This window comes from Sorghum bicolor, chromosome 7, assembly GCF_000003195.3.
Source record: "Sorghum bicolor cultivar BTx623 chromosome 7, Sorghum_bicolor_NCBIv3, whole genome shotgun sequence".
Taxonomy (NCBI): Eukaryota; Viridiplantae; Streptophyta; class Magnoliopsida; order Poales; family Poaceae; genus Sorghum; species Sorghum bicolor.
Genome location: NC_012876.2, coordinates 17,726,711 through 17,798,799, shown reverse-complemented (window position 1 = coordinate 17,798,799; position 72,089 = coordinate 17,726,711). Strand labels below are relative to the sequence as shown.

At 43.1% G+C, this 72,089-nt stretch overlaps 1 protein-coding gene across 1 annotated transcript; it reads right to left on the bottom strand.

Annotated features, from left to right (window-relative positions):
* On the bottom strand, positions 34,681-38,921 carry LOC8073286. Its single transcript, XM_002444096.2, has 4 exons — positions 37,740-38,921; positions 36,253-37,662; positions 35,922-36,036; positions 34,681-35,238 (listed from the first exon to the last, which is right to left on the bottom strand). The coding sequence occupies exons 1-4, from the start codon at positions 38,481-38,483 to the stop codon at positions 35,021-35,023; spliced, it is 2,487 nt and encodes an 828-aa protein (XP_002444141.1). The 5' UTR covers positions 38,484-38,921; the 3' UTR covers positions 34,681-35,020.

Sequence of the window (72,089 nt, the reverse complement as noted above, 5' to 3'; positions counted from 1 at the left end):
GCCCGTGCCCACCCCGCCAGCACCTGAAAAAATTTAGCATTTTAGATGGAACTAAACACAACTATAAAATAAATTGACATTTTGTATTTCATTATTCCAAAGTAATTGATATTTTGTATTTTGTATTTAATAGGGAACTAAACATATCCTTATTATTAGAGAAGAAATGAAAATGTTGATGATTCTCCATATCCAAATTTTCGTACTACTTGGTTCAGACTTACAGAATGCCGTGAGATCTCTCCAGCACATTTTTTTTTACATAATAAAGACCAAACACATAACGTGTTTAGTTTAGTAGACAACACTACTACTACAGAATGAGGCATTGGTCGATGCCTAAAATCTCCAAAAACCTCGGCTTTTTTGCGGCTCGGGGCTAAAGGCCCCTTTAGCACCGGTTCGGAACAAGGACCAGTGCTAAAGGGTCCTGCCCAACGGCTACTAACAGGTGTTGTCCGGGCAGGGACCCTTTAGCACTGGTTCGTGTTACCAACCGGTGCTAAAGGGGCCTTTATATCACCGGCCAGTGCCATGGGCCGAGGCAAACCCTTTAGCACTGGTTGGTAACACGAACCGGTGCTAAAGGGTGACCCTTTAGCACCGGTTTGTGCTCTGAACCGGTGCTAAAGGTCCGGTTTATAGGCCGGCTACCTCCTCCCCTCTGCCCATTCGAAACCGAGAGCACCATGGTCGTTCTTAGAGCTTCTATTTTGTTGTTCTTGCTTGTTCTTCCTTTGTTCCTCATCTCTGACGCCCATCGTTGATCTTCTTTGACTCCGTCATCGTCTCTTCGTGCTTAGAGGTGACTAACTTCATCTTTTTTTGTCTTTTTCATGTTGTTTTTGGCTTGTGATTTTCCCATTATTTTTAGCTCAAATCCACTTTGTTATTTTGAATCATTCACTTGAATTAGTATCTATGTATATATATCATATTTCATGGTTGACCTAGTATTAATGTAGTTTGCAAGAATGAATTATAGTATCTGTTGACACTTGCTAACACCACTTGAATACTAGGTTGTCATCCCTAGCATGACACTAGAGTGTACTATGGTATTTATACGCACATAGATAAATCCACAAGCGCACGGATACCGTTGTAGCCTTTTACCCAGTTAAAGGTTTTATCGTATCCACAGGGAAACGGGAGAACTGAACTATGCTCTAACTTAACCAAGATAAATAGATAGGTGTAAATAGGAAAGATGGTAGAATTGAATAAGAACAATATTAAAGGTAAGATAACAGTGGGTGATAATATGGGAATAGAGAGTAGAGCAATCTAATATATGGGCGATGGTAGCAGAATAGAGAGGATAACTATGGTTTCTCTACTTCAAAGGGGTATGTCTATGTATGGGACGAACCACGTGATAAGAGTACACCACAAAGGATGCTTATCCATAGGCCGATAAACCCTACCCGTCCTGCTAACGAGAGGTGGACTACAGAGAACCAACGTAACTGTCACCTACGCGGCCTACCACACGGTCTAGCTAGACAGGGGATATCCACAAGTAATCTAGGTCTAAGCACCACGCTTACACCTATACTACAACTCTAACCTATAGGGTCCTATAGATTAGAAGTACTTAAAAGAGTTGTGAACCAGAACATACATGATTAGTAATTGCATAATGAATTAGAAGTAGATTACCAGAGTCATCTCATGAGCAAACTTGATTAGAGCTTGATCATGGCGAAGTACAACCGGAGGAAGAACCGACAGGCCGGCCTCTCCTCTAATCCTCCTTCGCTCTCCATCTCGCTACTATCTAGATCTACTCTAGTTTAGAGAAGAGAGGAGAGCTCTCATCTCTAAACCCTAGCTTTTGCTCTGTCTATGAATAATAAATAATGATCAAGGGGTGCCTCCTCCAGGGGCCAGGGGGTCTGGTTATATAGTCCCCTCAAGTGAACCTGGGCCGTCGGATCAAACCGACATTGATTGAACGGTTATTCTTGATCCTTTAGGTTGGTGGAGCGTAATCCCCGAAGAGAGTCCTGATTGGACTCTGTAGCTGGGCGGGCGCCCAAGGGGGGTGGGCGGGCGCCCTGCCCCCGAGCCCGCTCGGCCTCCCGTTTGTTCCCGTGGCTTCTGGAGTCTTCTAGATGATAGAAAATTGCACGGCACGTTAATATCTCTATGTAAACCCGACGTGTGGGCCTTCTCTCCATATTTCCTGATAACCCCCTACAGAAATAGACAAACACCAAAACTCGTGGAATTCTGTCAGATAAAACCCTAAGTTTAGATGTTGGTTGTATTTGGATCATTTTCTTTGTTTATTTACTGATTATATTTTGTACTTAAGGACCGTCAACAACTCCCCCAAGCTTACCTCTTGCTCGTCTCTGAGCAAGGATGGACTCAAGAGTTTCTACAGTGGTTTTATGCCTTAAAGGTACACATGCGTTTAAACAAGATCTCATCTCTAGGTTAGGGTAAATTGTTAAGATTTAAAACTTACTCATATTAGCTTTCACGATGGGGCTTGCAACCGTCACTTGTGTCTTGAGCAGTTAAAAGATAGAACAGTCAAGTCAAGCACCATGTCTCTTGTTCTTTGATCAACTATAGCTCTGGAGTTTTTGCAGATTTTCAAATAAAACTCAGAGATTCCTTGTATGACTCTCTCTAGTCTCTCTTTTGTGGTATTTCTAGATCCTTACCAAGGCAGTGATAATATACGCCTTCTCTCAAAGTATGTAGTATTTGTGGTATGAGGCATAGTGATATTGCCTTCTCTCTCACCCTACTCTAATAAGGTTTGATATCTGGAGCTCATAGGTGGGAGACAACTAATACATACTTACAAGACATTTATTGCATAGTCAAACCATGGATCCAGAGAAACAAGTCAATAAGTCAAACCAAGATGTGCATCTGTGGTGGATGAATAGTGTATGGTGATGATGGTGAAAATAATGGTGAAAGTCTAATTCTACTTTTGCTCTTTTGAGGGGATACATACCTTTCTTGCACTTTGAAGGTTTTTGAGAGGAATGAGATGCTCTATATTTTCTTTTTCTTTTCTCTCAGGTGGGTATCTTGTACCCCTAATTCTACTATCGGACACTTGTCCATTTTTACCTCTCGTCTCACTTTTTCTTTTTTCTTTCGAGGTTCCGAGCACTTGCCCCTTTTTATTTCCTCGTATTTTTCTTCTTTTTTTCAGAGCACTCACCCTCCTGGAATAATGTAGCAAGTGGTAGTAACCAAAATAGCTCGAGCATTTATTTCACAGAGAAAAACAGGAATGGGATAATATTTTTGGCTATTCTCTCCCGGATAGGAGTAGAATAATTTTGGGTGCATCTGGAGATGGAAATGAGTGGATGTATGTGGATGCATACTTCTAGAGTAGAAGCAGCATGTATGAGTGGACGTGCAAGTGAATCTTGATTATAACCGCATGACAAGCTCCTAAGGGTCTACATAGCTTGACCACACTCAATGCTCATAAGCAGTAAAAAGTAAATGTATGGTTCATAGTCTCATAAGCATGTATATGTGGCTGTGGTAGGATTTTAAACTCTCATCATACAGGAACTCATCATGCAACATTTTAAAGATTTTCAAAGATAAAATTCTCCAGAATTCTAGCATCTCTAGGAACAGATAAATAGCAACTCAACCTTCCCATATCATATCTGTTAACGACTTAGACTTTAGATCAAGTACTCTTCCCACAAGTTCAGGTTTAGAGCAAATCTTAATTCATAACAGTCATGCCTAAACTTGAGAGAGATTTCAATTTTGAGAACTAGTCATGGCAGAGCAACTATTCATCATTTCCATGTGAGAGCTTATCATGAGGGTTCATAGCAAACTTTATTTATTTATTTATTTAGCAAACTAAGCATAGATATATATATAAGCACAAATTCTTTATTTGGGTTTTTATGATTATGCATCTTTTTATTATTTGAGTAAAGTATAAACGCGAGTAGAAACACTTAGCTGGATAAATGGGGGTGCTCTCCCCCAAGCTGGATTTTGACGTAATTTCTTCTAATGTAGCTAGCAGGTGGTGGAGGTGTAATGTCGGCAGCACCCTGACAACGATTAGGATGTCCTCCGTTTGCTAGTCTTCTTTGATCCTTGAATTCTGTGGAGCTCAAACAGACAACAAAGCTTTGTGGAACTGGTTAAGTGTTAGCATAAAATCTCTTAACCTTTGTCATGTTGAGCTTCCTCTAATAAATATTACTCTCTTTGGTAGGATCATAAATTTATTTTTATACTTTCATTTCTATAGGACAGGAATATATTTATTTTTACGCCACCACAGTGAATGTACTTATAGGTTTTATGCCACGAGCATACTCATATGGGGCTTACTAACATTTTTATTTTATTTTCAAGATAGCATGATTAACTAATAATCTATTTAAGGAAAGTAAATAATTAATGGGAAAAGGGAATGCAGAAAGGATAAATATGGATAACTACCGATTTTACCTTTCGGCGAGGATTCAATGTTTTAAGTCTTCTGAACAAGACTTCTCACCGTGTTCATTCTTCAGGTGTGTCATTTGATTCAGGTGTGGACCTTGACGTCTGCACCTCTTAATACGGTGTCACCCATGTTCTTCGTTTGCCCAGTAGTTCGAAGTGCGGTGTTGGCAGTATCTTGCTCAGTGTGTTTGTGCTCGTAGTGTACCTGTTCATAGAGACAAGGCAGAGATCAAGTGCATGGGCCCTGTTGGTGGAAAACACCAACAGAACCAAAAGTGTATTTGTTCTTCTCTAACCTTAAGCATGGTGAGCAAGACAAAGTTGATGAATGATAAGTTCATGAGTGTAGCATTTAAAACATTTGCCAGATCAGATCGCTCAACCTAATGGAAAGATAATCTATCTATATATATGCCTTTTTCTTTATATCTTCCCAAAGATTAAATGTGCAACATTTTAGCTCATATGGTTAGGAGTGTGGGATCATGGAGGTAGTACTAGGAACAAAGATTAAAGGACTAAACATGCTGAATCAGTTGGGTTGGTTAATTTGGAGTTATAAATCATACATGTTTGTCTCTTTATTTATGTAAACGCCAGAACCAAGGAGAAGCTTATAAAAGTGATAGTCAGATATCTTAAGATGTTACCTTACTTGAAGAGTGATGGTATAGTATCACCTTGTGGAAGCTTTTCTTTCGTAGTGGTTGTGTATCTTGTTTATGTACTTTGTCTCCTTCCATGGATCATCTCTGTATGGTGAATGAGCTATGTCCTTCTTGTGCAAATTGTTAAACTTCATGTGTTACTCTCTTCATCTCTGATGTGAGTTTATCTCAGGACTTCCCAGGTTGATAGTGAAAGTTTTCCTATAGGGGTTAGTCCGACAAAATATACCAATATCTACTCAAGCAGTTTTTAGTTCAGTAACCAAACTAGACTCCATGTCTAATCAGATTAAGGAAGGCTATTTAACCTAAGCACCATGCTCAATTTAAATGCCAATGGAAGTATGTCGAGTACTTCCAAACCAACACTTGCTAGAAAATAGACAAAGGTAGCATGACAGCATTTATAGAGATCTACTCAAGTGGAGATAGAGTAGTGTGATTAGTATTTAACAAATTGAGCATGTCTCAAAGGTAGGGACAACCAACATAGCAACATGGCAAAGGATGTTTTTATGTAAGGTACTCCCCCAAGCTTGAATTTTGCAAAATTCAAGTTTGGATGAATTTAATTCAATGTTGTATGATGATCGGTTGGACATACCTTGTGCTTGTCATTCATCCGATCTTCTTGCTCCAATCCTGGAAAGGTTAGTGACAAGAATACCCGAAGGAATATTTTTATAATTATCCTTATATGCTAAATACACAAGGTAATGTTGTAAATAATTAAAAGCTCATGTTACGATCTGATCAGTGCTTATTTTAGGACACTAAGCTTGTCCCTGGGAAACCATCAATTTATGTCGGCGAAGTGGTTTCCCTTCCAACGCTGACCTATATCAAGATCAACTCAACGAGATCCGCAATATTTATTATAGACATATGCATCGACAACCGCCCTTTTAAAGTTTTTATAAATAGAAAGGAAGAGGGGGTTGGAGATCTCAAATGTGGTGATGTTGGAGAGACCAATAGATTGGGAAGATGTTGCATATGAGCATAGAGTAAACAAAGTGGCTATGAAATAAATTCCATACTCATTAATGTTATCTTCGTCTCCAATCTGAATGTTTGGAGTTTCTCTTGAATTGGTCTCACCTGTGTCCTCTTCTGTAGTTGGATAAATCTCATCTTCAAAAGGAGTCAAGAACTCACCATTTGAAATTGAGCCAAAGTCAGAATCCATTAAGTCTTCTTCCTTATCCATCCATTCTACACATTCTAGCCATTTAGAACTTGTGATCAGGAAAGGGGAGGTGTTAGAATTTCCTATATGGCTTAGCTCTCCTTCTATGACATTACTTGACACGTCATCCTCATGGTCTTTATGACTCCTATGGTTTGATCATTTTGATGGATTGCTAGGATCATCATGAGACTTAAAAGGAGAGGGATAAGAGGGGTCTCTAAGGTCAAGGATGGATTTAGAATTTGTGAACATGGAAGGGGAGCAGATAGGATTTTCTATATGGTTTAGCTCTCCTTCACTTGATATGTCATCCTCAACTTCTTCATAACAGAAACCAGGACATTCTCTAAGAGAACCATTATTGCAAGGATTTGAATTATCCCTGCTTGAAGGTCTCTTATGGAACCAGAAGTCTAAACCATCAGTATCTGAAAGATTTAAGGTCAGAATTCCTTCCTCCCTTAGAGAATTTTGGGGTATTGATGGTTTAGGATCGATAGCTAAAGTTTGGGATTGAAGTGGTTGTGATCTGGCTATCGAAACTTCTTCTTCTTGTCTAGGAACTGGTTCTTTCTCTTTCTCAGGGATATAAAAGCTAGGAGACTTTCCGCTCATTAAATCAATCAAATTCCAAGCTTCACTAGCGGATAGGTGGTGGAAAGATCCTCCAGAGGCCGCATGAAGGGTTCGCTTATTTTCCCTACTAAGGCCCTCAAAAAAGTGAATTAGAAGAACTTCTTCTGGAATAGAAAGCTTTGGGCCAGTGAGAGTAAGGTTAATGAAGCGGTCCTATGATTTGCCAAGAGATTCTTCTTCTAGTTGTCTAAAAGAAAGAATCTTACGCCGAGGTTCCGCCACTTTGGAGATTAGAAAATATTTAGAAAGAAAACTATTATATAACTCCTTCCAATCTCCATGAACACTCCCTACTTTGAGTTTGTACCAATGTCTAGCTTTTCCCGTTAAAGAGAACGGAAAGAGCTTCCATTTAAGGGTCTCATCGGACATGCCTTCTATGCGAAGGAGGTCACAGACTCGATAAAACTCTCTTAGGTGAGTGTATGGGTTTTCCTAACCTTCTCCTGAGAAAGGTTGTTTTTGAACAAATTCTATGTATTCGGGGTCTATCTCAAAACTAGATGCTATGATAGGCTTTGAAGATTTTGGTGGTTCGAGATGTGTGCCCACAGGTCTATGAAATTCATAGATAGACATGTTTGAATTCATAATAGACCAGAGATCAAGGATTAGATAAGAAGAAAGAATAGCAGAGATAAGGCAAAAGATAAAAGGAAAAAAATATATATATTTTATTTTTTTAGAAAATGATTAAGCTAGTTCGTAGTCAACTCAGCAACCGTTTCCCCGGCAACGGCGCCAAAAATGCTTGTTGACACTTGCTAACACCACTTGAATACTAGGTTGTCATCCCTAGCATGGCACTAGAGTGTACTATGGTATTTATACGCACACAGATAAATCCGCAAGCGCATGCATACCGTTGTAGCCTTTTACCCAGTTAAAGGTTTTATTGTATCCACAGGGAAACGGGAGAACTGATCTATGCTCTAACTTAACCAAGATAAATAGATAGGTGTAAATAGGAAAGATGGTAGAATTGAATAAGAACAATATTAAAGGTAAGATAACAGTGGGTGATAATATGGGAATAGAGAGTAGAGCAATCTAATATATGGGCGATGGTAGTAGAATAGAGAGGATAACTATGGTTTCTCTTCTTCAAAGGGGTATGTCTATGTCTAGGACGAACCACGTGATAAGAGTACACCACAAAGGATGCTTATACATAGGCCAATAAACCCTACCCGTCCTGCTAACGAGAGGTGGACTACAGAGAACCAATGTAACTGTCACCTACGCGGCCTACCACACGATCCAGCTAGACAGGGGATATCCACAAGTAATCTAGGTCTAAGCACCACACCTACACCTATACTACAACTCTAACCTATAGGGCCCTATGGATTAGAAGTACTCAAAAGAGTTGTGAACCAGAACATACATGATTAGTAATTGCATAATGAATTAGAAGTAGATTACCAAAGTCATCCCATGAGCAAACTTGATTAGAGCTTGATCATGGCGAAGTACAACCGGAGTAAGAACCGACAGGCCGGCCTCTCCTCTAATCCTCCTTCGCTCTCCATCTCGCTACTATCTAGATCTACTCTAGTTTAGAGAAGAGAGGAGAGCTCTCATCTCTAAACCCTAGCTTTTGCTCTATCTATGAATAATGAATAATGATCAAGGGGTGCCTCCTCCAGGGGCCAGGGGGTCTGGTTATACAGTCCCCTCAAGTGAACCTGGGCCGTCGGATCAAACCGACATTGATTGAATGGTTATTCTTGATCCTTTAGGTCGGTGGAGCGTAATCCCCGAAGAGATTCCTGATTGGACTTGTAGCTGGGCGGGCGCCCAAGGGGGGTGGGCGGGCGCCCTGCCCCCGAGCCCGCTCGGCCTCCCGTTCGTTCCCGTGGCTTCTGTAGTCTTCTAGATGATAGAAAATTGTGCGACATGTTAATATCTCTCTGTAAACCCGACGTGTGGGCCTTCTCTCCATATTTCCTGATAACCCCCTGCAGAAGTAGACAAACACCAAAACTCGTGGATTTCTGTCAGATAAAACCCTAAGTTTAGATGTTGGTTGTATTTGGATCCTTTTCTTTGTTTATTTGCTGATTATATTTGGTACTTAAGGACTGTCAATAGTATCTTTTTATGATCTTAGAAAGTAGGATAGTTCAAATTAATTGGTTTATTAATATCACTTGATAAGTTTTTATTACTACATAATGTCCATTGTATAATTTAGAAGATTTGTTGAAGTAACTAGACAAATAAAGGATATTATTAGGTTCTTCTTTTATCATACATGTTTACTAGTAAATGTGGAATTTATAATTGTTTAAAAATTGAGTATGGATAGTAGATGGCAACCGTGACCGGGTCTTCAGTCTCTCAACGGGTTCAAAAGCGATACCGGCCGGAACTCCCTCTCATTGCTTGTGGCAAGTGTGGGTAGAAGATTGTGATGGAGTACAGAGTGTCGAAAGAGGGAGTAAACAACGGTCCTATATTCTACAAGTGTCCGGATCGTAATGTGAGTTATTTCTAGACATTTGCTTATATATGTGCTTATTTTTTTAATGATATTAATTAAACTTTTGATTCTCTCTTTTAATTTCAGTGGGACGGTACCGGCGGATGTACAGGTTGGTACTGGAAGGAAGAATACATTCAACACATCAAGAAATCTTTTGCACAGGTGGTTGAGGCTGAAGGTGATGAGGCAGTGAGCCGGCAAAAGGAGTTCAATGATGTTGATCAAGCAAATTATCTATCTATTATAGTTGGGATGAGACTCGAACTAATTATGTTGCTTAAGTGCATTTTAGTTTTGGTTTTTTAGTGCTAGTTGCGATTGTATTTGTTGTAGCCAAGCTTGCTTGAATTAATCAACTATGTGTGTTAGACATATTGTGCAATAAGATGAGAAACTATATGTGTGCATGGTTTTCATAATATATATGTTATATTTAATGCAGATGGTAACACGTAATTGGTTGTATAATGCCGATCGGCGCTCCGAAGAGTTCATTAATGGCGTGCATTATTTCTTAAGTGTGTGAAAGGTCCTTGTTTGGTTTTGGTAATTGAGTGACAACTTAGGTGGACTAATAGTGTTTATGTGAGATACATAGGAGATTAGTCCACAGGTGATTATATGATGATGGAGGAGCTCATTGCATATGAGACATGACATGGAGTCATGTGACCAAGGTGGAAAAGATCAAGATGTGGCTTGGCTTGATGGACCGGTTGCAAGAGTGAAGGGAAAGTCAGAGGCTTTGAAGCGAGGGACCGCGTGTGACGGTGAAGCTTGAGCAAGACTTGGCGCTGATGGACCGAGGCAACGGTGAAGAGCAAGTGAGGTCAAGATCGATGAACCAATACAGTCACATGATGATATGAAGAGGATCATATCATTTGGTGATGGGTTGGTGCATGTGTTGCATCTACATTGGAGGAGATGGAATGGAAAGCGCAAGGCAAAGGTATAACCTAGGGCTTTTCTATTTCACCGGTCATAGGTGTGTAGAGAAGTTTATGACCGGATTTAGGATAGATGGCCGTACTATCAAGAGGGGCAAACTTGTTTGCATATCGGTCATCTAGTGCCACTTGAGCGATCTAACTTTGCATATGTGTTAGGATCGAGTGGCGCGGCAAGTTTGAGAGGCTAACTCCTTTGGGAAAATGTTTGTGAAAATGCTAACACACTTGCACATGGTGGTGTACACTTGGTGGTGTTGGCACATTTACAAAGGAGGTGGAGTTCCTAGGGTTGAGAGGGGTGTGGGTTCCTCGGCGGGATTCGGCGCTTTTGAGAAAATTAAGTGTATATTTTCTATTGCGCCGGTGGGAATTTTGGAGAAGTTGCGGGAGCACCGGACGCTGGTGTTGGCAGCACCGGACGCTGGTCCAGAGCGTCCGGTGTGGTGTCTGTGGCTCAGGTGTGTAGAGCGCACCGGACGCTGGCACCGGACGGTGGGCGGTTACTGTTCGAGCGTCTGGTGGTGTGTGATGTCAGCGAGTGTGCGCGAGGAGTTTCTGACCGGTGAGCACCGGACGCTCAGGGTCCGTCCGGTGACTGTGCGAGTTTGCGGAGCTCTCTGCACATGGGTCCGGTGTGCACCGGACGCGTCCGGTGTGACGCAGTAGAGCGTCCAGTGGCTTGTTGACGGTCCTTAATGCTCACATTTAACCATCAACTAATCATGGAAAAAGACTTATATGCAACCAACACCTAGACTTAGGGTTTTATCTGACAGAATTCCACGAGTTTTGGTGTTTGTCTATTTCTGCAGGAGGTTATCAGGAAATATGAAAGAAAAGCCCACACGTCGGGTTTACATAGAGATATTAACGTGCCGCGCAATTTTCTACCATCTAGAAGACTCCAGAAGCCACGGGAACGAACGGGAGGCCGATCGGGCCGGGGGCAGGGCGCCCGCCCAAGTCCCTTGGGTGCCCGCCAGCTACAGTAACCATCAGCTTCAACTTCGCGGATCGTGCTCCACCGACCTAAGGGACCAAGGAAAACCGTGCGATTAATGTCGGTTCGATCCGACGGCCCAGATTCATCTGAAAAGACTATATAAGCAAGGCCCCCTGGCCCCTGGAGAGCATACCTCTTCTACAGAATCAAAGTTAGGGTTTCAATTCTTCATCCAAGTAGAGAGGATCCCTCTAGTTCTTCTAGTTCTACCTCTAGTTCATCTAGTTCTAGTTCTAGTTCATCTAGTTCTAGTTCTAGTTCCTCTAGTTCTAGTTCTAGTTGTAGTCTAGAAAATAGGGAGAGAGAAGAGGAGAGCGGAGGAGGACCCGGATCTGTCGGATCTTCCTCAACATTATACTTTTGCAGCATCTAGTTCGTTCTTCATCATTCTCCAGGTTCTTCAATTCATAATCCTGAGTTCTTTAATTACTTTTATTTACATTCAAGTTATTTATTGGATTCCCGCTTGCATCAAGTGCTCTAGTCTTTATAACGCTAGAGTAGTAATTAATAGATTAGACGTGGTGTTTAGTCTTGCAATTACCTGGAATTGCACCCAATCCTGCGGATTGTTGTGGTAGCCTTAGGGTAGTGACAGCCCTAACGGTCGACGTATTCCACCACGTTCGGATCGGTGTTTGTAGGACCGTAGTCAGACCTTCCTAGCCCCCTTCTCATCTCTTTCTGTGGTTAGTGCTCTGATGTCCCGATATAGATAATCTTGAAGTAATTCTTGATTCTTAGATCAACTAGAGAACTCTCAGGAAACTTCCTCTCTTCCCACCAAAAATAATTATATAGTTATCCTTGGGCGATCTTGGATCTTAATTAGTACACTCACGTTCTCTGTGGAAAATCGATACTCTGGAATACTCCCGGGTGAAAGCTACATCGATATCCGTGCGCTTGTGGATTTTTCTGTTTGCGTTTAAAATACCCAACAAGCTTTCTGGCGCCGTTGCCGGGGAACGGTAGCTGTGCTAGTTTCGAACCAAGTCATCCGTGTATCCTTTTTCTTTTCTTTTTTTACCACACTCACCTTATCATTTTCACCATACCACATGGATTTCACTCTAAGCATTAATGAGCATGGAATTTATTTCATTGCCACTTCATTTACTCCATGCTCATATGCAACATCTTCACAATCCATTGGTCTCTCCAACATCACCACATTCGAGATCTCCAACCCCCGCATCCTTTTTGTTTATAAAAACTTTAAAAGGGCAGTTGTCGATGCATATGTCTATAATAAATTTTCTAGATGTCATTGAGTTGATCTTGATATAGGTCAGCATTGGAGGGGAAACCACTTCACTGACATAAATTGATGGTTTCCCAAGGACAAGCTTAGTGTCCTAAAACAAGCACTGATCAGATTGTAATATGAGCTTTTAATTATTTGCAACATTACCTTGTGTGTTGAGCATATAAGGATAATTGTAAAAATATTCCTTCGGGTATTCTTGTCACTAACCTTTCCAGGATTGGAGCAAGAAGATCGGATGAATGACAAGCACAAGGTATGTCCAACCAATCATCATATAACATTGAATTAAATTCATCCAAACTTGAATTTTGCAAAATTCAAGCTTGGGGGAGTACTTTACATACAAACATCCTTTGCCATGTTGCTATGTTGGTTGTCCCTACCTTTGAGACATGCTCAATTTGTTAAATACTAATCACACTACTTCATCTCCACTTGAGTAGATCTCTATAAACGCTCTGATGCTACCTTTATTTGCTTTAGTATATGTCTAGGTTTTGAGTAGTTTCATTTATCTCTTAATTAAGCATGGTGCTTAGTTTAGGGCTGATGATCTTACTTCAAAGGGAGTTTAAATTAAGCATGATGCTTAGGTTAAAATGCCCTCCTAAATCAAATTAGACATGGTGTCTAGGTTAATCTTTGAGCCAATATTATGCTATAGTAGATACTGGATATTTTGTTGGACTAACCCCTGCAGGAAAACTTTCAATATCAACCTGGGAAGTCCAGAGATAAACTCACATTGGAGACAAAGAGAGAGACACATGAAGTTTAACAATTTACACAAGGAAGGCATACCTCACAAGAGATGATCCATGGAGGGTGCCACAAACATGATGCACAACCACTAAGAAAGGAGAGCTTCCACAAGGTGATACTGTACCATCACTCTTCAAGTAAGGTAACATCTTAAGGTACTTGACTTTCACTTCTACAAGCTTCTCCTTGGTTCTGGCGTTCACATGAATAAAAGAGACAAACATGTATGATTTACAACTCTAGATTAACCAACCCAATCGATTCAACATGTGTAGTCCTTCCATCTTTGTGATCCCACACTCCTAATCTTATGAGCTAAAATGTTGCACGCTCAATCTTTGGAAGATATATAAAAAAACAACATAACTATAGAGAGATTATCTTTCCATTAGGTTGAGCAATCTGATCTGACAAATATTTTAAATGCTGCACTCATGATCTTATTATCCATCAACTTTGTCTTGCTCACTATGCTTAAGGGTAGAGAAGCACAAATACACTTTTGGTTCTGTTGGTGTTTTCCACCAACAGGGCCCATGCACTTGATCTCTCCCTTGTCTCTACGAGCAGGTACACTTCGAGCAAAATATGAAGGACTTTTACAACTCCCACACTCCACCAAGTGAAGAACCTAGATCTACGAGCTCAAACACACTGGGGATACTGGACACTCAGGCAATCACTGCCCTGAGATGCTTGAGGACGTAACTACTGGAGTAACCCTGCTGTGGAAGTAATTACTGACCTTCTGCCGGTCAAGAGAGACAATCCAGGACGCCTCGTCATCCCGATCTCCATCGGCATGGTGGACTTCCTAGAAGCACTCTGCGACCTTGGCTCCAGCGTCAACATTATGCCCAGGGTACTCTATGAAAAATTCTTTACACATCCTTTCCTAGAAACAACCATGTGTTTGCAGCTTGCAGATCAGACACTAAGTTTCCCAAAGGGAATATTGAATAACCTCTATGTCCGAGTTGGTACCTTATACGCTCCAGCAGACTTCGTGGTGATAGAGACTGATACTGACGAGAGGGCACCCATCATCCTAGGGAGGCCATTCCTGAACACCTCGGGAGCTGTCATCTATGCTAGTGCTGTCAAGATCAGTTTCTACATCAAGGAGAGGAAGGAGACGTTTTCCTTCAAGAACAAGACTATACAAATCTCAGAGCAATCCCGACATGAACCAAGGAAGATGACCAACAGGAGGAACAGGAACAAGCAAATGTGGACCGAGTCAACCAAGATGGTCACTGCAGTTTAAGGAGGTCAAGATCGTTGACTTAAGTCACCGTTCCTGACCAAAAAGGACGACCCAGTCACCTATCAGCTCCTATTCGGAACCATGCCACTAAAACCGACATACATTTAGCTCCAGATGATTTTAAGGTTATTGACATGGAAGAAGACAAGTACAATCCACCCATCACCCTTGGAAGACTGTTCCTCAGCACCGTTAAAGCAATCATCTACATTGGAACCGGAGAAGTCCACATGCACTTCCCCTCTGAGAAGGTACGCCGCTATTTTACTGACCCTAACTATATATATATGAAGACTCTAAGCAGGTCAAGACAAAGAAGACGACGCAACCGCAACCAGAGGAGGCAAATCATCAAGGATGGATGGGCAGACTACGAAGGAGAAGTGGTAAGATCTGAAGACATACAACTTAAACAGAACTGTCCTGAGGAGACCGTAGCACCGAGTCAGGTGTGGAGAGAAAAGATAGTTATACACGAAGAGGAGGCGCCGCCGGAACCACCGACTACACCATCCAGCGAATCCTAGGACGACAGAGAAAACGGAGAGACCCGTTCGGAGGACTTAAAAACACCGAACGCCTTGCCAAGAGGTAAACTTGGTAGTTATCTTTTTCCTTTCAATTATTTTAAAATAGTTTGCTTAGTTAATCAGGTTCATATCATCTTGAAAAGAAAATAAAAATGTTAAAAATAGTAAGCCCCATGTGATTATGCTCATGGCATAAAACCCATAAGTACATTCACTGTGGTGGCATAAAAATGAAATAAATATATTCCTGTCCTATAAAAATAAAATTGTAAAAATAAGATTGTGATCCTACTAAAGAGTGTAACATTTATTAAGGAGGCTCAACATGATAAAGGCTAGATATTTATGTTAACACTTAACTAGTTCCACAAAGCTTTGTTGTCTATTTGAGCTCCACAGAATTCAAGGATCAAAGAAGACTAGTAGACAGAGGACATCCGAATCGCTGTCAGGAGGCTACCAACATTCAAATACACCTCCGCCACCTGCTAGCTACATCAGAAGGAATTACGGCAAAATCCAGCTTGGGGGAGAGCACCACCATTTATCCAGTTAAGTGCTCTACTCATGTTTATATTTTACTCAAATAATAAAAAGATGCATAATCATAAAAACCCAAATAAAGATTTTGTGCTTATATATATCTTTGTTTAGTTTGCTAAATAAATAAATAAATAAAGTTTGCTATGAACCCTCATGATAAGCTGTCACGTGGAAATGATGAATAGTTGCTCTGCCATGACTAGTTCTTAAAATTGAAATCTCTTTCAAGTTTAGGCATGACTGTTATTAATTAAGACTTGCTCTAAACCTGAACTTGTGGGAAGAGTACTTGATCTAAAGTCTAAGTTGTTAATGGATATGATATGGGAAGGTTGAGCTGCTGTTTATCTGTTCCTAGAGATGCTAGAATTCTAGAGAATTTTATCTTTGAAAATCTTCAAAATATCACATGATGAGTTCCTGTATGATGAGAGTTTAAATTCCTACCACAGCCATATATACATGTTTGCTAGACTTTGAGCCACACATTTACTTTTTACTACTTATGAGCATTGAGTGTGGTCAAGCTGTGTAGACCCTTAGGAGCTTGTCATGCGGTTAGAATCAAGATTCACTTGCACGTTCACTCACACATGTTGCTTCTACTCCGGAAGTACGCATCCACATATATCCACTCACTTCCATCTCCAGATTCACCCAAAAGTATTCTACTCCTAATCCGGGAGAGAATAGCCAAAAATATTTTCCTATCCTTGTTATTCCCTATGCAATAAATGCTCGAGTTATCTTGGTTACTACCACTTGCTATATTATTTAAGGAGATGAGTGCTCTAAAAAAAGAGAAAAAAAAGATACGAGGAAATAAAAAGGGGCAAGTGCCCGGAACCTCGAAAGAAAAGAAAAAGTGAGACGAGAGGTAAAAATGGACAAGTGTGCGACAGTAGAATTAGGGGTACAAGATACCCACCTGAGAGAAAAGAAAAAAAAGAAAAGAAAATATAGAGCATCTTATTCCCCTCAAAAAGTTTCAAAAGAGCAAGAAAAGTATGTATCCCCTCAAAAGAGCATAAGTAGAATTAGACTTTCACTATTGTTATCAATCATCACCATACACCATTCATTCGCCACACATGCACATCTTGATTTGACTTATTGACTTGTTCTTCTGGATCCATAGTTTGACTATGCAATAAATGTCTTGTAAGTATGTATTAGCTATCTCCCACCAATGAGCTCCAGATATCAAAAGCCTTATTAGAGTAGGGTGAGAGAGAAAGCAATGTCACTATGCCTCATACCAAAAATACCACATACTTTGAGAGAAGGCATACACCATTACTGCCTTGGTAAGGATCCAGAAATACCACAAAAGAGAGACTAGAGAGAGTCATACAAGGAATCTCTGAGTTTTATTTGAAAATCTGCAAAAACTCCAGAGCTATAGTTAATCGAAGAACAAGAGACATAGCGCTTGACTAGACTGTTCTATCTTTTAACTACTCAAGACACAAGTGACGGTTGCAAGCCCCATGGTGGAAGGAAAAATGAGTAAATTTAAATCTTAACAATTTACCCTAACCCAGAGATGAGATCTTGTTTGAACGCATGTATTGAAACCACTGCAGAAATTCTTGAGTTCATCTTTGCTCAGGGACGAGCAAAGGTTAAGCTTGGGGGAGCTTGTTGACGGTCCTTAATGCTCACATTTAACCATCAACTAATCATGGAAAAAGACTTATATGCAGCCAACACCTAGACTTAGGGTTTTATCTGACAGAATTCCACGAGTTTTGGTGTTTGTCTATTTCTGCAGGAGGTTATCAGGAAATATGAAAGAAAAGCCCACACGTCGGGTTTACATAGAGATATTAACGTGCCGCGCAATTTTCTACCATCTAGAAGACTCCAGAAGCCACGGGAACGAACGGGAGGCCGATCGGGCCCGGGGGCAGGGCGCCCGCCCAAGTCCCTTGGGTGCCCGCCCAGCTACAGTAACCAATCAGCTTCAACTTCGCGGATCGTGCTCCACCGACCTAAGGGACCAAGGAAAACTGTGCGATTAATGTCGGTTCGATCCGACGGCCCAGATTCATCTGAAAAGACTATATAAGCAAGGCCCCCTGGCCCCTGGAGAGCATACCTCTTCTACAGAATCAAAGTTAGGGTTTCAATTCTTCATCCAAGTAGAGAGGATCCCTCTAGTTCTTCTAGTTCTACCTCTAGTTCATCTAGTTCTAGTTCTAGTTCATCTAGTTCTAGTTCTAGTTCCTCTAGTTCTAGTTCTAGTTAGTTCTAGTTGTAGTCTAGAAAATAGGGAGAGAGAAGAGGAGAGCGGAGGAGGACCCGGATCTGTCGGATCTTCCTCAACATTAAATTTTTGCAGCAACTGGTTCATTCTTCATCGTTCTCCAGGTTCTTCAATTCATAATCCTGAGTTCTTTAATTACTTTTATTTACATTCAAGTTATTTATTGGATTCCCGCTTGCATCAAGTGCTCTAGTCTTTATAACGCTAGAGTAGTAATTAATAGATTAGACGTGGTGTTTAGTCTTGCAATTACCTGGAATTGCACCCAATCCTGCGGATTGTTGTGGTAGCCTTAGGGTAGTGACAGCCCTAACGGTCGACGTATTCCACCACGTTCGGATCGGTGTTTGTAGGACCGTAGTCAGACCTTCCTAGCCCCCTTCTCATCTCTTTCTGTGGTTAGTGCTCTGATGTCCCGATATAGATAATCTTGAAGTAATTCTTGATTCTTAGATCAACTAGAGAACACTCAGGAAACTTCCTCTCTTCCCACCAAAAATAATTATATAGTTATCCTTGGGCGATCTTGGATCTTAATTAGTACACTCACGTTCTCTGTGGAAAATCGATACTCTGGAATACTCCCGGGTGAAAGCTACATCGGTATCCGTGCGCTTGCGGATTTTTCTGTTTGCGTTTAAAATACCCAACATGGTACTGTGTAGGCGCACGTGCGCAGTAGCCGTTGGCGGCAACGGTCGAGTTCAAATGGCTAGTGACACATGGCTGACGCCTGAGCACCGGACGCTGGGGGTTGAGCGTCCGGTGGCTCCCTGTGAGCGTCCGGTGCCCACGTGTTTTGCCCAGTGAAGGGGCAACGGCTAGTTTAGCCCTTGGGGCTATAAATAGAAGTGGTGGCCGGCCTTGGCTTGTGCTGAGCACCCTTGGGATTTAGTGTCCATGGTTAGGGAGTGCTAGTGAAGCCTCTAACTCACATATGCTTGATAGTGATCATCCGATTGTGTGAGTGAGCGATTCTAGTGCGTTGCATTGAGAGATTGCATCGAGTGGCACTAGGTGTTCGTGTTGCAAGCCGGTGGTGCTTGTTACTCTTGGAGGTTGCCACCTCCTAGATGGCTTGGTGGCTTGTGACTCCGTCGAAGCACGCAAGGAGATTGTGCGGTGCTTCGGAGAAGAGATTGTGAGGGGTACGGTGCTCACCCCACAGAGATTGCGAAGAGCAACTCTAGTGGATTTCTTGTGGCTTGGAGGATCCCCATCTTGAGAGTGGATGTGCGGCACCCGCTGAGGGTTTGGCTTTGAATGCCAATTAGCTCGTGATCCATCAAGTGGGTGTATCGCCACAACGAGGACGTAGCTTGGTGGCAACCAAGTGAACCTCGGTAAAAATCACCGTGTCAACATTGTCTACTCTTCTCGGTGGTTTGCATTCGCTATATACGAGCTTGTATTTACATTCATATATTTGTGCTTGTGTAGTTGCTCTTGTAATTAGTTAGCTTGTGTAGCTTGCTAGTTACCTTCTTGCTTGTGTAGCTAGAAGTAGTTCGCTTGCGTGACTAATTTGGTTTGTGTAACCTTGTTAGTCACATTGCTTAGTTTGTGTAGCTAAGTAAGTTGCGCTCTCTAATTTGGCATTAGTTGCCTTGTTATTGAGCTTGCTAGTGAGCTTAGGCTTTGTGCGCTTTGCCTCACTTGTTTGTGTAGGAGCTCCCTCGGTTTGCAAAGTACTAGTTGCATAGGTTTGTGTGACCTTGCTTCTAGAATTGGTTAGGTGAGCTCTTGCTAAGGTAGCACCTTGTTTTCTTGTTTAGGATCTTTTACAAGGTGCTAGAGAACTTAGATAGAGGGGTGTAGTCTTGGCTAGGCCGATAGATTTAATTCCGCATTTGTTTTGGTTAGCCGGTACGATAGTTTTTAGAAAGGACTATTCACCCCCCTCTAGTCCACCATCTCGACCTTTTAGTGTGGCCAAGAAAAATAAAAGGGACGGTTTCATGTGCTATCCATGTGCCGTGTGCAAGAATTTGACAGAATATTGAAGAACTCTTCATTCGCACTTATTAAAGTCTGGTTTCGTACCAAACTATATTTGTTGGACCAAGCATGGAGAAAGCAGGATTATAATGGATGAAGGTGAAGAAGAAGAATTGGACCACGCCAACATTATTGCTCAGTACGGTGGCTTCAATGATGTTGCAATGGGGGGAGATAATGAATAAGAGGTAGCACAGAAGATGATCGGGGCGATGATGCTTTTGGTGATGCCATCCGTGATGCACAAAGAGAATGTGAAAGTGAGAAAGAGAAAGCCAAGTTCGAGCGCATGCTAGAGGACCACAGGAAATCGCTATATCCCACCGCTGAAGAGGGGAAAAAAAGCTAGGTACCATACTGGAATTGCTGCAATGGAAGGCAAAGAATGGTACATCTGACAAGGCATTTGGGCAGTTATTGAAGATCATAAAAAAGATGCTTCCAAAAGGCAACGAATTGCCCACCACTACGTATGAAGCAAAACAGGTTGTCTGCCCTTTGGGATTAGAAATCCAGAAGATACACGCATGTCCTAATGACTGCATCCTCTACCGTGGGGAGGAATACGAGAATTTGGATGCATGTCCAGTATGTAAGGCATCACGGTATAAGATCAGGCGAGATGATTCTGGCGATGTTGAGGGTGAAGAATGTCATAGGAAGAAAATTCCTGCCAAGGTATGTGGTATGCTCCTATAATACCACGATTAAAACGTCTGTTCAGAAATAAGGACAATGCAAAGTTGTTGCGGTGGCATAAAGAAGACCGTAAGATAGACAATATGCTGAGACACCCTGCCGATGGATCCTAGTGGAGAGCGATAGACAGAGAATTCCCAGATTTTGCAGATAATGCTAGAAACTTGTGGTTTGCCTTAAGTACAGATGGTATGAATCCTTTCGGTGAGCAGAGCAGTAGTCACAGCACTTGGCCAGTTACTCTATGTATCTACAACCATCCTCCATGGCTATGCATGAAGCGGAAGTTTATTATGATGCCGGTGCTTATCCAAGGACCGAAGCATCCTGGCAACGACATCGATGTCTACCTAAGGCCATTAGTTGAGGAACTTCAACTTTTATGGAGCAAACCAGGAGTTCGCGTGTGGGATGAGTACAAACAAGAGCACTTTGACCTGTGAGCATTGGTGTTTGTAACAATCAATGATTGGCCAGCTCTGAGTAATCTTTCAGGCCAATCAAACAAGGGATATAATGCATGCACACATTGTTATGAAGACATTGACTGTGTATTTTTGAAAAAATGTCGAAAGGTCGTGTACCTTGGCCACCGTCGGTTTCTTCCTGTGAACCACCCAGTACGAAAGAAAGGCAAGCATTTCAAAGGCAAGGCAGACCACCAGACCAAGCCTCTCAATCGAACTGGGAATGATGTACTCGAAATGGTCAAGGATATAAAAGTGGTATTTGGAAAGGGATGAGGCAGCGAACCTATTCCCAAGGACGCTAAGGGACACGTACCCATGTGGAAGAAGAAATCCATATTTTGGGAGCTACTTTACTGGAATGTCCTAGAGGTCCGCAACGCGATCGACATGATGCATCTGACAAAGAATCTTTGTGTGAACTTGCTCGGATTCATGGGTGTCTACGAGAAGTCTAAGGATTCACTTGAAGCACGACAAGACTTGCAGCGCATGAAAGAACGAGACAACCTGCATCCAGAAAAGACAGATGATGGACGTCATTACTTAAGCCCTGCTAGCTACACTCCGAGCAAAGAAGAGAAGGAAAGCATGTTTGAATGTCTTAGCAACATCAAGGTCCCATCTGGATTCTCCTCCAATATCAAGGTAATAATTAATGTGCCAGAGACGAAATTCCTGAACTTAAAGTCCCATGACTGTCATGTTCTAATGACGCAATTGTTGCCGGTGGTTTTAAGAGGAATTTTACCTCCACACGTACGTCTAGCCACCGTAAAGCTATGTGCATTCCTCAATGCAGTTTCTCAGAAGGCAATCAATCTAGAGCAACTAGCTACTCTATAGAATGATGTCGTTCAATGTCTCGTCAGCTTTGAGTTGGTGTTCCCTCCATCCTTCTTTGATATCATGACACACCTCCTAGTTCATCTGATCAAAGAGATTCGTATTCTCGATCCTATGTTCCTACACAACATGTTCCCCTTTGAGATATTCATGGGTGTCCAAAAGAAATATGTCCATAGTCGTTCCCGCCCAAAAGGAAGCATTGCCAAGGGCTACAGAATAGAGGAGGTCATAGAGTTCTATGTTGACTTTATTCTAGACCTTGACCCAATTGGCATTCCTGAATCTCGACACGAGGGCAGACTCAGCGGAAAAGGAACATTTGGGAAGAAAACATATATTGGTACGGGTGACGATTACTTCAATAAAGCACACTACACAGTTCTCCAGAACTCCTCATTGGTGGAACCATATGTTGAGGTACACAAAGATTTCCTACGGTCCCAATGGCCTAGGAAGAATGAAGCTTGGATAATGCATCAGCACAAGGAAACTTTTGGCGATTGGTTGCACAAAAAATGTCAGGGTGATGAAAACATTAATGAGCAGCTTTATTTGTTGGCCAGGAAACCATCATGGCATGTCCTCACGTACAAAGGGTATGAGATAAATGGTAACACATTTTACATAGTTGGCCAAGATAAAAGGATCACCAACCAAAATAGTGGTGTACGTGTGGATGCCATGGATCCAAATGGGAACAGACAAACATATTATGGACGCATAGAAGACATATGGGAACTAGACTATGCAGCTAATTTTAAAGTTTCTTTGTTCCGGTGCCAATGGGTGAAGATGACCGGAGGTGGGGTAATAGTCAATAAGGAGTATGAGATGACAACCGTGGACCTTAACAATAGTGGGTTCAAAGACGAACCATTCGTCCTTGCTGCAGACGTGAGTCAGGTGTTCTATGTGAAAGACATGTCTACGAAACCAAAGAGAGGAAAAAATGATGACCACTCAATCGTCAATGAGCCAAAGCGCCACATTGTCCTTTTTGGGAAAAGAAACATTGTCGGAATTGAGGACAAGTCAGACATGTCAGGCGATTACGAAAGGGATGATCGAATTCCGCCCTTCATAGTCAACAAAGACCCAAGCATTCTGTTAAACAATGAGGATACTCCATGGTTACGGCAGGATCATAACCAAGGGTCATACATCAAGAAGAAGTTCACTATTGTGTCGGCTTAATATAAAGTTATGTTTAATAGTATGTGTTGTAAAATGTACGAATACTAAGAATTGTATGAAACTATATTTGAGAATTGTGAATTTTGATGAGTGTAACAAACTTTGTATTCATGACTTTTCCATTTGGGACCATCTAGGGTTCGGTCAAAGGGTGTGTTTGTAAAAACCAATGCTTTGACTTTGGTCAAACTTGGTTAAATGACCCATTTGATGACTTCAAATAAAAAAATGAATACAAAGTTGTTAGAGATCATCAAGATCTACATTTGATATATTGTCCATTTTTCCATTTGGATAAATTTGAGCCAATCCTAAGCACATTTCTTTAAAATCCAACACGGGTTTTGGTCAAATGACAAACTAAATTACTTAAAATGAAAAAATTTTGAATACCAAGTTATTAGATATCATCAAGATATAAACTTTTTATATACAAAATTTTTCCATTTGAGAAAGTTTAAGTTAACAATACCCACCAAATCTTTAATCTCACACAAACTATATGAAACTACATATGTCAGTTATGGATTTTCAACTACACCTTCCCAACACTTTGTCAAATGCAAAAATGGTCTATATATTAAATGTAGATTTTGATGAGTGGAACAATATTGGTATTCATGACTTTTCCATTCGAGACCATCTAGGGTTCCGAAACCGATGCGTGCCTATGAATTCTTTCAAAATTCAAAATTGAGTGATTTCAAACTTTTCCAAATGAAAAGTTGACCATTAGACCAAATGTAGAACTTGATGAGTGTAACAAACTTTGTATTCATGACTTTTCTAGTTGGGACCATCTAGGGTTTGGTCAAAGGGTGTATTCATCAAGATCTACATTTTTATATGATAAATAGATTTTTTATTTGATGAAAATTGTACCGTACTAGCATTCTGAGTAATAAATGACAAAAATAAAAAGTTTAACGTCAATATGATGTGAAAATAGATTTCCAGTTGATTGGATATAGTTTTTGTAAATTTATTGGAATAATATATTTTTTCATTAACAAAATACTAAACATTACTTACAAAATTATTGCAAATTTAAAAAATATAGTAAGATATTTAAGGTTAAAAATTTTTATGTGTACATTAAAAAAATACAATACATGTCACTTTTTAAAAAATATTATACAAAATATTTAATTTACTATACAATTTATAATGTAAAGTGTATATATAAACACTTTAAAAACCCTAAACTAAAAAACATACCCTTTAGCACTGGCTCATGGTTGGAACCGGTGCTAACGGGTCTTCAAAATGAAAATTTCAGAACCCCATCCGAGCCCGTCTAAGGACCCTTTAGCACCGGCCCGTGGCTAAAACCGATGCTAAAGGGTCTCTTTAGCACCGGCTGGTAACACGAGCCGATGCTAAAGGGTCACCCTTTAACACCGGCTCGTGTTACCAGCCGGTGTTAAAGACCCTTTAGCACCGGTTCCAGCTACGGACCGGTGCTAAAGGGTCTGCCCCTATATAAGCGCATATACGCGCTGGATCTAAACAGTTCCTTCGTCTTCGTCGAGCAGCCCTAGTCTCCTGCGCCGCCGGCCGTTCGTCTACTGCAGCGCCGCGTGACCTCGTCTCTAGCGTCGCGCCGCCGTCTCCAGCTCGCCGCTGCGGCCATCGATCTCCACCAGCGTCGCTGCGCCGTACGTGGACGACACACCGAGAACTCCGGCCATCTTTACGCGCGCTAGATCACGTACTCCGGCCATCCCTCTACACTACCACACTGAATTGTTATGAATTATAACATATTAATTAAGTATACTAAAAATATATATATATATACATATACACTAAACCACACTGTATTATATATATACACACACTAGACCACACTGAATTATATATATATATATACACTAAAAAATATATGTATATTATAAATTGTAGTGTTTTGATTTGTATATATATTTAAGTATATATTTATACACTAAAAAATAATGCATGCTTGTATATTATTCTAGTATTAGTTTTTAGTATATTATTCTAGTATTACTTTTTAGTATATTATTCTAGTATACATGTAGTCTGTAATATATATTTTAGTTTAGTATATTATTCTAGTATTATTGTTTGTGCTATTATTCTAGTATTATATTTTAGTATTATTTTTTTAGTATATTATTCTAGTGTATTACTTGGCTTAAAATACTTTTTTAGTATATTATTTTAGTATATTATTAATTGTAGTGTTTTGAATTGTTATAAAATGTATTGTGCTAGTATATTATTCTAGTATTACTTTTTAGTATATTATTCTAGTATATTATTAATTCTAGTGTTTTGTATATATTATTGTTTGTACTATTATTCTAGTATTATTTTTTAGTATTATTTTTTAGTATATTATTTTAGTGTATTACTTGGCTTAAAAGACTTTTTAGTATATTATTCTAGTATATTATGAATTGTAGTGTTTTGAATGGTTATGAAATATATTGTGCTAGCATATTATTCTAGTATTACTTTTTAGTATATTATTCTAGTATATTATTAATTCTAGAGTTTTGTATATATTATTGTTTGTACTATTATTCTAGTATTATTTTAAAGTATTATTTTTTAGTATATTATTCTAGTGTATTACTTGGCTTAAAAGACTTTTTAGTATACTATTCTAGTATATTATGAATTGTAGTGTTTTGAATTGTTATGAAATATATTTTGCTAGTATATTATTCTAGTATTATTTTTTAGTATTATTTTTAGTATATTATTCTAGTGTATTACTTGGCTTAAAGGATTCTAGTATTATTTTTTAGTTTGGAGCACTCTAGCACTTTCATATGTTATTGTTAGTATTATTTTTTAGTTTGGAGCACTCTAGAACTTATATTATTCTAGTGTATTTCTTATCTTATATAGAATATATATGTATATGTGGTTGCAGACATAGAAATGGCCGACCGTCCTTATGATGATCCTAATTATATAGAAGATGACATTCAAAATATGATCGACGACAGTGGTCAGTACTTTATTGATTACAACGAGATTGTGCAAGACAATCCGACTGAGCAACAAGAGGGAAATGCCCCTGAGCAACAAGAGGGTAATGCGCCTGAGCAACAACTTGTCGTGCAACAAGAAGGAAATACCGGCGAGGTATGTAAATGTAAACATATATAATGCATCTTTACATTAGGTTTTAGACTTACTTGGTTATTAATTTAGTATTTTTGTTTTTATATCTACGTGTAGCCTTCTGGATCGACCTCTACGGGGAGAAGCTTACCTCCACGAGGGCCAAATAAGCCGTTGGAGGGCCGCTACGTAACCTCTGAGTTTGAGATAGCTATAGGCAGACCACTTGGTGAACATGCAAATAAATATGTTGGTCACTGTGGATACCTTGTGAGAGACCAAATACCGATCAGTGCTCGTGAATGGAGAGAGAAGCGAGGTGCTCCTGAAATCAGTTTTGTCTCTGATCGTGGTAAGTAGTTTGGAAAGTCGGCACGGCGGTTTTCACCTTCGACACTAACGATGAAGAGTTGAAGGTGTGAATTTATGACTAGACTATGAAGAAGATGGCGGTACTATTCCAGAATTGGAAGAAGTCTTTGTACAATAAATTTGTCAAGAAAAACGAGACTCCAAATTTCAACCTCAAGCAATATGTAAAGCTGAGGGCCTTTTGGGATGACTTCGTGCAGTACAAAATATCAGAAGAGGGCGAGGAACGAGCCATTAAGAACAAAGAAAATGCAAGTAAAAAGACATACCACCATCATATGGGATCAGGTGGTTATAAGAGTGTTGTTCCCAAGTGGGAAAGAATGGAACAGGAGATGCTTATTAGGGGGGTCACACCCGAGACAATAGCAAAGAATTGGAGCGAGCGCTCCAAGCATTGGTTCTACGGTCATGGGGAAAGCGTGGACCTAGACACCGGGGTGCTAGTTTGGGGCTAAGAAATCTCTAGAGTAGCAGAGAGACTAGTCCATGCAGGAGAGGTGGTTCAGTCTGGTGAGTTCAGGCCTAACAGGAAGAAGGATGAACTCACGTATGCGCTTGAAAATCCTGAGCACGGTGGGCGTACGAGAGGCTATGGGGTAGTTCCATGGCTGCAATCATTCCAAGCTGATCAAGAAACCTACAGAAGCCGCCAGAGAAAGAAGGATGAGGAGGCAGAGCGGATCCGCCGGCTGGAAGCTTTTGTTCTGCAGTCACAAGAGCACGAGAAATCTCATGAAGAATGGATGCAGGCGGAGATTGAAAGGCAAGTGCAAGCAGCACTTAGTCAAATAATGAAAGGACAAGGTACATCACAGCCTGAGGTCAACGTTAGCCCCCAGGCCAGTTGAAAAGCAGTTGCGCATCCACGGAAGTACCAACCATTCAGGATGACACGAAGCTACACTTCCACGTGGATGATGTTACAGAGGCTTTTACTACTTATGAGCTACATGTACCAGATGGAAATGCAACAAAAAAGGTGGCTACCGGTGTTGTCAACCCTATCGACCAAACGAGAACTCCAAGAATCCATAATCGACCAGTGCCAACTGGATATGCTAGCGTCTCGGTTGATAGGGTTGAGAAAGGTTGTGGCAGTGTGCCTCTAGAAATAGAAGGGGGATACGGAGAGAAGAACTTAGGTGAAGCTGAGAAGACGTTTATTTGTTGGCGCAAGCGCTTCATAATTATTCTAGGAATGTCACTATTGTTTACTTCTTATATTATTTATTATGTATTGCATTTAAATAAAGTTTGTTCACAGAACTTGTTATTGTTTTCTCTGCAGGGACTCCTCCAACCTAAGTCCAGTTCTTTCCCCAGCGCATCATAGTGCTGTGGGCGGTGACAATGTTGGATCTCCTCCAACACCTGCGGCGGCCACACCGACCCCGCCACCGCCTCCACCATGGTCTCCACCTCCTCCACCGAGGTCTCCAACTCCTCCACCACGTTCTCCAACACCAAAAAGATCGGCCCCACCACCTCCACCGCCCTCTCCAAAGAGTACACGGTCGGTCCCATCGCCTCCAAAGCGAGGTAGTCAGAAGCGGTCCGCTCCAGAACGACCGAAGTCATCGATCCCACCTCCAAAGAAGGCTGCCTCAGCAAAGAAAGCTAAGACACCAGAGAAATTATCTTATGAAAAGAGTGAAGAGGAGGTAATTGCTACATCCAAAGCTGAGGTCAAATAATTTTTCGATAAATTGAAGCAGGAAAGAAAAGAGTGGCTAAATCTAGAAAAGCTGTACTTTTATGTAAAGCCAGAGGAACTGAGGAAGAAGGTGGCGGACCAGCAAAAGAAGAAGCGGGAAGCTCAGAAAAAGCCAACACTTTCAAACTATGAGCAGTCTTTGGTCAAGTCTTCACAGCCTAGAAAGAGTGTAGGAAAGAGGGTCCCACAGCTCGGAGAAGTATCAAAATCGGTGCCCCTTTGATTGTGCCAAATCAATACGGCTCAAATGAAGACTTGATGCTAAAGAAATCCTTAATCTTGTATGAGCTAGATTCGCTTGAGCATTACTTTGGACAGAGCGGTCTAAATATTGAAGACATTGCCACCATTGTTGGATGCCAAACTTTTGAAAAAGCTGAGGTAGTTGATCAATGGAGGACAAGATATGAACCGGACAGGAGTCTATTCAACCCTCAGCATTTACATGAGCTCGGCACACAAATATTTGCAATAAACAAGTGGTGTATGGAGGCGTCTAAAAGGGGAGATAATTGGATTTCTGTTCGTATTAGACAACATCACTACTTTCGTGGAGATGACCTCATATACGTCCAGTTTGAAGAATTGCACCAATTATGTCACCACGACGCTCTCGACAAATCTCTTGTCAGCTGCTTTCGACAAATCTCTTGTCAGCTGCTTTTGTCTGTAAGTATTTTTTTTATTAAACTTCTACCTTCTTTAATTATATGTATATAATCCTTACACACTTAGAATTTGTATGTATATATGCAGGCACCAAATGAGAGAGCTCAGAAGCAAAAATGGCAATAGTATTGGGTTCGTTGACCCTTATGTTGTTTTCAAGGCTCCGCACGCAGTGTGGACAACATCTCATGAGACAGAAGTCTGCACCAATCTTATGAGGTTCTTTGTGAACCAAAAAGAAAAACAAACATACTCTTCCCCTACAACTTCGAGTGAGTTATATAGTTATTAAGTGCATGCACATTTTATTTTACTTATTATTACTCGAGACGAGTTTTATATAGTTATAGGCCTGACTATATATATATATATATATATATATATATATATATATATATATATATAAACAGCTTTCACTGGATACTCATGGTCATTGAAATTCCCAAGAACCGGTTGATAATCTTTGACTCAATGAGAAAACCACAAGAAAATTAATTATCAGTAAATGGTAATCATTATTCAAAGGTACGTAATATCGATCTCAGCTAGAAGAATATCATGATATGACTCTGTAATTATTAGTTCATGATCCACAATGGCTGTGTGTAGGGTTTGGGAAAGATTTATTGACCGTGAACATCTCATTGGTTGTAAAGCGCCTCTTAATATAATTCATCTACAAGTAAGTTGTACTAGCTAGCAAACTTTCGCTAACTTTTAGCCTTCTTATTGTCGTGGTCGTGAATATTTTTTATATATATCGTACAGTGGTGTTTAACACAAGAAGGGGGAAACAACCTATGTGCATATTACATGTGCAAATTCATAATGGCAAAAGTCAATCAAACACCCACAGAGATGCTCAGAGTACGTTGCATATCTCTTTTCATTATCTCCATAATTATATTAAATAACTTAGATAACTAATACCTTTTTTATTTTATTTCAAATTAAAGACGGAATGGTTGAGGGAAAAGGTCATGCAAAAAGACCGCATCAAAGCTACTCAAGAGACGATACCAGGATTTCTCCGTGAGAAAGTGATCAATCCAAACGGCGAGTTTCACTTCAACGGCAACGGAACTCTTATTCTAAACAACGATGATCATTTGTATCGGTTTTAGACATTGGGAGAAAAAACTCTATGTATATATGTGTTACGAATTTTGTACTTATAAAACTATATATAAAGCTTTTTACATATCCATCTATTTAATTATTGATGTGGACTATTTATTTTATTATAGGCAAAGCTTAATTATAAAGCTAAGCCTATAATTTCCATTTATATATGCTTAATATGCGTGTAATATATATATATATATATATATATATATATATTATATCAGCATAAAATATGTATTGACAAACCTATTATTATTATATAAAAACAATAAACAGAACCGAAGAAATGAACCGAAAAAAAAGAAAAAAAGAACCCCTTTAACACTGGTTGGTGTTGGTAATACCAACCGGTGTTAAAGAGTCCTGCCCTCTTTAACACCGGTTGGTGTATTACCAACTGGTGTTAAAGGGGGGGCTTTAGCCCCGGTTTCCCGAACCGGGACTAAAGGGTGGGGCTTTAGTCCCGGAAGGGCAGCACCGGCTCGGGAACCGAGGCAACAGAACCCTTCCCGACCGGTGCTAATACCCAATCATGCAACAGTGCAAGGGGCCGATTATATCTCAAACAAATATTAGCCTGTCAGGCAGCGATATTTTTCTCTCATAGCTTTTCGCACCAGTGAATGGGCTCTAACACAAGTATACAACTACCATCAACAATACAATACAGTACAAAAAAGTTACTAGTATACGAGTTTATGAAAAATATCTTATATTGAAAATGGCTAACTTGAAAAAAAAATCGTATATTAGATAATACATAGGGCGTGTTTAGTTTTCAATGGAATGCAAAATACCAAATACTTTAGAATGATAAAATGTAAAATGCCAAATTTTATAGGTGTGTTTAGTTTCATCCAAAATGCTAAAATTTTTAGGGTCCAAAATACATGAAGATGCTTTTTTTGGCTCTTGACACCAAAATCTATAGTGCAAAATGGCAACTCTAAAAAATTTAGATGATATTTAATTTCATTCTGCAAAATGGTGAACCAAAACATAAAATTTTTTGGCCCAAATGAGGAATTAAATAGGCCCTACACAGATGCATCGTGTAAGAGCATCTCCAACCATTATGCATTTGAAGTTATGCATTTTAGGCAAATTGCAAACCCCCAAATGAAAATAGCAAGGCTAAAATCGGGTGATCTCCAACCGTTATGCAAAATGTCAAGTCCATCATCTTTTTTTTTCCGGAAATTTTGTTTCGCGGCACTCCTTCCCGCGCGGCCAATCGATCCCGCGCCAAACAGCCCGCCATCGTCTCCCGTTCACCAATTCTCGCGCCAAACAGCCTCGCAGTAGCCCGTTCCGTTAGTTCCCGTTCACCGTACCAGTTCGTCGTCTGTTGGCCATCAGTTCGTCGTCGTACAGGTTCGCCCCTTGGCTCCAGTACCGATCTCCATCAGGTCATGTTCCCCATTAGTTTCCGATCGCCGCCATCAGTTCGTCGTCAAGGCAGGTCGCCGCCATCAGTCAAGCCGTTGCAGCTCGCGAGCAGCAGAATTTCGTGAAGCCAACATGGGATCGAGGGTACCGGAGAATGGATCTAGCCGCTTCGTCCAAACGCGCGCGCGAAGCTGGCGAAGGAGGACGCGCAATGCTTCTCCTATCGCGCGAAGTGGTGGCGGCGCGAAGGGAAACCGCGCGAAGGGAAGAAAAAAGCCCGCGAGGTGGAACTGAGAATCCCGTGATCTCTATTTGCATAGCCGGACTCCTTTGGCATATATGCCAAGTTTCCCCCTCCAAATACATAGTTATGTAAAATGCAAAGTCCAAATGCATAACGATTGGAGGGGTTTTTTTTAGAGTTTTATGCATTTTGGTAAATGCCAAATCCATTTGTATAATGGTTGGAGTTGCTCTAACAAAGTACGAACAGAAATACACATGGATAAAAAAGAACAAAGTCAAGCAATAATTAGCAAAGACACAAGTTAGCTTCAAATTAGCATTTTGTAACCATTGCACACACAAAATAACACCATATGAATCCTACTCGTTCTGTTCCAAATTATAAATTATTCTGACTTTTTTCAAAATATAGCTTTTGTAACAAACCTAAATATACATTAGTTTGTTTGTTTTAGATTTAGAGTAATATTCCGCAAATAAGGTCACACGTTATAGTACATAAATTGTAGTTTCTAGGCTTGTACACGATTTAATTTGCTGCTGAAATTTATATTATTTTTTGAGCATCTTAATAATCTTAAATGAAAAAAATAAAACTATAAAATTGTAGATTATACTAAAAGCTATAACTTTCATTTATAATGCATCTCTATTTAACATCATATAAGAAATATATAATTTTTCCAAGACGACCAGTGTTATACACGATTAATATACTACTAAAACTTTATTTAATATTTTTGAGTATCTTAAAGATTTTAAATTAAAAAACTTAAAACTAGAAACTTGTAGATCTTATTAAGAGCTACAATTATAATATAAAAATCGTCTTCATACGATGATACAATTTTTCTGCTAAAACTTTATTCTTTTCGTCCATTTTACTCCACACACCATCAGTGGCCTGAATTGGACGAAAGACCAAAGAAGGAAAATATTTTAGTGGTCTAAATTGGACGAAAGATGATAGAAGAAAGAGATTTTTTGTTCTCGGGCCATGTAGGTAAATTCAAAAAAACAATGAGCCACAGAAAAATAAGGCACATGTATTTTAAGGTCACATAAATTTAAAAAATGGTAAAGTCCACCCCGGTCCTTAAACTTGTACTTTTGTGTTATCTCGGTCCTTAAACTCGTAAATCGATCATTTACGTCCTTGAACTTGTTCGTCTATGTCATCCCAGTCCCTAAACTTGTTTAGCTATGTCATTCTAGTCCCTAAACTTAGAAATCACCCATTTAAGTCAACAAATTTATTAATTTGTATCATCCCAGTACCTAAACTTGGTTTTAGATCTCATCTAGGTCAAAACAAAGCGATCTAAAAACTCTAAATGGAAAAAATAATTTATAACTTTTTCATATGAACTCGAATGAAGAAAAACTTATATCAAAGTTGTAGCCCTTAACACGATCTACAACTTTGTAGTAGAATTTTTTATTTTAAGTTATTTAGTGTCACAAAATTTATTTTAAATTTTTAAATTTTGAAACCTATAAACGTACAAAAAACATTTTGGGACCCTAGATGATTTTAATTTAAAAAGTTTTCAACTATAAAGTTGTAGATCGCATTGCTGGCTATAATTTTGATAGTTTATCTTGATTTGAGTTCATATGAAAAGTTATGAGTTATTTTTTGATATAGAGTTTTTAGATTCGACTTCTTTTATCCAAATGAGACTTAAAAATAAGTTTAGGGATCTGGATGACACAATCGAACAAGTTTGAGGACCTACATGAGAGATTTTCATATTTAGGGACTAAGATGATACAACCAAACAAGTTCAGGTATCGTTTTGCAAGTTTAGAAACCAAGATGACATACCCAGACAAGTTTAGGGACTGATAATGAACTTTACTCTTAAAAAAATAAGGCCACAAGAAAAAGACATGTTTTTTAAGGCTATACAGATAAATATCTCAACAAATAAACAACAACGAATACACACAAAAAATAGTGAAGACTAGCAGGAAACCCTGCGCAACACAAGGGGTAGGGAAGTGATAAAATGTTGTGATATCACTTCTGTTACTGAAAGTGTATTGTAGAAGCATAAAGCAGTAAAAACAGAAGTGCATATTTACATATATGCTGCAGCTCCAATCGTGAAGACTGTGCTCTGAAACCAATATGTACATATAGGTTATAGGTCCAATATACGGGCACCCGCGGCACCCAGTATATGGGCGCATCGTGGAGGAGCGCAAAGGGAGGCGAATCATAGGATGAGGCGAGGTGCCCACGGCAGGAGGATGGCGTCCCGGGGATGCCACGGTCTGAAGCGAGGATGTAGCCGATGCAGTACTCTTTTTTTGATTGACGAGGGAATGAGGGAATATGATATGCTTTTTTTTTTAATTCAGGAGGAGATGCGATAGGATAGAAACCCGGAACGTGGAAGACATGGATGGTTGTAGTGAGGAGGTTAGAGATCCTGCGGTGGTAAAATGTTACTGTGCTTGGAACAGTGCTGTGTGAGGGGGTGCTGGTGATTTGTGAGAGGGCTCCAGTGCTCCAACTTTAGGAGTATTGTATAGATAACTAAGTGGAAATAAATCAAAATATAGCAAATGGACCATGGTGAAATAAAACTGAGTCAATAAGCATAGGATGAGTGATGGGTCAACCAAAATATTATTACCTTTACTTCACTACTTCCATTATGGGAACAAATTTCAATGGCTCAATTACAACAGTCGATGGCAAATATTATTTACATTTTTACAAGATATATATAAAGCAACTAATTTCAGAGAAGAGACACTACACACACTGATAAAAACAGAGAAAAGGGACACATTAAAGATAACATATATCACTGAAGACAAAGGGATGCAAACAGATGCTTGATTTCCCTTCATCTCATGCTTTTTTTTTTTTTACTTTTTCTTTCATCATTTCTACAGAACATCAGTTCCCATAACATACAGAATCTAGCTAGCTACTTTCATTTATACAAGAAATTACAGTTTTCAGTTCAAGCATTCGCCTCAAAATTGGCCTGACAAAGTTAACAACACGAGAGGGGGTAAAAATAGTCCCACAGCTTATCGAAAAGCCAATATCATGGGCGATGATGCAACCAAAGAAAAAAGAGTATTCCCACGTCCTCCACACAAATCAATGAACAGCCCATATTCTTCTTTAGTCGAGGATAGTACAAACAATATCTCGTGAAGAGTCAGATATCCTAGCAGCCTCGGCAATCCTGAGAGCCATGATGGATTTGTATGCCGCGAGCTCTGCGTTTGTCATGAGAGACTGGGCTCTGTTGCGCAGTCGAATAGCTGTTTCTACAGCCTGTTTTGCTGCACGTTCAGCTTGGGCAACTCTCTGCAAAGCTGCCTCCTCTTCAGCATTGTCTGTCAACCATAATGCACAAACAAATGAAATAAGATTATTCTACCTCTGTAGAACCATAGTAATGTGATAAATACTAGATTGGCCACCGATTAATGCCATTAGAGCATCTCCAATAATCTTTCTAAAACTAGCTCTCTAAATCATCGTTTGCAAAGCCATCTGCATAAAAATCGCTTTCTATATCTTTCCACTCTCCAACGGCCTTTCTATATCTTGAGCACACTCTAGAGAGCCATTTTCACTAACTTAGGCTAAGCAAGAAATACTGAATAGAGGATGGCTATATTTGGATAACCATTTAAAGAAGCTGCTGGAGAGTATTTTTCCATCAAAATCTCTATTTCTAGCAATTAGGAATGATATAGAGAGTCTCTTGGAGTTGCTTTTAGATGTATCATACTTAGGGCACATATTTTATTGTTTTAATTTTGTTGACAAGTGCATAGCAAGATTGGCCCCAGAAGAAGGAAGTCCATGACAAGGTCTTAATGCTATGGATCTCAAATGTTAAACAAAGGAGATAAACATGGTTCTTTCTATGGGTGGTGGTGGTGGGTGGGGGAGGGGACTCATCCAACAGCGCAAGAATTGAAGGTGATTAAGATCTGTCTCCTGATTGGATTTCCACATTATCAGATTTAAATGTATTGCTCAGTAGGGTTTTTTATGCAGTAGTAATTACCTAGCAATAAAGCTTCAGGCTTTCCACGACCGGCTTGGCTTTTTTGTCTCTTAAAAGATCTCTTTCGCTTCATGGCAGACTTTTGTGATAGATGTCCTCGCCTTATGGGTGCACCCTAAGGTTGAAACAGTGTATCAATTAGATAATATACACTGAATGAAAGCTTGACAAAAAGAGAAATAACAGGACATAGCTGTAAAAAGAATTAAGCTTTGGTAATAGGTAACTGGTATCAGTAGATGGTATAATCAAGGCTAGACAGTAGAAAAGGGAAATGATATAACAAAGCAGTGTTGAGCTTGGAAATGGGTATGAGAAACCCCAAAATTACCTGAAATACCCTTAGCAATGGTGCAGCTCTCTTGGACCTCTTACTTGTCCAATATTCATACACAGCATGCACATTCTCATCATTTCCTAAAGCAGGATATCTGGGAAGAAGCTCACTCAAATCATTTTTTCCTTGGGGATTGTTGTAGGCATCCTTTTCAAATATGCTTATTATCCTCTCAAAGTCTTCGTAAGAGATATGGTCCCTTTGAGAGCTGTTTGGATCAGAATCTGCATGATTCAACTGAATGAGCCATTGTTCATCCTCTGAATCCATGTCATAAATAGAATCCCTTGAGATAGCTCGTCCAACTTCATCATCCACCATCCTGATATAGTCTGGCACAGGGCGTGAGAAAGGATCTGTAACAATCCCTTCCATGTCATCAGAAACTTCATGTACCCCAGGAATTGGGATCGTCTTCCCCTGGGAATTACGCTCACGGCCCACAACATGCAACTCTTTGAATAACAGCCAGTCCCACTTATCAGTGAACTCAAGCTTCCATGCATCATCAACTGCCCACATGTAGGCTTGAGTATGACGATTAACGACATATGACCTCATATCTGAAGGTTTAAGAGAGTACCTAGTAACACCTTGTATCTTCACAACTATACACCACTTATTGGTATCTGATAGTTCTAGCATAACTTCAGCACCCTCTTCCCTCCAGCACCTATCAGCTTGAAGATTTAGAAGGTTTGCTTTGCTGTGAACAGAATCTATGTTCTGTCTCACCTCAGCCAAGGCCAGCTTTTCATTCATTCTCTCGACAGGGCTCTTCAAAGAAGATCTCTTTCTCCTAGTTGATCCCATGGGAGTCGAAACATCACTTTCATCCATGTTTTCAAGCAAATCAAGAGAAATTTCTAATGTTGCTTTAGGTTGGAGAGGCTCCACTGGAGGTTCTTGCCTACTTGATCGCAGCTTTAATTCTGTTTGCGTGGCAGCCATGCTGTGCTTCATCCCAATTCCATTGTCAGGTAATCTAGTTATAAGCCGCCGCCGATTTCGAGGATGTCTCATAGTTCTCCTCCGCCTTTGATGCTTCTTTAGCCTCAGACCATGTGCCACTAGTCCAGCAACTTGTTCAAGGGGCATGTAGTTCGGAACCACTCTGCAAGGTTCATTGCTGCCCACGTCAGTAGTGGCAAAACCACTGCTTTGAGCCCCAGAATCCAAATACAAAGGAGTGTGAGGATAGATTTCTTCAGATCCCCCATCCAGCAGCCTGCTGTGCCGAATCATAGCTGGCAGATACATCGATTCAAGAGCTACAGCATATTGCAAGCTCCAAAAGTATGAAGGAAGTGCTGAGAAATCAACTGACAGAAGCGGTTCAGATATCTTGGAACCATGAAGCGCACACCACCCACAGTGCGCAAGAGGCCTATGTAACAATGCAGACTGCAGAAAGAAGCACAAATGTTACACCAATTATACCAGAAACAAAATAGGGCTGATGAAGGCTGTAGAAAGCTTACGGCACTCCGGCGCTGGAGCTTGACAAAGTGCACCCCATGGAATGCAAACGCAGCAGCTACGCCAGCAGACATGATGAAAGTAGCAAGGTTCTGGAACTTTCCACGCTGCCTACTGCGGCACATCCACCGCAGCATGGGTAGAAGAAGGCCAAGGAGCCGGTGAGAGCTCCCAGGGCAAGACGTATCAACAAGGATGATCAGCGTCTGAGCCCCAGAGTGAGTGGCGGCACCATCTACAAGGGCCGATAAATGGGCATCCAAGAAGCCAGTTCTTGACGCAAACTCAAGGGAGGAGGAGCATGGAATCGCGGCGGCGAGGTCACAGGGGACCGCTCGCTCTTGCGGAAGGAGATGGCTGACCTTCGATCGCTTGCCCTTCCTCCTGGTATATACTATCCCAAACCTCCTGCTGCCGTCCTCGTCCTCGGCGACGACCTCGGAGGCGGAGTGCCTCCGGCGGCGGCGTTTCCTACTGTACACGATCCCGAAGGACTTCGTCAGAGGTGGCAATCCCGGTTTGGGGCAATCCTCCTTTTGGTGCTGCTGGTCGTGGCCGTGGCCGTGGTTGATGTCGACGTGGAAGGCTGGGGCCTCCTTGGCGTCCCAGCGGATCCGGTCGGCGGCGAGGCGCTTGCCGGAGCGGAGGACCCGGGTGGCGGGGTCGGCCTGGTCCTGGGATTGCGGCGGCTTGGGCGCCTTGGGCATGAAGACGCGAGTGGAGCGGCGGGCCCCGGCGGCCGGCATGGGCTTCCCCTCCCCCGCCTCCTCGTCCTCCTCGCCTCCGTCGTCTACCCTCGCCTCCGTCTCGTCGGGCCCGGGGCTCCTCCCGGGGAGGCGACCCCGGCGGCGGCGGCGCCGGCGGGGGGGATCCGATTGCGATCAGATCCCGCACGGTGAAGTGAAGGTGGATTGAGTGGTCCTCCCGAGCGCCGAGGAGAAAGATCTACGGTGCGGAGTGGGAGGGGGAGGAGGCGGACAGCGCCGGTGAGGTTGGGAGGCTCAAGTAGGAGATGGGGGCGGGTGGCCGCCGACTCGCCGCGCCGCCCGCGGCCGCCGCAAGGAGAAGGACGGGAAGCTTCGGGGCGGCTAGGGTAGGGTTACAGCGGGGCGATGGCGACGGCGACGTGCGCGTGCGTTTGTGATGAGACTGGGCCGGTCGTGGGCTGTCTGGGCTGTTTCTCTCGAGTTCTGGATTCATAGTGATCAAGCTTTACATTTGCCCGAGTACGGGTCGCTAAAGAAAAAATGCCCGAGTACGGGTCCGGGTCGGGCAGGCGAGCAGCCGCCGCCGGTTCGGTTCGGGTGTTTTTATTGACTAGTTGATGGCGCGCGCATTTGCGCTTTAGCATAAGCAATCCTGAGTGAGCCATCATGGTATTTAAGGAGAATGTACAGAGCATAGTATTTATTATATATAAAAGAGTATATATCATAGTAGTCATTAGGTTTGGTACACGCTGAATTTGGCTCAACATACCAAAGCATCATAGGGCGCTGGGTTGGTATATTACACGACACAATTATCCAGTTGGGTGCTAATTTATTTGTGTCAGATGTGGTGTTCAAAGACATTTTGACAGTATGCGCCCGAAATATTATACAGGAAAGCGAGCTATGGGTTTAAGAGTTTTGGTGGTTGTGCTGTAGACATCACTATTAACCAATGTTCATGCTTCACGTGAAATGTTGATGGATGAGTCCGTGTCAGGATGGTGTGGTACGGTGTTTTGCCTGTCGAGAATCAGGAAGGGGTGTCATCGCTATATGTTAGTATGCAAAGTATCAGTAGTGTGAGGTGTAGGCAAAATGCAATGCAAATTTATTTGCTTAGTGGTTGGGAGGTGTCTTTGTTCTGGTCGTCTGGTACATTAAAAGTAATTGTTTTGTCTATGTTATGGTGTTGTTTATTAATATATTGTTTTTATAGTGTGTTTACATACCTGAGTACGTATATGCTTCATGTTGCTCCTCTATGTCAAGATGAGTGTCTCCTGTAAATGGTCAAGTAAAAGATGGTGAGAAAAAAAAAGAGAGCTTCTCTTGTTTTCGACTTATGTTGTGCTATTATTTTTTTCATTTAGACTGCAGATGTGGATGTGAATACCTCCATGCAAAGATGGCATCCGGTCATAGGTTGTCGAGGATAGTCGGCCAAGCATTTCTTCCATATATGTGTCATACCATATTGGCCAAATGTTGAGGAGACAACCATAGCGTGTTATCATACTAAGTGCTACATGTGCTGCTTGAGACATGAGGGTTTGTGATCCATGAACATCAACTGAGTACGATAATGTTGCATGACAAAATGAGATGGCATGGATTGTGCATGTTTCACTGAGAAGACAGTGGACTGTGAAATCACAATAGCGATGTGGTGGTATTCCGGAGATGTGAACAGTGAGGCGTTGTTTGGGAAGAACTGTGCTAGTGTTAGTAAGAGGTTATATCTGATCTAAAATGGTGTGCTGTAAAGACACATCACAAGGGCAAGAGCGTCATAGGAGGGAAAAAAATCATTGACATGTCAGTCACATATATACAAAGCAAAAACGAAGAAATTGTCTTTTGTTTCTTATGGAAAATTCATTAGTGGCCTACGAAAATGTCAATACAGAATTATTAGCATCAACTATTACATATTTGTAACACATGTGAGATTTCAATATTCTATTAAGGCACTCCTTTGCAGCTAAAAATAGTTTTAGAGAAAAGCAACTCTGTTAGGAACTTAAATTTTGTTGACTCTTTTACTTTAAGTGATGTAGCCAAGTCATGGCAGTCTTGAATTGGACCTTTGAACTTTAAAATTGATGCGATGGTAAAATCTAGATTTTGCAGCCTTCCACAAATAAGGTAAGCTATAGCTATACTAATCATCCTAAGACACGAACTTCCTCAAGGTGCTCTAAATGAAGCGGCATGAACACCTAAAATTGAAGACAATTCTAATTCTCACCTCACCTTCCCCTGTTACTTGCTGGTGGCAAGGATCATGTTCACTCTAATATAGCACTTCTCTCCTTTTGTGCAGGCTGAAAGGAGCCAACACCAGCTTAAGTTGGAATAGCTTCAAATGACACCCAATTGATTTAGATAAACCTGTTCAATTGTTTATGAGTCAGTAATCTAAAGTATTTGTTTTCATAACCATGTCTAATTTGAAACTAAGTGATGTAAGAGATATACGAAGAAACACTGACTGGAGTAAGGGGATTAATAGAAAACAAATCATTTGAAGCAAAATAGTAAATTTGATTATATTCGTAATAGAGAAGAAGAAGAAATACAAAAGGGACTTTATTTACTGAGTCAAAATGTTTTAACAAATACACAAACATTCGTACAAAACCTTTATTTTGTTTTGAGGAATTAATGTTCTTCTAATGCAAAAAAAAGTAGCAACATTTTAAACCTTTTTTTCAGATGGCTTGCGGAAAGCACTCGACATATGCAGTCGAGAAGGAAACATTGCAAAAAAGAATAAGGATGTCGTTTTTAGTGTCATAGCGTTATAGGTAACACTAATTATTAGTAAAGTACACTTATAAAGTAAGCCTGATGAGTCTGCATGCAATATAATTGGTGTGCAATAGCTAAATAGATGAGACAGAACCAATCAACTTATATGGCAAATTGGCAGGAGAGGCAACATCGAGCAAGATTAATTCAATATGGCCAGCGTTTTTTAAACTTTATCATTACAACCAGAGTCCCCAAAATGCATTAGAATTAGATTCAATCTCTCTTGCAGTAGGTACTGTTTTTATAATTTTAGTCAATAAAAGGAGCAGCTCCTTCTGAACCTTGCAAACAATTTGACAAAGCTTTTGTACCCAAGGCAATTGTAGATAATGACATGTCTTGCTTCCCAAAATAACATGACGAAGCAAACCAAAAATTATTAGTTGGGATAGAAAAACAAGACCTTAAGTAGTTGCCGCTGAACCTAACCTCATGCCATCCCCTCAATGCAAGCTTGTGCCTCTACACTTTGGTGTTGCCGTGCAACAATCCAGTGCTTTGGCAATCCAGGGTATGTCAATGTTGTCCCCAATTTTGAGCATCTGCGTTCAAAGGAATGTGTAGAGAAAAAAACATGTGTCTTGGCAATGGCAAAGGATATTAAACATATTTATGGAACACTTCACAATGGTGGCAGTGGTCACAATTTTTTTAGATAGATGCTTGAACCACATGCATAATTACCTGAACCAAATCTTTCTCGTATATCACGTGTGTCGACGAAAGCTAGTCGGCAGTCTACCTTAGGGTATACCCACGATAGTAGTTTATCGGTAGACGGTGCACAAGCTACGAACTTGATGGTGACGCAAGACACAGACCAGGTTTTTATCCAGGTTCGGCCGCCGCGTGGGCGTAATACCTACGTCCTGCGTCTGATTGTATTGGATTGTGTTGAGATGAATTACCTAGGGGGTCCCTTGCCTCTCTTTATATAGTCCAGAGGGCAGGGTTACAAATCTGGAAACTAATCCTAGTCGGTTACAATTGCCATAGATAGCACAATATCAATTCCTATTCTAACCGACTAGAATTCGGCTTGATCTCCACGTCTTGTTTCCTTGCGCGAAACTCCGAGCAGTTGGATCAAGCCTCGGACTGTCTTCGTGATGGGCCAAGCCTCCTGGCCCAAGTCTAGCCGTAAGGGTATAGGGATTTATACCCCCACAGCTAGTCCCCGAGCACCATGTATTGTGATGTAACACGCCGTCTTGAGCTTCTTCGACTAGTGAGGCTTGACGTCTTCAATAAGAAGGAAAATTGCCCAAACAGTTGCAACGGTATTTTAACCAACTCAAAAGGCAGTTGATCAACATGGACATCGAAGAAGTAGGTTGTTCGAAGAATGCATGGTGCTCTTAATCAAAAAAGATTTCTTTCCTGGTGAAGTGTGCCCACTTTACTTTTCTAAAAAGTATAGACTTTCAAAAAGCAAGCATGTTCACCGCAAGGTGAAGTGTGCCCACTTAGTCCCCGAACCTGGTAGTAGATGACGTAGGCACGTGGTACCAGGGTCAAAAAAGTCTTCATAGAAATTCCAAAACTGAGATGCATCGCCAGATGCATCGTACCGATATAGTCTCCGAGCTTGCTGGAAGGTGAAGTATGAGCCTTGTAGCAAGGTCTAAAAAATTGAATTTACCAGTCCTCGAGCATATCATGCTCGTCTGCAACGGAACAGAGTAATCGACCAGTCCCCGAGCATAAAATGTTTGGTGGTCGGTACAGTCCCCAAACTCTCAAATGGGCGTGCTGGTCGACCAGTCCCCGAGCATATAATGCTCAGTGGTCGGTACAGTCCCCAAACTCTCAAATGGGCGTGCTGGTCGACCAGTCTCCGATCATATAATGCTCGTCTGCAACAGAACAGACTAATCGACCAGCCCCCGAGCATATCATGCTCGTCTGCAATGGAACAGACTAGTCGACCAGTCCCCGAGCATATAATGCTTGGTGGTCGGTACAGTCCCCAGACGCTCAAATGGGCGTGCTGGTCGACCAGTCCCCGAGTATGTCATGTACGGTCCTCCACCAGATCCGCTTGTCTTTTAGAAAAAGCATCTCGCCACATTAATGCGTGATGTGACAAGGCATCCTAGGTCATTGTCAGACTGTTGCGTAAAAAGGTGCGCCTGGTAACTGTGCAGCTGCTCTTTGTGTGGTTCAAGAAAAGGAAAGCACCAATTATGTAGAAAAGCCACCATATTAATTGACGGTAATTATTGAAAACCGAAACGCCACAGCCGCCGCAGGATCCGCCCACTTCCCAAGAATGCGGGAAGTGGAAGAGGCGAAGTTTTTGTTATAAAGGCTCAAGGTCGTATCCTTTCTTTTTACCCAGCAGTTGCATACTATTGCCAGAAACTCCATCTTCTTCACCACCTTCAAACCCCAAAACCGAGCTCGAGACTTTTCGAGAGTTGAGATGGCGAAGAGTGATGCCAAGAAGAGGGCCGAGATGATGGCCAAAGAATGGAAAAAATCTCGGAGCAACACACGGTCTCTCAACGACCTCGTCGAGAAGGGGCTCCTTCACAACCAAGAACTCAGAGGATGGAGGGCGCCAGAGGGGGAAAGCTACCCCGACCCCCATGCTGGTGAGATTGTCGTTTTTGAGGATTTCTTCAAGAGGGGTTTTGGGATTCCAGTTCATCCTTTTCTTCAAGGCCTCCTTCTTTACTATGAGATCGGGATCTACAACTTGCACCCGAACTCAATTCTCCTTCTTTCCACCTTTATTCATTTGTGCGAGGCCTATGTTGGAATAGAGCCGCACTTCGATCTTTTTCGCTATCTTTTCTGTCTGAGGAAGAAAGGGGCAGTTGGAGGCTCCAAGATTGCAGGTGGAGTATACCTCAATCTGCGCGATGGGATGAAGAACCGGTACCTCAGCTGCCCATAGAACACTTCTCTCACCGAATGGTACAAGAAGTGGTTCTACATCCATGAAGAACCGGGCAGCGCCACGTTCTGCGACGTGGGCTACATCCCCAAGAAGAGGGTCCGCTGGACGGACCGTCCAGAGTACGAGGGCCAAGTGGCAGATCTGATGAGCCTGATCGACTGGTCCCGCTTAGATGGGCCAGGAGTGGTCGGGAACTTCCTTGTGCGTCGGGTGATGCCTTGCTAGAGGAGGATACACTCGGCGTACGAGTATGCGGGGAGCCAAGACCCGACCAGAATGTGCCCGGATGGTCTAGAGAAGGCGGAGGTCCAGCAGCTGATGAACGAGCTGTTCAACTTATCGGATGACAATTTTGTTCGAAGCAGTGATCGGATGCACGCCTTCAAGCTGGGACGGCTGTTGATATTTGGTAACGCAATTACAAAATGATCCGCAAGCGCACGGATATCGGTGAGCATTTCACCCGGGAGGTTTTCCAAAGTATCGTATTTATATTTTTACCACTGGGAGAAAGGGTGCATCTGACTAACCAAATCTATTGCTACTATCCCTTTAGGCTACAAAGAATGTCTCTCGATGTGAGTGATGTATAGAGAAGACTGCAACCGTAGTCTCGTTCTAACCTTGGTAAGGATGATCTACCGTTCTATTGGGGAGGCTCACGGAATCTAGACAACACAAAGGATGTTCGACCCGCACCTATAAACCTACCCGTCCTGCTAACAAGATATGGGATACAAAGGTAACTCGGAAATGTCACGTTCCTCGCTACTACCACGGTCCAGCTAGTTAGGGGATATCTATGAGTACCCTAGCCTAAACACCACGTTTACGCTAGCAAGTGATTACTCTAATACTCAACCGGAAGAGGATTAAAGTAAACTCATAAACCAAAGAACAATAAAACAAGAACTTACTAGAATTAGAAGTCGAATTACTGAAGAATCTTAGAAGCAAGCCTCGGGTTAGGAGACTTGATCCCACAGGTACAACTCGGAGTAGACACCGACAGGCCGGCCTTCCTCCGATCCACACCTCCACTCTATCTCTCTCAATCTAGTAGAAACTAGAAGATCTATTTCTACTTTACATTGGTTGCTAAGCCTAAAAAGAAATATTATTTAGAGAAGAGGTTTTCTTTCGAGGGAACCCCTCAATCTCTATGATAATTTCTTGTCTTCTCCAGGGGCCAGGGGGTCTCCTTATATAGTCCTCCCCTTCTATGCGTTTTTGGGTCGGTAGGCGAGGTGGTACTACGTTATTCTGAATCCAATAGGTCGGTGGAGATCTCCCGAGAGAAAGAGTCCTGATTGGGCTCGGCAGGTGGGCGGGCGCCCAGGTCCTGGCCCCGTTTCGCCTCCGCTTCGGTCTCGTGGCTTCTGGAGTCTTCTAGATGGTAGAAAATTGCGCGGTGCGTTGATATCTCTATGTAATCCTGACATGTGGGCCTTTCTTCCTTATTTCCTGATAACCCCCTGCAGAAATAGACAAACACCAAAACTCATGGAATTCTGTCAGATAAAACCCTAAGTCTAGATGTTGATTTCATTTGGATCCTTTTCTTTGTTTATTTGATAATTAAATTTGATACTTAAGGACCGTCAACAAACTCCCCCAAGCTTACCTCTTGCTCGTCCCTGAGCAAGGATGAACTCAAGAGTTTCTGCAGTGGTTTCATGCCTTAAAAGTACACACGCATTCAAGCAAGATCTCATCTCTGAGTTAGAATAAACTGTTAAGACTTAAAACTTACTCATTTTACCTTTCTCCATGGGGCTTGTAACCGTTACTTGTGTCTTGAGCAGTTAAAAGATAGAACGGTCAAGTCAAGCGCCATGTCTCTTTTTCTTGATCAGCTATAGCTCTGGGGTTTTTGCAGATTTTCAAATAAAACTCAGAGATTCCTTGTATGACTCTCTCAGATCTCTCTTTTGTCATATTTCTGGCAGTAATGGTATATGCCTTTTCTCAAAGTATGTGGTATTTTTGGTATAATGCATAGTGATATTGCCTTCTTTCTCACCCTACTCTAATAAGGTTTTGATATCTGGAGCTCATAGGTGGGAGACAGCTAATACATACTTACAAGACATTTATTGCATAGTCAAACCATGGATCCAGAGAGACAAGTCAATAAGTCAAATCATGATGTGCATGTGTGGCGAATGAATGGTGTATGGTGATGATGATGATAATAATGGTGAAAGTCTAATTCTACTTTTTCTCTTTTGAGGGATACATACCTTTCTTGCACTTTGAAGCTTTTTTGAGGAGAATGAGATGCTCTATATTTTCTTTTTCTTTTTCTCTCAGGTGGGTATCTTGTACCCCTAATTCTACTGTCGGACACTTGTCCATTTTTACCTCTCGTCTCACTTTTTCTTTTCTTCGAGGTTCCGGGCACTTGCCCCTTCTTATTTCCTCGTATATTATTTATTTATTTATTTATTTATTTTCTCTTTTTTTAGAGCACTCATCTCCTAAAATAATATAGCAAGTGGTAGTAACCAAAATAACTGGAGCATTTATTTCACAGGGAATAACAGGTATAGGAAAATGTTTTTGGCTATTCTCTTCCGGATTAGGAGTAGAATAATTTTGGATGAATCTGGAGATGGAAATGAGTGGATGTATGTGGATGCGTACTTCCGGAGTAGAAGTAGCATGTATGAGTGAACGTGCAAGTGAATCTTGATTTTAACCACATGACAAGCTCCTAAGGGTCTACACAGCTTGACCACACTCAATGCTCATAAGCAGTAAAGTAAATGTGTGGCTCAAAGTCTAATAAGCATGTATATATGGCTGTGGTAGGATTTTAAACTCTCATCATACAGGAACTCATCATGTGTCATTTTAAAGATTTTTAAAGATAAAATTCTCCAGAATTCTAGCATCTCTAGAAACAGATAAACAGCAGCTCAACCTTCCCATATCATATCCGTTAACGACTTAGACTTTAGATCAAGTTCTCTTCCCACAAGTTCAGATTTAGAGTAGGTTTAAATTATAACAGTTATGCCTAAACTTGAGAGAGATTTTAATTTTAAGAACTAGTCATGGCAGAGCAACTATTCATCATTTCCATGTGAGAGTTTATCATGAGGGTTCATAGCAAACTTTATTTATTTATTTAGCAAACTAAGCAAAGATATATATAAAAGCACAAAAATCTTTATTTGTTTTTTCATGATTATGCATCTTTTTATTATTTGAGTAAAGTATAAACGCGAGTAGAATACTTAGCTGGATAAATGGGGTGCTCTCCTCCAAGCTGGATTTTGACGTAATTTCTTCTGATGTAGCTAGCAGGTGATGGAGGTGTATTTGAAAGTCGGCAGCACCCTAACAGCGATTAGGATGTCCTCCGTCTGCTAGTCTTCTTTGATCCTTGAATTATGTGGAGCTCAAATAGACAACAAAGCTTTGTGGAACTGGTTAAGTGTTAGCATAAATATCTAGCCTTTATCATGTTGAGCCTCCTCAATAAATGTTACTTATTTAGCAGGATCATGCACTTATTATTTTTATATTTTTATTGTAAGATGAAAACTTATTTATTTTATTTTTATGCCACCACAATGAATGTACTTATGGGTTTTATGTCATGAGCATACTCACATGGGGCTTACTATTTTTTTAACATTTTTATTTTCTTTTCAAGATAGCATGAACCTGATTAACTAAGCAAACTATAATTGAATAATTGAAAGGAAAAGGATAACTACCAAGTTTACCTCTTGGCAAGGCGTTTGGTGTTTTTAAGTCCTACGAACGGGACTCTCCGTTTTCTCAGTCGTCCTGGGATTCGCTAGGTGGCGTAGTCGGTGATTCCGGCGGCTATAACTATCTTCTCTCTCTACACCTGACTCGGTGCTACGGTCTCCTCAGGACAGTTCTGTTCAAGCTATATGTCTTCAGACCTTATCACTTCTCCTTCGTAGTCTACCCATCCGTTCTTGATGATTTGCCTCCTCTGGTTGCGGTTGCGTTGTCTTCTTCTTGTCCTGACCTGCTTAGAGTCTTCAACTATATAGTTAAGGTCAGTAAAATAGTGGCATACCTTCTCAGAGGAGAAGTGTATGTGGACTTCTCCGATTCCAATATAGATGATTGCTTTGATAGTGTTGAGGAACGGTCTTCCGAGGATGGTGGGTGCATCATACTCGTCTTCTCCCATGTTAATGACCTGAAAATTACCTGGAGCCGAATGTATATTGGTTGTAGGAGCATGGTTCCATGCAGGAGCTGATAAGTGACTGCGGCCATTATGTTGTCATTAGATCCGATGTTGTAGAGTGTCTTCTGAAAAGAGTTTCCATTGATTGTGCACTCGATGCTTGGAACACCAGGATTGTCCTTCTTGATCAAGAAAGGTGACTTGAGTCGACGATCTTGACCTCCTTGAGCTGCAGTGACCATCTCAGCTGACTCGGTCCACATTTGCTTGTTCTTGTTCCTCCTGTTGGTCCTCTTCCTTGGTTCATGTTAGGATTGCTCTGAAGTTTGTGTAGTCTTGTTCTTGAAGGAAAGTCTCCTTCTTCCCTTTGATGTAGAGACTGATCTTGGTAGCATTAGCATAGATGACAGCTCTGGTGTTTAGGAATGGCCTCCCTAAGATGATGGGTGCCCTCTCCTCAGTACCAGTCTCTATCACCACGAAGTTTGCTGGAGCGTACAAGGTACCAACTCGGACACAGAGGTTCTTCAATATTTCCTTTGGGAAACTAAGTGTCTTATCTCCATTGTGTTTGTGCTCGTAGATCCCGGTTCTTCACTTGGTGGAATCTGGGAGTTGTAAAACTCCTCCATGTTTTGTTTGAAGTGTACCTATTCATAGAGACAAGGCAGAGATTGTTGACGGTGGATATACCATAGAAATCCACATACAAAACACCGTCAACATGCCTCGGTTGCAAGGGGAAACGACATGACATGAACATATTTTATCCATAACTAGTTCCACTTGTACTCTTAGCTTGTTTATGCAGGAACAACAAATTCAAGACATTATTTGACAAAGCCAACATCAGAATCATCAAGAGGAGATCGAGGGGACAACAGGTGACACCCTGGGCCCACAGGGAGGGGGTCGCCCGACCCCTCTTTGGTGGGACCCAGGTGTGCCACCTAGTCCACCGACATAAGGGACCCCTGAGGACACTGCTGGTGGGCCCAGAGGCCCAGAAGTGGGGTCGCCCGACCCCACATCAAAGGCGGTTCCAGGGTCGGTGGCCTCCCACCGACCTTCCCCACATGTCCCACATGTTGATTTGCCCCTGCCGTTGATCAAATGGCGGTTGTGAGGTCGGTTTGATCCAAGGGTGGAGAGAAGATGTCACGCGGATCGATGACGTGGCGATGGAGTAACCCCTACTCCATCTCCCTCTATAAAAGGCAGCCTCCATCCTTCATTTCAAGTGTGCAATTCCAAGGCCAAGTGCATTACAAGTTCCAAGCATACAAGTAGAGTAGTAGTTAGTCTAGAGTGGGAGTTAGAGTCGAGTCGAGCGAAGCTCGGGGTCTCCGGAGTCGTCTTCTGGAGAGTCTGGTATAGCTCTTGTACCTTTCTACTTTTGTAAGACTTTCCTTTTATTAATATATTATTCTTACTTTACTTTACTGAGTTCTTACTTAGTGCAAGTCTTTTAGTCTTGTTGTGCATTTACTTTAGTAATATAGTTGTCTTAGTGAAGTTAGTGACCTGTAACCACTCCTGTGTGTGCATCATCGTCCTATCTTGTATAGGAGCTCTAGCTAGCTGCAACTAGTTAGCGTTGTAGGATTAAGTGTGAGCGTGGTGCTCATACTTAAGATTACCTTTGATTACCGCTGGCTTGAACGGAAAGTAGGAGCGCACTCCCTAGTAGGTGACAGATCGTGGGCGGCATTAGGTTCTCCTCACGTACAGGCTAGTTCTTAAAAGGTAAGGCGTCCATAAGCCCAATAGTCGCTTTCGGTAAGGGGTTAGGTGAAAAACCTTCTAAGCGTCTTACCAGCTCGGCTATCCCTCGCACACAGTTAGTAAGGCTCTAGCGTAGTTAAGACAATTATCTATTAAAGTAAGTCACAAAAGTCAAGTTAGATACATAGGAGTCCTTTACTCACTCGTTGTCCTCCCACCTAGCTAACTCTACCATTTACCTTTAGCATAGGACCTTGGATTCACCACTACCCTTCCTATTTGTTATTTACCACCCTTATTCACTAGTTGATACTAGATAACTCAAGGAATCTCATTCCCCTTTTTGTTAAACACACTTAGCCGCTTTCCCTTGGGAAAATATAAATTACGATACCTTGGAATACTCCTTGGTGAAGTGCTACAGCGGTACATTCTGTGCGCTTGCGGAATTATCCAATAGTAAATAGAGTTACCCTACCAGGGCACTTCTGGCGCCGTCGCCGATATCCGGTGGTTGCGTTAAGAAGTGTCAACAAGCATTTCTGGCGCCGTTGCCGGGGAGAGCGTCTGTCTAAGAGTTTTAACAAAAAGAGAATCCAGAGTTTGCTAGTTATCAAGTAGTGATAGGGATAACCCATCACTTGTCTTGTCTTCCTTTATTGTGAAGCCTGACAGTGTATGAGCGGTTTCCAATTGCCGTCAAACTTCGTTGAAGATCCTGAGCAACTGTTGAGGAGAACTAGACGTCGTCAAGTTCCACCTCAAAGGTTCATCTCGAACCTGAATCCGTTAGAGGAAGGAGTATCTGCACCGGTTATCAAAGAAGCTATGGCCCAAAAGACCATCTCTGAGTACTCTGCGCCGTCGGCTGACAATGTCGCCACGGGTCCGCAGCTTAACTTGGGGGATGCGACTTTTGAGTTGAAGCCTGCGCTTATCAATATGGTGCAAGCTAATCCCTTCTGTGGAAAGCCACACGAGGATGCCAATGCCCATCTCCAACACTTCTTGGAGGTGTGCGGCACCTTCACCATCAAGAATGTCGCCGCAGACGCCATCCGTCTTCGCCTCTTCCCATTCTCGTTATTGGGGAAGGCGAAGCAATGGTTCTACGCCAACAAGGGTGAAGTGACCACGTGGGAGAGGTGCGCCAATGCATTTCTCAAGAAGTTCTTTCCGATGGGCAAGACCAGCGCCCTTCGTGGAAAGATTTCCAGCTTCCAACAGCAAGCAGATGAGACGATTCCCGAAGCATGGGAACGTCTGCAGGAGTACATTCGCGCCTGTCCTCATCATGGGATAGAGGAGTGGCTCCTAATCCAAGGTTTCTACCATGGCCTGACCGGTTTGGCCCGTAGTCACCTTGATGCTGCCGCTGGAGGAGCATTCTTGCAACACAATGTCAAGGATGCCAAGGACCTCATTGAAAAGATGGTTATAAACCAAGGATGGAATGAGGAATGCCTCCAACCCAAGAGAAGAGGTGTCCATGCCTTGAATGAGGTGGACATGCTCTCTGCTAAGATGGACCTCTTAATGAAGAAGATGGAAGAAAGTTCCAAGCAAGAGACCATTCAACCTTACGCCACTGCACGGGCCATTGAATCTGATTCATGGTGCGAAGTGTGCGGAGGAGATGATCATTCGGGAAACAATTGTCCCGAAACAAAGGAGGAAGTGAGCTTCATCAACAACAACAACAATGGGTACCGGCCCCAACAACAGCAATGGAACTCGCGCCCTTTCTACCAAGGTAATCAAGGTAATGGTTACAATCAAAATTTCAATAATTCTTTTGGTAACCAACCTTCTCTTAGAGATCTTGTCTTAGGCCAATCTAAAATCAATGATAGCATTAACAAGAAAATGATGGCTAATGATAAGATCCTTGAAAACTTAAGTGAAAAGTTGGATAGCTTTAACTCTGCTATGAAAAATCAGTTGAGCTTTAACAAAATGCTAGAAACACAATTAGCTCAATTAGCAGCAGCTGTCCCATCCTTCGAGCAAGGTAAGATCCCAGGGAAACCTGAGGACCCAATTGAAGGAGTTAAACTAGTTACTACGAGGTTCGTTAAGCCTCCGGTACAATCCAACTGGAGCTATCTTCTGGATTCGCCCTTCATCACCAAGAAGGACGACCCAGGCCTGCCGACCATCACCTGTGAGATCGGACCGCAAATCTTCCACAACGCCTTCTGCGACCTTGGATCGGGTGTCAACATCATGGCCAAGGTAACTTATGATAATTTGCTAGGGGGGCCTTTGCACCCCACATTTGTTCGTTTGCAGATGGCAGATCAGACGATCAGGTTCCCTGAGGGGTTGGCAAGGGACATACTGGTAAAGGTTCAAGACGACTACGTCCCTGCCGACTTCATCATTCTAGATATGGGATCCAATAATGATGTCTCGATCATCTTGGGAAGGCCATTCCTCAACACGGTCAATGCAGTCATCTATGTGGGGTCCGGCCAGATTCACCTCCAATTCCCAGGATGGAAGGTAAAATGTCCATTCAATGGTTATAAAGCTAACATGCAGGTGAAGGACAAAGAACCTCCGACTAAGCCTCGCCACATCCGACGCCGAAGGGACAAGAGAGGTAAGTCGGCCAAAAGGGCCGAAAAGAAAGAAGAGGAACCCGCTGAACCAAAAATCAATACCAAGCAAGTATGGCGGGAGAAAGAGGTGCAATCAAGGTCCACGTCTCCGGGACCATCTGATGCACCCGAAGGATGAACAAGATGGAGAGGTCCTGCTCTATGGACCTAAAACATGGAGCCCTTGCTGATAAGGTAAATCAGTAGTTATCCCATATTTATTTTCTGCATTTCAATTTCTACTATTCACTTTTCAATTGCATTCTTACTTTGAATTTTGCATATCTTATTTCGACAAAATGTTTAGCCATAATAAATAAAATCTTGAGAATAACTTGTCATAAAAATTTGAGCTGCTGGAGCTCCCAAAGGGGGGTCGCCCGACCCCACCTTGGGGCCCACTTCACCGCATTTCAACCTTGCTAGTCATAGAGGTTCCAACCCAGCACTTGGATGCTCTGGGAGCTCCAATGTGGGGGTCGGCCGACCCCCATATTGGCCCCACTTGCCTCCTGCTGGCCACCATTTGAATCACAATGGAGTCCTATGCTTGTAACACTAGCTGAAGTTTGAAAAAGAGTGGTCCCTTGATCCTTTACTTTAGTCATAAGATGCTCCTTTCATCTTTGATTCTTTTGGGACCACTCCACTAGCTTAAATTCTGCAAAGTGGTCACCTAGGCATGCTTGAGTGCTCCCATGGTCCATAGGAATCACTTTAGACATGTCTCCACTTTTGCCATTCATCTTTTACCTTTCACAAAGCACTAAAACAGGGAATCTCAGAAACAATTTGAAAACTTTTGGTCCACACCTAGCCTTTACTTTTCCGGACAATCAATGACACAATGTTTAAAGTGGAGGAGGGGCTAGGATGGGGGTCGGCCGACCCCCATTTTGGACCATCTCTGCAAAATCTTGAAAGCATGCAGAATGGTTCCCTGTATAAAGCTAAACTCAAATTCAAAGTGCTTCTAGGGGGGGTCGGCCGACCCCTATATTGTGGGTCCACTACTTGCCCTTCTCCCCCTATAAATACCACAGCATTGTGAGCTCAACTCCACACCCAAAACCACCAGAACCATTTCGAGCTCACAATCCTTTCTCTTCTCTCTTTGTTACAAGCCATTTCTCAAGTTTAGTTTAGAAATAGTCATCAAAACAAAAACCCAAAAAGATTCCCCTTGCATAGTAGTAGTAGTAGGAGCTTGGTTTGCCTCACTTGTGTAGGAGGATGAAGAAGCATATCTTCGGCAAGTTCAAGAAAGCAAAGGGTGAGAGCTCTTCTCAAGGCTCTCACCATGCTCATGGAAGGGAGAAAGAAGAAGGTTACCATGGGATGGTACCCTACGAGCCTCCATCAAGGATGAGAGAGCCCGAGAGCGGCCTCATGTTAAGCCAAGAAGAGTTGCAAAGGTACTACATCATCCGAGAGGGTCTCTTCCTACACACTAGCATCATCGATCCGGACCTTTTGGCCCGCACAGGTATGGATGTTGAATTCGATAAGGTGTTTAGAGCAATTGGTTGGAGTAGTTTTTGGCAAGTGCCTGAATTTGGAAAAGAATTGCTTGCTAAGGAATTTCTATGCACCCTAAAACTCACAAATAATGGAATATCTTTTCGCATGTGTGAGCAAGAACATCAATTAAATTGGAGTTTGCTAAACACTGCTTTAGGGTGTGAACATGAATGTGAACTTGATCTAGATCATGCCACTAGAATGTTCGATAAATTTAGATTCTGGAAAGCAATTTCTGGCTCTAATGATTGTTCAAATCCTACTCCCATTGAAATCCATAATCCAACCTTGCGCTTTCTTCACTTCTGGATCATGTGCACTCTATATCCTGGCATGGGAACTGATACTTTAATTGATGATGAACTTAAAATTCTCTATGCCATGGTTAGTAAAATCAAGGTCTCCCCTGTGAAACTGCTAGTGAACTATTGGCTTAACTCTATTGAGTATGGGAAGCCCATCTATTTCACATCCTTTATTACTCGAATAGCCGATACTTTTGGATTACTTGAATCACATTATTTTGAAGACATTGGCTATGTTAGAGGAGTGGTAGATGAGAACTTCTTTATCAATGCTAACATGCTCATAAGAGATCCAAATGGTGAACTTAAAATGATTTATCCGGGCTATACAACCGAAATTCCTCTCCCATGTGCGAGGCGCCGGTTGTATGGGGTCCGCACACTTACCATTAGACTAGCCCGAGTGGCAAGTCCAGATGTTGCAGGGACACGCAGGGTGACAAGAAGGATGATGCAAGCCGCCCAGATGGAGCAAGGAGGATCCTCGCACCATGATGTTGAAGAGGGCGATGAAGCGATGTCAGTGGATGCTTCAGACTCCATGGGTCTACCTCCACAACGCACTCCACGCCCAAGGGACAGGGCTAGGCGTCACCAGCCCACAGGTATGGACAGTCTCATTAATGACATGGGCGAATTGCAGATTGGGCAAGAAGCAACATTGCAACTGGCGTTACAAAACGGCCAACATATCCGACGTGTGCGAGAGGAAGACGCACAACGTTGGGCCGGATGGTACCAGAATTTCCCGCCACCACAGTGAGCGAAGATCTAGCTTGGGGGAGATCCTCTCCCCCACTAAGGTAAGTATTCTATCCTATTTATTTTCATACATTTTATCATTCTTACTTAAAAAAATAAATAAATATTTATTAGCATTTCCCTTTAGCATATATGCTTCATGTATGTTTATATCCCTCATGGAAATTATGACTAGTTGCTTGTTAATGTTTCTCTAGTGCCTAGTATACAACTTAGTATTTCTCTAAGTATGGATCACTTAGCTCACTTAAACTGCCATGAACCTAAAAACTTTGTGGGTTGCAAGTGCTAGAACTAAGTCTAAGTTGTTGTGGGACATGAGATAGTAAGACAAGAGCTACTATAATATTTTTCTAAGCATGCATGATTATCAGAGATTTATTCTTAAAATGATCAAAACCTTAATTGTTCCTCAATGGTGATGAATTCCTACCACAGCCATATCTACTTTACATAATTGCAACCTTTCCACATAAGCTATTTGCTTTGTGTTGAGTGTCGTCAAGTCTTGTTGACCCTTGTTAAGAGACTTTTCATGCTCCTAAGATCAAGATCACGTACACACCACATATATATATGCTGCTTCTACACTGGAAGTACGCAACCACATGTATTTCGCATCCACTAAATAGGTTGCTCCATACTCTAAATGTTAGAACATCTCTCTAAGCATTATTTGGTAAATGAGACATCAAAAGGCTAGGCAAAATGAAATAAAAAGATGGACATGTGCAAGTCCACAGAAAAAGAAAATTGAGCACATGAAAGCTCATATATAAACAAAAAAAAAAGAAAAAAATGCTAGCCATGTCTCAATACATAGAGAGTCTATCAAATAAAGGAGCAACCTAGTTCCACCATATATCACACTTGCACATCTTGATCTGGGAGTATGACACTTCTCTTCAAGGATCCGAGCTTTGACTTCGCAATACATGCAAAGTAAGTATGCTATCTCCTTTCATCCCTACCTTGAACTCCACATAAGCCTTTTAGAAATAGGATGAAATAGAGAAGGCAACTCTGACCATATGCCTTGGTGAGGAATCATACACCATTTGAGTGACATGAGAGAACCATAAGAGGAACATTTAAGCTTTCTTTTGAAAATATCACAAAACCTCTGATATCAAACTTGCTAAGAATGAGAAAGTTAGTGCTCAAGTCAAACTGTTCTGTCTCTCAACCACCTAAGACAAAGGAAAAGCCATAAGCCCCATAAGGGACTAAGGTAATAGGGGTAAGTTTACATAGCTAAATTTTTCATGCAAAGAGAAGAACTTTGTTGTACACATGGTACTCTTGAAATGTGAACATAGTAACAATACCTGATCCACCGAGGCTAAGTTTGATTGTTTGCTCGGGACGAGCAAAGGTTAAGCTTGGGGGATCTTGTTGACGGTGGATATACCATAGAAATCCACATACAAAACACCGTCAACATGCCTCGGTTGCAAGGGGAAACGACATGACATGAACATATTTTATCCATAACTAGTTCCACTTGTACTCTTAGCTTGTTTATGCAGGAACAACAAATTCAAGACATTATTTGACAAAGCCAACATCAGAATCATCAAGAGGAGATCGAGGGGACAACAGGTGACACCCTGGGCCCACAGGGAGGGGGTCGCCCGACCCCTCTTTGGTGGGACCCAGGTGTGCCACCTAGTCCACCGACATAAGGGACCCCTGTGGACACTGCTGGTGGGCCCAGAGGCCCAGAAGTGGGGTCGCCCGACCCCACATCAAAGGCGGTTCCAGGGTCGGTGGCCTCCCACCGACCTTCCCCACATGTCCCACATGTTGATTTGCCCCTGCCGTTGATCAAATGGCGGTTGTGAGGTCGGTTTGATCCAAGGGTGGAGAGAAGATGTCACGCGGATCGATGACGTGGCGATGGAGTAACCCCTACTCCATCTCCCTCTATAAAAGGCAGCCTCCATCCTTCATTTCAAGTGTGCAATTCCAAGGCCAAGTGCATTACAAGTTCCAAGCATACAAGTAGAGTAGTAGTTAGTCTAGAGTGGGAGTTAGAGTCGAGTCGAGCGAAGCTCGGGGTCTCCGGAGTCGTCTTCTGGAGAGTCTGGTATAGCTCTTGTACCTTTCTACTTTTGTAAGACTTTCCTTTTATTAATATATTATTCTTACTTTACTTTACTAAGTTGTTACTTAGTGCAAGTCTTTTAGTCTTGTTGTGCATTTACTTTAGTAATATAGTTGTCTTAGTGAAGTTAGTGACCTGTAACCACTCCTGTGTGTGCATCATCGTCCTATCTTGTATAGGAGCTCTAGCTAGCTGCAACTAGTTAGCGTTGTAGGATTAAGTGTGAGCGTGGTGCTCATACTTAAGATTACCTTTGATTACCGCTGGCTTGAACGGAAAGTAGGAGCGCACTCCCTAGTAGGTGACAGATCGTGGGCGGCATTAGGTTCTCCTCACGTACAGGCTAGTTCTTAAAAGGTAAGGCGTCCATAAGCCCAATAGTCGCTTTCGGTAAGGGGTTAGGTGAAAAACCTTCTAAGCGTCTTACCAGCTCGGCTATCCCTCGCACACAGTTAGTAAGGCTCTAGCGTAGTTAAGACAATTATCTATTAAAGTAAGTCACAAAAGTCAAGTTAGATACATAGGAGTCCTTTACTCACTCGTTGTCCTCCCACCTAGCTAACTCTACCATTTACCTTTAGCATAGGACCTTGGATTCACCACTACCCTTCCTATTTGTTATTTACCACCCTTATTCACTAGTTGATACTAGATAACTCAAGGAATCTCATTCCCCTTTTTGTTAAACACACTTAGCCGCTTTCCCTTGGGAAAATATAAATTACGATACCTTGGAATACTCCTTGGTGAAGTGCTACAGCGGTACATTCTGTGCGCTTGCGGAATTATCCAATAGTAAATAGAGTTACCCTACCAGGGCACTTCTGGCGCCGTCGCCGATATCCGGTGGTTGCGTTAAGAAGTGTCAACAGAGATCAAGTGCATGGGCCCTGTTGGTGGAAAACACCAACAGAACCAAAAGTGTATTTGTTCTTCTCTAACCTTAAGCATAGTGAGCAAGGCAAAGTTGATGGATCATGAGTGTAGCATTTAAAACATTTGTTAGATCAGATGGCTCAACCTAATGGAAAGATAATCTATCTATATTTATGTTTTGTTTATATCTTCCAAAGATTGAATGTGCAATACTTTAGCTTATATGATTAGGAGTGTGGGATCACGAAGGTAGTACTAAGAACAAAGATTAAAGGACTAAACATGCTGAATTAATTGAGTTGGTTAATTTGGAGTTATAAATCATACATGTTTGTCTCTTTTATTCATGTGTATGCCAGAACCAAGGAGAACTTATAAAAGTGATAATCAAGTACTTTAAGATGTTATTGAAGAGTGATGGTATAGTATCACCTTGTGGAAGCTTTCCTTTCTTAGCAGTTGTGCATCGTGTTTGTGGCACCCTCCATGAATCATCTCTTATGAGCTACGTCTTTCTTGTGCAAATTGTTAAACTTCATGTGTCACTTTCTTCATCTCCAATGTGAGTTTATCTCAGGACTTCCCAGGTTGATATTGAAAGTTCTCCTGCAGGGGTTAGTCCCACAAAATATACCAATATCTACTCAAGCAGTTTTTAGTTCAGTAACCAAACTAGACTCCATGTCTAATCAGATTAAGGAAGGCTATTTAACCTAAGCACCACGCTTAATTTAAATGCCATTGGAAGTGTGTCCAGTACTTCCAAATTAACACTTACTAGGATAAACAAAGGTAGCATGATGGCTTTTATAGAGATCTACTCAAGTGGAGATGAAGTAGTGTGATTAGTATTTAACAAATTGAGCATGTCTCAAAGGTAAGGACAACCAACATAGCAACATGGCAAAGGATGTTTTTATGTGAAGTACTCCCCCAAGCTTGAATTTTGCAAAATTCAAGATTGGATGAATTTAATTCAATGTTGCATGTTGATTGGTTGGGCATACCTTGCGCTTGTCATTCATCCGGTCTTCTTGCTCCAATCCTAAAAAGGTTAGTGACAAGAATACCCGAAGGAATATTTCTACAATTATCTTATATGCTCAACACAAGGTAATGTTGCAAGTAATTAGAAGTTCATGTTACGATCTGATAAGTGCTTGTTTTAGGACACTAAGCTTGTCCTTGGGAAACCATCAATTAACTCGACGAGATCTGCAATATTTATTATAGACATATGCATCGACAACCGCCCTTTTAAAGTTTTTATAAATAGAAAGGAAGAGGGGGTTGGAGATCTCAAATGTGGTAAGGATGGAGAGACCAATTGATTGGAGAGATGTTTTATATGAGCAAGGACTTGGTAAAGTATTTATGAAATAACTTCCATGCTCACTGTTGTTTCTCTCATTCTCAAACTCCAAGGATGATTCTTCATGAGTGCTCAAAATTCCTCTAGGATTGTCTCTCAAGTTTGTTTTATCTATCCATTCAATGGTGATAGCACATGGATTTTTAATGCCCTCTAGCCATCGATGTTGCTCTTCTCGATCCTCCTTCTTATGCATGGGATGTCTAGAGAGATTCATAGGATTATCGGGAGGTTCAAGAGAAAGAGCATAGTAGAAACTATTAAACTCAAGGATGGGATGGATAGCCGAATCATGGGATTGAAATGTTTGGAAATTGGCTATTGAAACTTCCTTTCCTTGTATGGGAGATGATTCCTTCTCTATTTCTAAGATTTTTCTATGAAGACTAGTACAAGAAGGATGTCCACGAATGAAGACATACCTTCCTTTACTAATAGATAAAGAAAGAAGGACTCTACCAAAGGTTATATGATTAAGGCCAATGTGAAAATATTCAGGAAAAACATGGTCTTGTAGGGCTAGGTCTAAACCAGAATTTATAGAAAGATTAAAAGATTCCCTAGGTGTAGCTAAAAGTGCATTATCTTCTTGATTAAAAGATAGGACCTCGGCTATAGAAAAGGGTTGGTTTTGACCTATTGCAATCAACTCCGGACACAGATCATAATTAGGGGCAGGACGTGTTGACTCCCATGGTCTATGGCTGGTCTCCGAAGGTGTAAAGAATTTAATAATAGGTATAGAATTTAAAGTATCCATAAATATAAAAATAAAAAGATAAAAGAATAAAAGCATAAAAGTATAATACAAGATAATAGCAAGACTCAAAGTTATCTCAGCAAACCGTCTTTCTCCCCGGCAACGGTGCCAGAAATGCTTGTTGATATTTGGTAACGCAAGCGCACGGATATCGGTGAGCATTTCACCCGGGAGGTTTTCCAGAGTATCGTATTTATATTTTTACCACTGGGAGAAAGGGTGCATCTGACTAACCAAATCTATTGCTACTATCCCTTTAGGCTACAAAGAATGTCTCTCGATGTGAGTGATGTATAGAGAAGACTGCAACCGTAGTCTCATTCTAACCTTGGTAAGGATGATCTACCGTTCTATTGGGGAGGCTCACGGAATCTAGACAACACAAAGGATGTTCGACCCGCACCTATAAACCTACCCGTCCTACTAACAAGATATGGGATACAAAGGTAACTCGGAAATGTCACGTTCCTCGCTACTACCACGGTCCAGCTAGTCATGGGATATCTATGAGTACCCTAGCCTAAACACCACGTTTACGCTAGCAAGTGATTACTCTAACACTCAACCGGAAGAGGATTAAAGTAAACTCATAAACCAAAGAACAATAAAACAAGAACTTACTAGAATTAGAAGTCGAATTACTGAAGAATCTTAGAAGCAAGCCTCGGGTTAGGAGACTTGATCCCACAGGTACAACTCGGAGTAGACACCGACAGGCCGGCCTTCCTCCGATCCACACCTCCACTCTATCTCTCTCAATCTAGTAGAAACTAGAAGATCTATTTCTACTTTACATTGGTTGCTAAGCCTAAAAAGAAATATTATTTAGAGAAGAGGTTTTCCTTCGAGAGCACCCCTCAATCTCTATGATAATTTCTTGTCTTCTGCAGGGGCCAGGGGGGTCTCCTTATATAGTCCTCCCCTTCTATGCGTTTTTGGGTCGGTAGGCGAGGTGGTACTACGTTATTCTGAATCCAATAGGTCGGTGGAGATCTCCCGAGAGAAAGAGTCCTGATTGGCCTCGGCAGGTGGGCGGGCGCCCAAGGAAACTGGGCGGGCACCCAGGTCCTGGCCCCGTTTCGCCTCCGCTTCGGTCTCGTGGCTTTTGGAGTCTTCTAGATGGTAGAAAATTGCGCGGTGCGTTGATATCTCTATGTAATCCTGACATGTGGGCCTTTCTTTCTTATTTCCTGATAACCCCCTGCAGAAATAGACAAACACCAAAACTCGTGGAATTCTATCAGATAAAACCCTAAGTCTAGATGTTGATTTCATTTGGATCCTTTTCTTTGTTTATTTGATAATTAAATTTGATACTTAAGGACCGTCAACAACGGCCAGCTCCTAAGGTAAATAAATATTGTTATTGATTAGTATTGTCATGTGAATACTGTTGCCTCTTGGTTGATGACTTGTTGTTGGTTGTTATTGCAGATTGGAGACATTGACCGGTGCGCAGTGTACGTGTCACTGGCACCTGGTATGGAGAATCCTGCGGGGATGGACCCGCCGGAGGGCGATGCTGCTCGGTGTCCTCAATACACCAGCAGTGAGTAGGAACAGAACCGCCCTGCCCCGACCACTGAGGACAGGGTGGCGGGGAAAAGGCCAATGGCGGTGGATCCATCTCCTGCGGAGACGCTGCCGGCGGAGACCAGCCAAGCTCCGAAGCGTCGTTGGCTCATTAGGATCGCCGACGATGAGGAGGAGGAGGAGGAGGCTGTGCCCTCTTTGGTCCGAAGGCCGCGCAGTCGTCCAGACGTCGCGCCGATCACTACTGGTTGGGTGACCAGTGACCCTCCTGCCCCACACGCCGAGCCGACGCGTCTTGGAGAGACAGAGGCGGCGGCGGCGACTGGTAGGACCAGAAGGAGGTTCTTCACAGCGACACATAGGCGCTCCGATCTATAAGTTGTATAATCTCACTTCTACGCTTCCTCCTATTTGTTTTTTGTTTTGGTGCTGCATTTTTTGACATTGGTAAAATGTCGCATTTTTGTTAGTACGGCGTCTGACGTTGATCCGGACAACGTCGATAGCCAGAAGACGGCCGAGCCAGCGGTTGTCGTCAAAGACGTCGCGCAACAGACCACCCAGGAACAAACCGAGGTGCAGCCCACGGTGGTGATCGCGGCGGAGACTGCCGAGGAGGACCCAGCTCAGGCGAGGACCGGAGTGAGCACTCCTGCAAGGGATGAGGCTGCAAGGACGCCTCCCCCGAGCAGTGTCGCGGAGGAGGGAGACAGGGCGCCGACTCCCCCGCCCGCTGAAGAAAGGAGGGCCCCAACTCCACCCCAAACAGAAACCTCTTCGCCAAAGGGCTCCCCTGGCCGTGATAAGGGTCTAGTGATACCTGTGACCATGGTTGGGGGTAGCGCAGAGGGCGAGGAGACCCAGGCGGCCTCCGACGACGAAGTAGAAGAAATCCAAGGTCGCCCCCATGATGGTCGCCAACACGTTTACGTGTGGCGCCAACGTGGGGACCATTTCATTGGTCATGAAGAACTCGCGGAGACGGAGGAGGCGCGAGGGTGGAGCGCGCAGCTAAGCGGCTCGTTGATGAGGTTAAGGTAAGCGGTCTTGCGTTCTGCCTGAAATGTATATGTACTGTCGCTTGCTTCAATATATGTAATTCCTGTGTAGGGCGCAATGAAAACGGTGAAGTACAGGAAAAGGTGCTTCGACCAGATTGAAGGGTCGTGGCCAAGAATAAGGCCCTGACCGCAGAAGTAGACCGTCTTCGGTCAGAGGCCGAGGAGAAGGCGGCCGAGATGGGTGCTCAGGAAGAGCGCCTGCTCGATCTCAATCGGCGACTAGCCGACAAGGATCCGGAAAAGAAAGGGGAGTCATGCATTCTGAGCAGTTGTATATAACCGCGTGGTCGGTTTTGTTGACCAGCAATTACTCCTACAGACTTGGAGGAGGAGGTTGCACGCCTCCGACAAGAAAAGGAACGGCTCGACCAGGAGCATGCCGACGCGCTGGAGGCCGGGCAGCAGGCTAACAAGGAGCTGAAGAATAGGAGTCGAGAGTTGGCTGGTAGGAGCCATTTCGCTGCTTTTGTTTACACAACTTTCCTCCTCTCGCTTTATACTGACCTCTTGCTTGCATTTCTATAGTGCTTAAAGTCAATACGAAGAAACACCTCGACGACCTGGTCAAGGACCGCGACTCCTGGAAGGCCAACTGTATCAAGATCTAGAAAGAAGTAATCCCGGTTCTTGACTTGATCAGCCCCGAGCTTCCCGAAGACCAGCCCCATGCACCGAGGCTGACCCCGGTCGAGAAGGCGCAACGAGCGTGGGGCTGGCTTCAGCAGTTTGTCACGGACGCCAGGGAATTTGCCGGTGCGCACGTCCTCAGCATGGTGCGTGCCCACTACCCCTTGGTCGACTTGTCCCAGCTGGAGAGGGGTATCCCAAGGAGGTTGGTCCGCAGGAGGCAGACGACCTTCGTGTTGGTCTGCTCGATCTGTCGTCGACATTGATCGGTGACATCAACCTCTGCGGGACAGCAACTCCCCCTAACCAGCCCGGGTCAGATAGGTCGGCCAGAGAGTTGTCGGGGGCGTCCATTGCAGGACATGGGCGGTCGACGCCTGCGGTCTCGACCAGCCAGACGTCGGTGGCCCCGACCCCTTCGACTGGACAGCAGGGCCGTGCGGGTGATCAGCCCGAGCAGTAGGCCTGTAGAGTAGTCTGTAGAAGTAGACTAGGGACCGCCCAGAGGGGTGTTTATTGTAAACTTTGTATATAAAGTTTGTAATAAAGGTTGATTTATCATAACCATGGTTTTGAGTGCTACAATGTTGTCTGAGTGATGTATCACTGAGTCGGGTGGATAACCCTTAAGGACCTTCGTCCTAAAAGAAGATTGTGACACTTGTCGAAAGTTCTACATATAAAAGAAGTATATAGCAAGAAATAAAAAATGTTTATTACTACTGATCGTAAGAGATTTACAAATGAAATGTACTGGAACTTAGGGATAGAAACGGCGCAGCTTGTCTATGTGCCAGGAGTTGGGAAAGCGTGTCCCGTCTGGGTACGCCAGTCTGTAAGATGTAGGGCGTGTGACTTCGGCGACCACAAAGGGTCCTTCCCAAGGTGTAGATAACTTGTGCATTCCTTCCTAGCTTGTTGTCCACTTGAGTACCAGATCACCGACCATGAAGGAGTGGTCTTTGACGTTCCTGTTGTGGTACCATCTAACAGCTTCGAGATACTTTGCTGTTGGAAGGCACGAGGTTAGGCGCCTTTCTTCTGTGTAGTTGATTTTCGAGCTCTCTGGCGAGGTCAGCCGAAGACTGGTCGAAATTCTCGACTCTTGGAGATCCAAAGGTTACGTCGGAAGGGAGCACTGCTTCAGTGCCGTAAACCATGAAGTAGGGTGATACACCCATATTGCGGCTGGCCTGTGTCCAGAGACCCCAGACCACAGCTGGTAACTCTTTCATCCATCGTCCTGGTGCTTTGTCGTTTTCCATGTACAGTCTTTTCTTTAGAGCATCGATGATCGTTCCATTCGCTCGCTCCACTTGACCGTTGGCCCGTGGGTGAGCTACCGACACATACTTTATGACTATGCCCCTGTCATCGCAGAAGTCCCAAAATGTAGTGCCGGTGAACTGAGTGCCCAGGTCAGTGATTATGCTATTGGGGATCCCGAATCTGTGTATGATTTGATTGAGGAAATCCACAGCCTTCTTGGAGGTTGCTTTGACCAGTGGCGTGTACTCAATCCACTTCGAGAACTTGTCGATTAGCATGAAGATGAACTTGAAGTTGCCGGGGGCCGGCTTAAATGGCCCGATCATGTCAAGGCCCCAACAGGCAAAAGGCCAGGACGACGGAATCGTTTGAATCTCGTGAGCAGGCACGTGGGTCCTCTTGGCAAAGAACTGGCATCCTTCACAGCGTCGGACCAGTTTCTCAGCATCGGTGACCACGGTTGGCCAGTAGAAACCTGCTCGGAAGGCCTTCCCGACCAGTGTTCTGGAGGCAGCGTGGTTGGCGCAGGACCCGGCATGTATGTCATCTAAGAGCTTGACGCCATCATCCTGGGATATGCATTTCAGCAACACTTCTGAGCTTGCATTCTTTCGCATAAGTTTGCCGTCAACCAGTATGTAATTCTTGGACCACCGAATGAGGCGCTCGTTCTCCGTTTTATCTTGAAAACCCGATCTATTCGATATATACTTGATGAAGGGAGTGTGCCAATCATGGCCGCTGGTTGTCGGATTGGTATTGTCTATGAGCATTGCCTCATTGGCTTGCTTGTCGACCAGGTCTATACCGACACTTGGCGTGTGGATGTCTTGAACGAAAACGCCTTGCGGAATCTGGGCCCGAGATGACCCTATTTTTGACAACGCATCTGCTGCCTGGTTCCTATCCCGGACCACATGTATGTATTCTATGCCGTAGAAATTGGATTCCCATTTCCGAATTTCTTTGCAATAGAGGTCCATCTTTTTGTGGGTTGTGTCACATTCCTTGTTTAACTGGTTGATGACTAGGGCGGAGTCACCGTGGACGTAAAGGCGTTTGACTCCCAGTTCGACGGCCAGTCGTATGCCATGTAGGCATGCTTCGTATTCGGCGACGTTGTTGGATGTCGGAAAGAGGATCCTAAGAACGTAACTGTTGGGTATTTTAAACGCAAACAGAAAAATCCGCAAGCGCACGGATACCGATGTAGCTTTCACCCGGGAGTATTCGAGAGTATCGATTTTCCACAGAGAACGTGAGTGTACTAATTAAGATCCAAGATGGCCCAAGGATAACTATATGAATATTTTTTGTGGGAAGAGAGGAAGTTTCCTGAGAGTTCTCTAGTTGATCTAAGAATCAAGAATTACTTCAAGATTATCTATATCGGGACATCAGAGCACTAACCACAGAAAGAGATGAGAAGGGGGCTAGGAAGGTCTGACTACGGTCCTACAAACACCGATCCGAATGAGGTGGAATACGTCAACCGTTAGGGCTGTCACTACCCTAAGGCTACCACAACAATCCGCAGGATTTGGTGCAATTCCAGGTAATTGCAAGACTAAACACCACATCTAATCTATTAATTACTACTCTAGTGTTATAATGATTAGAGCACTTGATGCAAGCAGGAATCTAATAAATAACTTGAATGTAAATAAAAGTAATTAAAGAACTCAGGAATTATGAATTGAAGAACCTGGAGAACGATGAAGAACGAACCAGTTGCTGCAAAAGTACAATGTTGAGGAAGATCCGACATATCCGGCTCCTCCTCCGCTCTCCTCTTCTCTCTCCCTATTTTCTAGATTACAACTAGAACAAACTAGAACTAGAACTAGAGGAACTAGAACTAGAACTAGATGAACTAGAACTAGATCTAGATGAACTAGAGGTAGAACTAGAAGAACTAGAGGGATCCTCTCTACTTGGATGAAGAATTGAAACCCTAGCTTTGATTCTGTAGAAGAGGTATGCTCTCTAGGGGCCAGGGGGGCTTGCTTATATAGTCTTTTCAGATGAATCTGGGCCGTCGGATCAAACCGACAATAATCGCACGGTTTTCCTTGGTCCCTTAGGTCGGTGGAGCATGATCCGCGAAGTTGAAGCTGATTGGTTACTGTAGCTGGGCGGGCGCCCTGCCCCCGGGCCCGATCGGCCTCCCGTTCGTTCCCGTGGCTTCTGGAGTCTTCTAAATGGTAGAAAATTACACGGCACGTTAATATCTCTATGTAAACCCGACGTGTGGGCCTTTCTTTCATATTTCCTGATAACCCCCTGCAGAAATAGACAAACACCAAAACTCGTGGAATTCTGTCAGATAAAACCCTAAGTCTAGGTGTTGGCTGCATATAAGTCTTTTTTCCATGATTAGTTGATGGTTAAATGTGAGCATTAAGGACCGTCAACAGTAACGAAGTTTGTCCTTGTTAGGCGACACAAAGAGTATTCCGGCGTCGGTGCCATTGATATTTTAGCGACCCATCAAAGAACATTGACCAGTGGTCGGAGGTATCCGAAGAGGAGGGCTCGTTGAGGTCCGTCCATTCCGCGATGAAATCGACCAGGGCCTGGGACTTGACGGTAGTGCGACTCTGGAAATCCAGGGAGAATGGGCATAATTCCATTGCCCATTTTACAATTCTGTCGTTGGTGTCCTTGTTGCGCAAAGTGTCCCCCAAAGGGAAACTGGTGGTTACTAAGACCCGATGGCCATCGAAGTAATGCTTCAGCTTCCTTGAGGTTATCAGGATGGCGTAAATTAACTTTTGTACCTGAGGATACCTGGTCTTGGATTCATTAAGACTTTGCTTATGAAGCAGGCCTCTGGACTTTGTAGACGTGGCCTGGCTCGTCCCGTTCGACCACCATTGTCGTGGAAACAAACCGATCTGTTGCTGCTATGTAAAGGAGCAGGTCCTCATTAGGTTGAGGTGCTGTGAGGACGGGTGGTGAGGTGAGGAAAGTTTTGAGCTGGGTGAATGCAGCGTCGGCTTCCTCTGTCCAGGAGAATTTTTCCGGCGCCTTTAGAAGTTTGAAGAAGGGGAGGCCTTTTTCTCCCATCCTAGAGATAAAACGGCTGAGAGCAGCCATACATCCGGTGAGCTTTTGAATATCCTTGAGATTCTTAGGTGGTCGCATATCGAGTACTACCTTAACTTTTGAAGGATTCGGTCATATGCCGTCGCGGCTGACGACGTTGCCGAGCAGTAGTCCAGAGGGGACCCCAAAGATACACTTTTTGGGGTTAAGCTTCCACTTGTATTTATTCAGTGCCTTAAAAGTTCGGTCTAGGTTGTCGATTAGAGTGCTTGCGTCCCTTGTTTTGACGACGACGTCATCTACATAGGCCTCGACGAGGTCGTCAAGAATCTCGTCGTGGAGGCATTGCTGAATGGCCCGTTGATAAGTAGCTCCAGCATTTTTGAGCCCGAAGGACATGGTCGTGTAGCAGTATGCACCGAAAGGAGTGATAAAAGATGTTTTGATCTGGTCGTCTTCCTTTAGTGAGATCTGGTGATAACCAGAGTAGCAATCTAGAAAAGAGAGGACTTCGCATCCGGCCGTTGAGTCGACCACCTCGTCGATGCGAGGGAGACCAAAGGGATCTTTAGGACAGTGTTTATTGAGATCAGTGTAATCAACGCACATTATCCATTCATTATTCTTTTTTCTTACAAGAACCGGATTGGCGAGCCAATCAGGATGATACACTTCTTTAATGAATCTGGCTGCTAGAAGCCGTGTTATTTCTGTCCTAATAGCCTCCTTTTTGTCACGAGCGAACCGTCGTAGCTTCTGCTTGATAGGTCTTGCAGTTTTCGAGATGTTTAAGGAGTGCTCGATCAGGTTTCATGGGACGCCGGGCATGTCTACGGGTTTCCATGCGAAAACGCTTATGTTGTCCCTTAGAAACCTGACGAGCGCGTCTTCCTATTTGGGGTCTAGGTTAGCCCCGATGAGAGCGGTTTTCTCGGGGCTGCCGTCGACCAGCTGCACCTCCTTGTGCTCTTTGGACTTTGAATTTTTCCGCGGAGTCTCCTGTTCGGGTAGTTGAAGCTGGTCGGATGGAACCTGCGTAGCTTGGGCTACGATTTCTGCCATGCGGATCGAGAGATCGATTGCCTCGATGATCTTGAAGCTTTCCTCCTCGCAAGTGTATGCGGTGTAGACATTGCCTCTGACAGTTAGGACGCCCTTCTTTGTTGGCATCTTGAGGACCACGTATGAGTAGTGTGGAACTGCCATGAACTTTGTCAGCGATGGTCGGCCCAGGATTGCATGGTAAGTGCCGTCGAAGTCGGCGACCACAAAGTTGACAAACTCTGTTCGAAAGTGGTCAGGTGTTCCAAACTAGACAGGCAGCGTTATCTGTCTGAGGGGTACTAAACTTTGACCTGGCAGGACTCCCTAGAATTGAGCGTCATACGGCTTTAGCTACGCCGGGGTTAGCTTGAGAGCAGGCAGGCTATTGCGGAAGAGAATATCAATGGAGCTGCCACCATCAACGAGCACGCGCTCGAATCTGACGCTGTTGCTGCAAGGATCCAGGATCAGGGGGAAACGTCCTGGTTCTGGGATGGCGGCCCATTGGTCCTTCCTGTTGAAGGAGATCTCCCTGTGCGACCAGGGAGTAAACTTCGGGTCGGCGACCAGGCCGTCTGTGCTGTCCACATTGAGGCAGGCTCTCTTCAGGAGCTTTCTCTCTTGTTTGGACTCGATGGAAACTTTGCCTCCAAAGATAGAATGGACCACGTCGGTGGGACTGACATACTGGTGTCGTGGGTCCCTATCCTGGTCGTCATCTTCGTCTTCGTAACCATGTCTGTCCTGCTTCCCGTTTTTCTTGGCGAAATCCCCTTGAGCAGCCCGTTGTGTGTAGATGCTTTTGAGGACACAGCATTCTTCCATCGTGTGATTGGACTTGGGATGGCGTTGGCATGGTCCTTTCAACGTCTTGTTGTAGTCTTCCTGGTAGTCTTGCCGCCCATTGGGGCGCTTGACTGTATTCACCTCGTGGTCGTGGTCACGAGGTCGCTTGCCCCTGAAGTCGTCGCGATTGTCGCGTCATCTGTCCCAACCTTCTCTGTGGTCGCGGTTGTCAGCGCGATGAGGGTTCCTGTTGTCGAAGCGTCCACGGTTGTCGTCTCGTCGGGGAGGCTGGTCGGTGCCTCTCGCATCTTCTCGAATGAGTTTTTCTGCGTCGTCGGCATCGGCGTAGTTTTTTGCTGTGGCGAGAAGCTCGGCAACTGTGGTCGGCCGTTTGTGTAGTAGTTTATTCCTTAATGCTTCATGGAAGCGTAGGCCTTTGATGAAGGCTCATATGGCCTCGTCGTGAGAAATTTTTGGAATCTTGAGGCGCATATCCGAGAACCGTCGGATGTAATCACATAAAGGCTCGTTCTTCCGGTCCCTTATTCTCTCGAGATCGTACTTGTTCCCAGGCTGCTTGCAGGTAGCGATGAAATTGTCAATAAACGCCTGGTGCAGTTCTTCCCAATAGTCAATAGAGTCCTCGGGCAGGCCGAGGAGCCACTGATGGCCAGCCTGGTCAAGGACGACTGGGAAGTAATTTGCCATGACGTGCTCGTCTCCAGCTGCTGACCGAACTGCGATCTCTTAGAGAGTGATCCAGTTTTTAGGGTTTTCCTTGCCGTCATATTTTTTAAGCTTCTCGAGTTTAAAGTTGTGGGGTCATACGACTTGGCGATGGTGTGAAGAAAACTGTCTTAGGCCAGGAGGGCCGTGGGTGGCATCGTACTCAATGCGTTGCAAGTTTTCGTGTACCGCTCTTTCTCTAGCACGCCTGTTGATGCGGTCGCAGGCGTCCTTGGGAGGGATGTTGTATCGTAGATCCCTGTCCTGGTTTACTTCCTGACCACGCCCGCGCTTCTGCTCGCGGTAGCCGCCGGTGTCCCGACCACGGTTGTCGCGCCCCATGTCCTTCCTGCGGTTGTTGGGAGAGCGGCTATGATGGCGCTCGCTGGGTCGTGGTGAAGTCCGGCTGTGATGAGTCTGGTCGGAAGAGACCTCTGTGTAGGAGATGGCTTGGACCCTTTTGAGTAACGTGGTTGTCTGTCCCATCGCGGCGATCAGATGTGCGCGTATACTGGATCGGACGCCCTGGCACTCAGGAGTATCAGGGAGTCGGTCCAGGTTTGCCATAGCAACAGCCACGTTAGCGCTTGGCGTCTTGTAGACTGGCTGATCTCCGACCATGTCGAAAGCATCACTGAGGTTATGCAGCGCAAGTTGCTGTTCCTCATCCGCACGTCGTCGAGCACGATCGGCATTGCGCTGTTCACGGACCTGCTTCTGCTCGTCTGTTTTTCCGTCGACAACCGGTTCATCGTTGCTGACATTGAAGATAAGATCTCCTCGCCGAGGTGGAAAGACTGGGAAACGAGAAAAACCTGGAGGATACAGTGGTAAATCCAGGTCGTAATCTTCGTCCTCGGAGTTTAGAACCTCGGTAGGGACAGACCCTGTGCTGGAGTTCGTACTAGTAGCCTTGTCGTTCGGTAGTACTTGGATCGATACCATGTTGACGTAGTGGCGAGCTGCTCGGCTGCTCTGTCTCGGCGACCAACCCGCCCTGTTGAAAAGGGATTAGGTGTGCCGTGAGTAGTGATCGGCCGAGTTGTTTAGTCCATAAGGGGGACTCTGGTCTTGAGCTGTCTTGAGCTTGACGGACCGCCCCGTGGGGGTGGACGTTATTGTTAGAGACGTCCCCAGCTGTTTGTGTGTGATGACACGAGTTGGCCGGCAGGAGTCAAAAGAGTTTCTCGACGCCGCTTGATCAGATTGGCACGAGATCCAATCTACCAGTTTGGAAGCTTCGAGGAGCCTGAGATCGGCGCGATCCAGAGCTCGGAAAAGATCCGAGTCGTCGACCTTTTTCCCCCTGTAACGAGGGAGCGGAGGTCGGGTGCTCGGTGTCGGCGTGATCGGAATCGACGCCCCTGCTGTCCCATATCAGATCTGGGTTTCTTCTGAAGTCGTGGTCATGAGGCCGCCGCCATGAGTCGTCCACGTGATGTGGCCGACGGTGAACGTGAGGCCTTCAGCCACGGCCGCGGAAGCTGGAACGATGACCATCTTGTTCGTCGGGAGAGCTATACGCACACCCCCTACCTGGCGCGCCACTGTCGACGAAAGCTAGTTGGCAGTCTACCTTGGGGTATACCCACGGTAGTAGTTTATTGGTAGACGG

What these genes read in the sequence shown, in the direction of transcription:
- LOC8073286 (XM_002444096.2), bottom strand. Translation starts at nt 38,483, where the DNA reads ATGCCGGCCGCCGGGGCCCGCCGCTCCACTCGCGTCTTCATGCCCAAG. An exon ending in AGCTCCAGCGCCGGAGTGCC is followed by an intron (nt 37,663 to 37,739) that starts GTAAGCTTTCTA and finishes TTCTTTCTGCAG; the next exon opens with TCTGCATTGTTACATAGGCC. An exon ending in CATTGCTAAGGGTATTTCAG is followed by an intron (nt 36,037 to 36,252) that starts GTAATTTTGGGG and finishes TTTCAACCTTAG; the next exon opens with GGTGCACCCATAAGGCGAGG.